Source organism: Salminus brasiliensis, chromosome 10 (genome assembly GCF_030463535.1).
Source record: "Salminus brasiliensis chromosome 10, fSalBra1.hap2, whole genome shotgun sequence".
In the NCBI taxonomy this organism is placed as follows: domain Eukaryota; kingdom Metazoa; phylum Chordata; class Actinopteri; order Characiformes; family Bryconidae; genus Salminus; species Salminus brasiliensis.
In genome coordinates, this window is record NC_132887.1 from 9,316,688 (window position 1) to 9,388,776 (window position 72,089).

At 38.7% G+C, this 72,089-nt stretch overlaps 2 protein-coding genes across 2 annotated transcripts in view; one reads left to right on the plus strand and one right to left on the minus strand.

The window, feature by feature from the left end:
• Positions 1 to 7,771: 7,771 nt before the first annotated feature.
• On the plus strand, positions 7,772 to 35,433 carry LOC140564601 (M1-specific T cell receptor beta chain-like). Its single transcript, XM_072690197.1, has 10 exons — positions 7,772 to 7,814; positions 7,915 to 8,220; positions 15,542 to 15,545; positions 25,500 to 25,590; positions 28,453 to 28,468; positions 29,133 to 29,273; positions 33,650 to 34,027; positions 34,255 to 34,278; positions 34,446 to 34,549; positions 34,745 to 35,433. The coding sequence occupies exons 1-10, from the start codon at positions 7,772 to 7,774 to the stop codon at positions 34,760 to 34,762; spliced, it is 1,125 nt and encodes a 374-aa protein (XP_072546298.1). The 3' UTR covers positions 34,763 to 35,433.
• Positions 35,434 to 51,860: 16,427 nt separating this feature from the next.
• The window catches only part of paplna (papilin a, proteoglycan-like sulfated glycoprotein), a 44,645-nt gene continuing 24,416 nt past the window's right edge, over positions 51,861 to 72,089 (minus strand). Inside the window, exons 15-29 of the mRNA XM_072689131.1 lie at positions 71,041 to 71,217; positions 69,882 to 70,032; positions 68,052 to 68,135; positions 66,427 to 66,580; positions 65,484 to 65,568; positions 65,284 to 65,395; positions 63,448 to 63,778; positions 59,338 to 59,496; positions 58,182 to 58,309; positions 57,734 to 57,839; positions 57,502 to 57,648; positions 55,973 to 56,100; positions 55,744 to 55,852; positions 54,876 to 55,039; positions 51,861 to 53,826 (exon numbers count right to left, since the gene is read on the minus strand). Of these exons, the coding sequence (XP_072545232.1) occupies positions 53,627 to 53,826; positions 54,876 to 55,039; positions 55,744 to 55,852; positions 55,973 to 56,100; positions 57,502 to 57,648; positions 57,734 to 57,839; positions 58,182 to 58,309; positions 59,338 to 59,496; positions 63,448 to 63,778; positions 65,284 to 65,395; positions 65,484 to 65,568; positions 66,427 to 66,580; positions 68,052 to 68,135; positions 69,882 to 70,032; positions 71,041 to 71,217 (2,235 nt within the window). The 3' untranslated portion in view covers positions 51,861 to 53,626. The remainder of the gene's footprint in view (positions 53,827 to 54,875; positions 55,040 to 55,743; positions 55,853 to 55,972; positions 56,101 to 57,501; positions 57,649 to 57,733; positions 57,840 to 58,181; positions 58,310 to 59,337; positions 59,497 to 63,447; positions 63,779 to 65,283; positions 65,396 to 65,483; positions 65,569 to 66,426; positions 66,581 to 68,051; positions 68,136 to 69,881; positions 70,033 to 71,040; positions 71,218 to 72,089) is intronic.

Below are 72,089 nucleotides of genomic sequence, written 5' to 3' on the forward strand. Positions count from 1 at the left end.
TCAAAAAATCGAGCCACCATTTGATAAAGCTGATAAATACACAATGACTCGTCCAGAGGTGCTGAAGGGCACGCTGCAGATTGACAATCTGGAGGCTGCAGACTCAGCGTTATACTTCTGTGCTACAAGTATGGCACAGTAACTCAGATCAGTTTAACAGGTAGTCATTAACCTCTACAGTAGTGTAATGTGTATAATGGTGATGTACACCTGGACTCGTGGTTCATACTTTGCAGGTGCCCCCAAGCAGAACATGAAGTTGAAGCACAACAAGCAACGATATAAATAAATGATACTGTAGCAGACAATACATCAATAACTATAAACACCACGAAATATCAGCTCCCATTACTTTGATCCTTCACCAGCTGTCTTTCTCATCTTTACTCCAATACTAATTACTTCTCATAGCTCATATTCTATGTTCTTCTTTTAGGGCCACATTTAACATTTATCCAAAATTGGTCTTATTTTTCCAACTTCTCTTCATCTGTTAGAATTAGAAAGGCAGTCTATGTTACTGTGTTTTTTTGAAGGATATCATGTAAATGAGCTCTTTTCTTATTGGTTTTCCTGTATTTTGCCTCATTAAAAAGCTCTCAGAGCTGAAACACCCCTGAGAACTGCAGTTATGAGTGGGTGGGGTTAAACCGTGGTGGGCTGAATAGTGGGAGATATGTAAACTAGTTGGTTCTTGTCACATCAGAGGAATAGAAAATTCAAATCACACAGAACTAAAGTGGTGGTTGAATGGGCCATATAAAACTGCCCACTTGGTGTGTTAGTGAATGGGTGAGTGGGTGGTACCCTGCAATAGACCTCCACCCTGTCCAGGGGTTCTCCCACATTGTGCCCAATGATTCTAGGTCAGCTCTGATCCCACCACAATCCTGACTGATAAAAAAAAATGGACGGATCAAAGGATGAATGGATGGATGGATAATAGGAGCTCTTTAAATACTCAGGGTTTTGCTGGTCACAGTTGTATAAAATATCTTTATCCACAAGCTACAAGCACACATTCTTGAAGTGATCCCTAATTGTGTACAGACCTCAGTTTGCAGCTAGTTCCTTATCACAATATCTCTGTAACTGACCGGTCTACATCCATTTCTAAACTATAAAGCATTTCTGCATGGTATGTAATTAGTCTGTGCAGTTTGAGATGTGCTTTCATTTATTCCTCAATATAAACACATTTGCTTTCTGCAGATACATACAGATATCTCTGTGATCATTCTTGCAGTCTATGTTAGACTAGACTGGGGCCACCTTGGCCTAAAGCTCTGGAACTGGTTCTTTGAGCAATGCCATAGAACAACATTTGGCTCCATAATGAACCATGTTTGTTAAAGAGGTGACACAGGCTCAAGAACCTTTCACCTGATAAAAAACTTTACATCAACTCCCTGTTCTTTAACCCTTTAACAAAAGTTCTTCAACCTTACACACATGTCTTTTAAATTATTATTTCAGGGAAAAGTTGTTCTTCAATGACTTCACTTTAAGAACCATTTATAGCACCTATATGTTCAGGAGTGTAAAACTGAAAAGTCCTCTTCATCATGAGTGTTCGGGACAGCCCTCATCACTCTGTGGGAGGATCCTTGACAACCACCCAGAAAAGCTGTTCAACTCTCTGTGCTTCAGAGTGAGGTCCTCACTAACAGTGCTCAAAGCCTCAGCGCTGGGTTAGACAGAATGGGATTTCTTCATATCACTTTAACATTACTTCTAACAATCTGTAAGTACTTTTAATAACTTAGGAATGAAAACACCTTACATGATACTGCCTTAAATGAGCAGCAGTGTTTACATTTAAGAGTTTTAACATTTTACAATTTTACTCATCTTACACAGATACGTCTGATGGAGTCAACATTGTTCAGGAACCCAAAATATCATTTGCGCTCCAGAAATCATCTGTGACGCTTCGCTGTACACAAGATAAGACTGACCACTTGATGATGTACTGGTACAGAAAATCAGTACAAGACCTTGAATTGTTGGCTTTGTCTTTTGGTCAAGGTAGCAGCAACATCGAGCCACCATTTGATAAAGCTGATAAATACACAATGACTCGTCCAGAGGTGCTGAAGGGCACGCTGCAGATTGACAATCTGGAGGCTGCAGACTCAGCGTTATACTTCTGTGCTACAAGTATGGCACAGTAACTCAGATCAGTTTAATAGTTAGTCATTAACCTCTACAGTAGTGTAATGTGTATAATGGTGATGTACACCTGGACTCGTGGTTCATACTTCACAGGTGCCCCCAAGCAGAACATGAAGTTGAAGCACAACAAGCAACGATATAAATAAATGATACTGTAGCAGACAATACATTAATAACTATAAACACCACGAAATATCAGCTCCCATTACTTTGATCCTTCACCAGCTTTCTTTCTCACCTTTACTCCAATACAAATTCTCATAGCTCATATTCTATGTTCTTCTTTTAGGGCCACATTTAACATTTATCCAAAATTGGTCTTATTTTTCCAACTTCTCTTCATCTGTTAGAATTAGAAAGGCAGTCTATGTTACTGTGTTTTTTGAAGGATATCATGTAAATGAACTCTTTTCTTATTGGTTTTCCTGTATTTTGCCTCATTAAAAAGCTCTCAGAGCTGAAACAACCCTGAGAACTGCAGTTATGAATGGGTGGGGTTAAACCGTGGTGGGCTGAATAGTGGGAGATATGTAAACTAGTTTTTTTTTTGTCACATCAGAGGAATAGAAAATTCAAATCACACAGAACTAACCTGGTGGTTGAATGGGCCATATAAAACTGCCCACTTGGTGTGTTAGCGAATGGGTGAGTGGGTGGTACCCTGCGATAGACCTCCACCCTGTCCAGGGGTTCTCCCACCTTGTGCCCAATGATTCTAGGTCAGCTCTGATCCCACCACAATCCTGACTGATAAAAAAAAATGGACGGATCAAAGGATGAATGGATGGATGGATAATAGGAGCTCTTTAAATACTCAGGGTTTTGCTGGTCACAGTTTTATAAAATATCTTTATCCACAAGCTACAAGCACACATTCTTAAGGTGATCCCTAATTGTGTACAGACCTTAGTTTGCAGCTAGTCCCTTATTACAATGTCTCTGTAACTGACCGGTCTACATCCATTTCTAAACTATAAAGCATTTCTGCATGGTATGTAATTAGTCTGTGCAGTTTGAGATGTGCTTTCATTTATTCCTCAATATAAACACATTTGCTTTCTGCAGACACATACAGATATCTCTGTGATCATTCTTGCAGTCTATGTTAGACTAGACTGGGGCCACCTTGGCCTAAAGCTCTGGAACTGGTTCTTTGAGCAATGCCATAGAACAACATTTGGCTCCATAATGAACCATGTTTGTAAAAAAGGCGCATGAGTCTCAAGAACCTTTAACCTGATAAAAAACTTTACATCAACTCCCTGTTCTTTAATCCTTTAACAAAAGTTCTTCAACCTTACACACATGTCTTTTAAATGATTCTTTAAGGGAAAAGTTGTTCTTCAATGGCTTTATTTTAAGAACCATTTTTTAGCACCTATATGTTCAGGAGTGTAAAACTGAAAAATCCTCTTCATCATTAGTGTTCGGGACAGCCCTCATCACTCTGTGGGAGGATCCTTGACAACCACCCAGAAAAGCTGTTCAACTCTCTGTGCTTCAGAGTGAGCTCCTCACTAACAGTGCTCAAAGCCTCAGTGCTGGGTTGGGCAGAATGGGATTTCTTCATATCACTTTAACATTACTTCTAACAATCTGTAAGTACTTTTAATAACTTAGGAATGAAAACACCTTACATGATACTGCCTTAAATGAGCAGCAGTTTTAACCTTTTACAATTTTACCCATCTTACACAGATACATCTGATGGAGTCAACATTGTTCAGGAACCCAAAATATCATTTGTGCTGCAGAAATCATCTGTGACGCTTCACTGTACACAAGATAAGACTGACCACTTCATGATGTCCTGGTACAGAAAATCAGGAGACAAACAGGATCTTGAATTGCTGGCTTTTTCTGCAGCCCCAAACAGTCAAAAAACTGAGCCACCATTTGATAAAGCTGATAAATACACAATGACTCGTCCAGAGGTGCTGAAGGGCACGCTGCAGATTGACAATCTGGAGGCTGCAGACTCAGCATTATACTTCTGTGCTACAAGTATGGCACAGTAACTCAGATCAGTTTAACAGGTAGTCATTAACCTCTACAGTAGTGTAATGTGTATAATGGTGATGTACACCTGGACTCGTGGTTCATACTTTGCAGGTGCCCCCAAGCAGAACATGAAGTTGAAGCACAACAAGCAACGATATAAATAAATGATACTGTAGCAGACAATACATTAATAACTATAAACACCACGAAATATCAGCTCCCATTACTTTGATCCTTCACCAGCTTTCTTTCTCACCTTTACTCCAATACAAATTCTCATAGCTCATATTCTATGTTCTTCTTTTAGGGCCACATTTAACATTTATCCAAAATTGGTCTTATTTTTCCAACTTCTCTTCATCTGTTAGAATTAGAAAGGCAGTCTATGTTACTGTGTTTTTTGAAGGATATCATGTAAATGAACTCTTTTCTTATTGGTTTTCCTGTATTTTGCCTCATTAAAAAGCTCTCAGAGCTGAAACAACCCTGAGAACTGCAGTTATGAATGGGTGGGGTTAAACCGTGGTGGGCTGAATAGTGGGAGATATGTAAACTAGTTTTTTTTTTTGTCACATCAGAGGAATAGAAAATTCAAATCACACAGAACTAACCTGGTGGTTGAATGGGCCATATAAAACTGCCCACTTGGTGTGTTAGTGAATGGGTGAGTGGGTGGTACCCTGCGATAGACCTCCACCCTGTCCAGGGGTTCTCCCACATTGTGCCCAATGATTCTAGGTCAGCTCTGATCCCACCACAATCCTGACTGATAAAAAAAAATGGACGGATCAAAGGATGAATGGATGGATGGATAATAGGAGCTCTTTAAATACTCAGGGTTTTGCTGGTCACAGTTTTATAAAATATCTTTATCCACAAGCTACAAGCACACATTCTTAAGGTGATCCCTAATTGTGTACAGACCTTAGTTTGCAGCTAGTCCCTTATTACAATGTCTCTGTAACTGACCGGTATACATCCATTTCTAAACTATAAAGCATTTCTGCATGGTATGTAATTAGTCTGTGCAGTTTGAGATGTGCTTTCATTTATTCCTCAATATAAACACATTTGCTTTCTGCAGATACATACAGATATCTCTGTGATCATTCTTGCAGTCTATGTTAGACTAGACTGGGGCCACCTTGGCCTAAAGCTCTGGAACTGGTTCTTTGAGCAATGCCATAGAACAACATTTGGCTCCATAATGAACCATGTTTGTAAAAAAGGCGCATGAGTCTCAAGAACCTTTAACCTGATAAAAAACTTTACATCAACTGCCTGTTCTTTAATCCTTTAACAAAAGTTCTTCAACCTTACACACATGTCTTTTAAATGATTCTTTAAGGGAAAAGTTGTTCTTCAATGGCTTTATTTTAAGAACCATTTTTTAGCACCTATATGTTCAGGAGTGTAAAACTGAAAAATCCTCTTCATCATTAGTGTTCGGGACAGCCCTCATCACTCTGTGGGAGGATCCTTGACAACCACCCAGAAAAGCTGTTCAACTCTCTGTGCTTCAGAGTGAGCTCCTCACTAACAGTGCTCAAAGCCTCAGTGCTGGGTTGGGCAGAATGGGATTTCTTCATATCACTTTAACATTACTTCTAACAATCTGTAAGTACTTTTAATCACTTAGGAATGAAAACACCTTACATGATACTGCCTTAAATGAGCAGCAGTTTTAACCTTTTACAATTTTACCCATCTTACACAGATACATCTGATGGAGTCAACATTGTTCAGGAACCCAAAATATCATTTGTGCTGCAGAAATCATCTGTGACGCTTCACTGTACACAAGATAAGACTGACCACTTCATGATGTCCTGGTACAGAAAATCAGGAGACAAACAGGATCTTGAATTGCTGGCTTTTTCTGCAGCCCCAAACAGTCAAAAAACTGAGCCACCATTTGATAAAGCTGATAAATACACAATGACTCGTCCAGAGGTGCTGAAGGGCACGCTGCAGATTGACAATCTGGAGGCTGCAGACTCAGCGTTATACTTCTGTGCTACAAGTATGGCACAGTAACTCAGATCACTTTAACAGGTAGTCATTAACCTCTACAGTAGTGTAATGTGTATAATGGTGATTTACACCTGGACTCGTGGTTCATACTTTGCAGGTGCCCCCAAGCAGAACATGAAGTTGAAGCACAACAAGCAACGATATAAATAAATGATACTGTAGCAGACAATACATTAATAACTATAAACACCACGAAATATCAGCTCCCATTACTTTGATCCTTCACCAGCTTTCTTTCTCACCTTTACTCCAATACAAATTCTCATAGCTCATATTCTATGTTCTTCTTTTAGGGCCACATTTAACATTTATCCAAAATTGGTCTTATTTTTCCAACTTCTCTTCATCTGTTAGAATTAGAAAGGCAGTCTATGTTACTGTGTTTTTTGAAGGATATCATGTAAATGAACTCTTTTCTTATTGGTTTTCCTGTATTTTGCCTCATTAAAAAGCTCTCAGAGCTGAAACAACCCTGAGAACTGCAGTTATGAATGGGTGGGGTTAAACCGTGGTGGGCTGAATAGTGGGAGATATGTAAACTAGTTTTTTTTTTTGTCACATCAGAGGAATAGAAAATTCAAATCACACAGAACTAACCTGGTGGTTGAATGGGCCATATAAAACTGCCCACTTGGTGTGTTAGTGAATGGGTGAGTGGGTGGTACCCTGCGATAGACCTCCACCCTGTCCAGGGGTTCTCCCACATTGTGCCCAATGATTCTAGGTCAGCTCTGATCCCACCACAATCCTGACTGATAAAAAAAAAATGGACGGATCAAAGGATGAATGGATGGATGGATAATAGGAGCTCTTTAAATACTCAGGGTTTTGCTGGTCACAGTTTTATAAAATATCTTTATCCACAAGCTACAAGCACACATTCTTAAGGTGATCCCTAATTGTGTACAGACCTTAGTTTGCAGCTAGTTCCTTATTACAATGTCTCTGTAACTGACCGGTCTACATCCATTTCTAAACTATAAAGCATTTCTGCATGGTATGTAATTAGTCTGTGCAGTTTGAGATGTGCTTTCATTTATTCCTCAATATAAACACATTTGCTTTCTGCAAATATATACAGATGTCTCTGTGATCATTCTTGCAGTCTATGTTAGACTAGACTGGGGCCACCTTGACCTAAAGCTCTGGAACTGGTTCTTTGAGCAATGCCATAGAACAACATTTGGCTCCATAATGAACCATGTTTGTTAAAGAGGTGACACAGGCTCAAGAACCTTTAACCTGATAAAAAACTTTACATCAACTCCCTGTTCTTTAATCCTTTAACAAAAGTTCTTCAACCTTACACACATGTCTTTTAAATGATTATTTAAGGGAAAAGTTGTTCTTCAATGGCTTTATTTTAAGAACCATTTTTTAGCACCTATATGTTCAGGAGTGTAAAACTGAAAAATCCTCTTCATCATTAGTGTTCGGGACAGCCCTCATCACTCTGTGGGAGGATCCTTGACAACCACCCAGAAAAGCTGTTCAACTCTCTGTGCTTCAGAGTGAGCTCCTCACTAACAGTGCTCAAAGCCTCAGCGCTGGGTAAGACAGAATGGGATTTCTTCATGTCACTTTAACATTACTTCTAACAATCTGTAAGTACTTTTAATAACTTAGGAATGAAAACACCTTACATGATACTGCCTTAAATGAGCAGCAGTTTTAACCTTTTACAATTTTACCCATCTTACACAGATACATCTGATGGAGTCAACATTGTTCAGGAACCCAAAATATCATTTGTGCTGCAGAAATCATCTGTGACGCTTCACTGTACACAAGATAAGACTGACCACCAGAGGATGTCCTGGTACAGAAAATCAGGAGAAAAACAGGATCTTGAATTGCTGGCTTATTCTGCAGCCTCAAACAGTCAAAAAATCGAGCCACCATTTGATAAAGCTGATAAATACACAATGACTCGTCCAGAGGTGCTGAAGGGCACGCTGCAGATTGACAATCTGGAGGCTGCAGACTCAGCGTTATACTTCTGTGCTACAAGTATGGCACAGTAACTCAGATCAGTTTAACAGGTAGTCATTAACCTCTACAGTAGTGTAATGTGTATAATGGTGATGTACACCTGGACTCGTGGTTCATACTTTGCAGGTGCCCCCAAGCAGAACATGGAGTTGAAGCACAACAAGCAACGATATAAATAAATGATACCGTAGCAGACAATACATTAATAACTATAAACACCACGAAATATCAGCTCCCATTACTTTGATCCTTCACCAGCTTTCTTTCTCACCTTTACTCCAATACTAATTACTTCTCATAGCTCATATTCTATGTTCTTCTTTTAGGGCCACATTTAACATTTATCCAAAATTGGTCTTATTTTTCCAACTTCTCATCATCTGTTAGAATTAGAAAGGCAGTCTATGTTACTGTGTTTTTTGAAGGATATCATGTAAATGAACTCTTTTCTTATTGTTTTTCCTGTATTTTGCCTCATTAAAAAGCTCTCAGAGCTGAAACAACCCTGAGAACTGCAGTTATGAATGGGTGGGGTTAAACCGTGGTGGGCTGAATAGTGGGAGATATGTAAACTAGTTTTTTTTTTTGTCACATCAGAGGAATAGAAAATTCAAATCACACAGAACTAACCTGGTGGTTGAATGGGCCATATAAAACTGCCCACTTGGTGTGTTAGTGAATGGGTGAGTGGGTGGTACCCTGCGATAGACCTCCACCCTGTCCAGGGGTACTCCCACCTTGTGCCCAATGATTCTAGGTCAGCTCTGATCCCACCACAATCCTGACTGATAAAAAAAAATGGACGGATCAAAGGATGAATGGATGGATGGATAACAGGAGCTCTTTAAATACTCAGGGTTTTGCTGGTCACAGTTTTATAAAATATCTTTATCCACAAGCTACAAGCACACATTCTTAAGGTGATCCCTAATTGTGTACAGATCTTAGTTTGCAGCTAGTTCCTTATTACAATGTCTCTGTAACTGACCGGTCTACATCCATTTCTAAACTATAAAGCATTTCTGCATGGTATGTAATTAGTCTGTGCAGTTTGAGATGTGCTTTCATTTATTCCTCAATATAAACACATTTGCTTTCTGCAGACACATACAGATATCTCTGTGATCATTCTTGCAGTCTATGTTAGACTAGACTGGGGCCACCTTGGCCTAAAGCTCTGGAACTGGTTCTTTGAGCAATGCCATAGAACAACATTTGGCTCCATAATGAACCATGTTTGTAAAAAAGGCGCATGAGTCTCAAGAACCTTTAACCTGATAAAAAACTTTACATCAACTCCCTGTTCTTTAATCCTTTAACAAAAGTTCTTCAACCTTACACACATGTCTTTTAAATGATTCTTTAAGGGAAAAGTTGTTCTTCAATGGCTTTATTTTAAGAACCATTTTTTAGCACCTATATGTTCAGGAGTGTAAAACTGAAAAATCCTCTTCATCATTAGTGTTCGGGACAGCCCTCATCACTCTGTGGGAGGATCCTTGACAACCACCCAGAAAAGCTGTTCAACTCTCTGTGCTTCAGAGTGAGCTCCTCACTAACAGTGCTCAAAGCCTCAGTGCTGGGTTGGGCAGAATGGGATTTCTTCATATCACTTTAACATTACTTCTAACAATCTGTAAGTACTTTTAATAACTTAGGAATGAAAACACCTTACATGATACTGCCTTAAATGAGCAGCAGTTTTAACCTTTTACAATTTTACCCATCTTACACAGATACATCTGATGGAGTCAACATTGTTCAGGAACCCAAAATATCATTTGTGCTGCAGAAATCATCTGTGACGCTTCACTGTACACAAGATAAGACTGACCACTTAATGATGTCCTGGTACAGAAAATCAGGAGACAAACAGGATCTTGAATTGCTGGCTTTTTCTGGTGCCCCGAACAGTCAAAAAACTGAGCCACCATTTGATAAAGCTGATAAATACACAATGACTCGTCCAGAGGTGCTGAAGGGCACGCTGCAGATTGACAATCTGGAGGCTGCAGACTCAGCGTTATACTTCTGTGCTACAAGTATGGCACAGTAACTCAGATCAGTTTAACAGGTAGTCATTAACCTCTACAGTAGTGTAATGTGTATAATGGTGATGTACACCTGGACTCGTGGTTCATACTTTGCAGGTGCCCCCAAGCAGAACCTGGAGTTGAAGCACAACAAGCAACGATATAAATAAATGATACCGTAGCAGACAATACATTAATAACTATAAACACCACGAAATATCAGCTCCCATTACTTTGATCCTTCATCAGTTTTCTTTCTCACCTTTACTCCAATACAAATTCTCATAGCTCATATTCTATGTTCTTCTTTTAGGGCCACATTTACCATTTATCCAAAATTGTTCATATTTTTTCCATTTTCTCTTCATCTGTTAGAATTAGAAAGGCAGTCTATGTTACTGTGTTTTTTTGAAGGATATCATGTAAATGAGCTCTTTTCTTATTGGTTTTCCTGTATTTTGCCTCATTTAAAAGCTCTCAGAGCTGAAACACCCCTGAGAACTGCAGTTATGAGTGGGTGGGGTTAAACCGTGGTGGGCTGAATAGTGGGAGATATGTAAACTAGTTGGTTCTTGTCACATCAGAGGAATAGAAAATTCTAATCACACAGAACTAACCTGGTGGTTGAATGGGCCATATAAAACTGCCCACTTGGTGTGTTAGTGAATGGGTGAGTGGGTGGTACCATGCGATAGACCTCCACCCTGTCCAGGGGTACTCCCACCTTGTGCCCAATGATTCTAGGTCAGCTGTGATCCCACCACAATCCTGACTGATAAAAAAAAATGGACGGATCAAAGGATGAATGGATGGATGGATGGATAATAGGAGCTCTTTAAATACTCAGGGTTTTGCTGGTCACAGTTTTATAAAATATCTTTATCCACAAGCTACAAGCACACATTCTTGAGGTGATCCCTAATTGTGTACAGACCTCAGTTTGCAGCTAATTACTTATCACAATATCTCTGTAACTGACCGGTCTACATCCATTTCTAAGCTATAAAGCATTTCTGCATGGTATGTAATTAGTCTGTGCAGTTTGAGATGTGCTTTCATTTATTCCTCAATATAAACACATTTGCTTTCTGCAGATACATACAGATATCTCTGTGATCATTCTTGCAGTCTATGTTAGACTAGACTGGGGCCATCTTGACCTAAAGCTCTGGAACTGGTTCTTTGAGCAATGCCATAGAACAACATTTGGCTCCATAATGAACCATGTTTGTTAAAGAGGCGCATGAGTCTCAAGAACCTTTAACCTGATAAAAAAAAAACTTTACATCAACTGCAAAAAAAAGTTCTTCAACCTTACACACATGTCTTTTAAATGATTCTTTAAGGGAAAAGTTGTTCTTCAATGGCTTTATTTTAAGAACCATTTTTTAGCACCTATATGTTCAGGAGTGTAAAACTGAAAAATCCTCTTCATCATTAGTGTTCGGGACAGCCCTCATCACTCTGTGGGAGGATCCTTGAATGGGATTTCTTCATGTCACTTTAACATTACTTCTAACAATCTGTAAGTACTTTTAATCACTTAGGAATGAAAACACCTTACATGATACTGCCTTAAATGAGCAGCAGTTTTAACCTTTTACAATTTTACCCATCTTACACAGATACATCTGATGGAGTCAACATTGTTCAGGAACCCAAAATATCATTTGTGCTGCAGAAATCATCTGTGACGCTTCACTGTACACAAGATAAGACTGACCACTTAATGATGTCCTGGTACAGAAAATCAGGAGACAAACAGGATCTTGAATTGCTGGCTTTTTCTGGTGCCCCGAACAGTCAAAAAACTGAGCCACCATTTGATAAAGCTGATAAATACACAATGACTCGTCCAGAGGTGCTGAAGGGCACGCTGCAGATTGACAATCTGGAGGCTGCAGACTCAGCGTTATACTTCTGTGCTACAAGTATGGCACAGTAACTCAGATCAGTTTAACAGGTAGTCATTAACCTCTACAGTAGTGTAATGTGTATAATGGTGATGTACACCTGGACTCGTGGTTCATACTTTGCAGGTGCCCCCAAGCAGAACCTGGAGTTGAAGCACAACAAGCAACGATATAAATAAATGATACCGTAGCAGACAATACATTAATAACTATAAACACCACGAAATATCAGCTCCCATTACTTTGATCCTTCATCAGTTTTCTTTCTCACCTTTACTCCAATACAAATTCTCATAGCTCATATTCTATGTTCTTCTTTTAGGGCCACATTTACCATTTATCCAAAATTGTTCATATTTTTTCCATTTTCTCTTCATCTGTTAGAATTAGAAAGGCAGTCTATGTTACTGTGTTTTTTTGAAGGATATCATGTAAATGAGCTCTTTTCTTATTGGTTTTCCTGTATTTTGCCTCATTTAAAAGCTCTCAGAGCTGAAACACCCCTGAGAACTGCAGTTATGAGTGGGTGGGGTTAAACCGTGGTGGGCTGAATAGTGGGAGATATGTAAACTAGTTGGTTCTTGTCACATCAGAGGAATAGAAAATTCTAATCACACAGAACTAACCTGGTGGTTGAATGGGCCATATAAAACTGCCCACTTGGTGTGTTAGTGAATGGGTGAGTGGGTGGTACCATGCGATAGACCTCCACCCTGTCCAGGGGTACTCCCACCTTGTGCCCAATGATTCTAGGTCAGCTGTGATCCCACCACAATCCTGACTGATAAAAAAAAATGGACGGATCAAAGGATGAATGGATGGATGGATGGATAATAGGAGCTCTTTAAATACTCAGGGTTTTGCTGGTCACAGTTTTATAAAATATCTTTATCCACAAGCTACAAGCACACATTCTTGAGGTGATCCCTAATTGTGTACAGACCTCAGTTTGCAGCTAATTACTTATCACAATATCTCTGTAACTGACCGGTCTACATCCATTTCTAAACTATAAAGCATTTCTGCATGGTATGTAATTAGTCTGTGCAGTTTGAGATGTGCTTTCATTTATTCCTCAATATAAACACATTTGCTTTCTGCAGATACATACAGATATCTCTGTGATCATTCTTGCAGTCTATGTTAGACTAGACTGGGGCCATCTTGACCTAAAGCTCTGGAACTGGTTCTTTGAGCAATGCCATAGAACAACATTTGGCTCCATAATGAACCATGTTTGTTAAAGAGGCGCATGAGTCTCAAGAACCTTTAACCTGATAAAAAAAAAAACTTTACATCAACTGCAAAAAAAAGTTCTTCAACCTTACACACATGTCTTTTAAATGATTCTTTAAGGGAAAAGTTGTTCTTCAATGGCTTTATTTTAAGAACCATTTTTTAGCACCTATATGTTCAGGAGTGTAAAACTGAAAAATCCTCTTCATCATTAGTGTTCGGGACAGCCCTCATCACTCTGTGGGAGGATCCTTGAATGGGATTTCTTCATGTCACTTTAACATTACTTCTAACAATCTGTAAGTACTTTTAATCACTTAGGAATGAAAACACCTTACATGATACTGCCTTAAATGAGCAGCAGTTTTAACCTTTTACAATTTTACCCATCTTACACAGATACATCTGATGGAGTCAACATTGTTCAGGAACCCAAAATATCATTTGTGCTGCAGAAATCATCTGTGACGCTACACTGTACACAAGATAAGACTGACCACTTCATGATGTCCTGGTACAGAAAATCAGGAGAAAAACAGGATCTTGAATTGCTGGCTTTTTCTGGTGCCCCGAACAGTCAAAAAATCGAGCCACCATTTGATAAAGCTGATAAATACACAATGACTCGTCCAGAGGTGCTGAAGGGCACGCTGCAGATTGACAATCTGGAGGCTGCAGACTCAGCGTTATACTTCTGTGCTACAAGTATGGCACAGTAACTCAGATCAGTTTAACAGGTAGTCATTAACCTCTACAGTAGTGTAATGTGTATAATGGTGATGTACACCTGGACTCGTGGTTCATACTTCACAGGTGCCCCCAAGCAGAACATGAAGTTGAAGCACAACAAGCAACGATATAAATAAATGATACTGTAGCAGACAATACATCAATAACTATAAACACCACGAAATATCAGCTCCCATTACTTTGATCCTTCACCAGCTTTCTTTCTCACCTTTACTCCAATACTAATTACTTCTCATATTCTATGTTCTTCTTTTAGGGCCACATTTAACATTTATCCAAAATTGGTCTTATTTTTCCATTTTCTCTTCATCTGTTAGAATTAGAAAGGCAGTCTATGTTACTGTGTTTTTTGAAGGATATCATGTAAATGAACTCTTTTCTTATTGGTTTTCCTGTATTTTGCCTCATTTAAAAGCTCTCAGAGCTGAAACAACCCTGAGAACTGCAGTTATGAATGGGTGGGGTTAAACCGTGGTGGGCTGAATAGTGGGAGATATGTAAACTAGTTGGTTTTTGTCACATCAGAGGAATAGAAAATTCAAATCACACAGAACTAACCTGGTGGTTGAATGGGCCATATAAAACTGCCCACTTGGTGTGTTAGTGAATGGGTGAGTGGGTGGTACCCTGCGATAGACCTCCACCCTGTCCAGGGGTTCTCCCACCTTGTGCCCAATGATTCTAGGTCAGCTCTGATCCCACCACAATCCTGACTGATAAAAAAAAATGGACGGATCAAAGGATGAATGGATGGATGGATAATAGGAGCTCTTTAAATACTCAGGGTTTTGCTGGTCACAGTTTTATAAAATATCTTTATCCACAAGCTACAAGCACACATTCTTAAGGTGATCCCTAATTGTGTACAGACCTTAGTTTGCAGCTAGTTCCTTATTACAATGTCTCTGTAACTGACCGGTATACATCCATTTCTAAACTATAAAGCATTTCTGCATGGTATGTAATTAGTCTGTGCAGTTTGAGATGTGCTTTCATTTATTCCTCAATATAAACACATTTGCTTTCTGCAGATACATACAGATATCTCTGTGATCATTCTTGCAGTCTATGTTAGACTAGACTGGGGCCACCTTGACCTAAAGCTCTGGAACTGGTTCTTTGAGCAATGCCATAGAACAACATTTGGCTCCATAATGAACCATGTTTGTAAAAGAGGCGCATGCGTCTCTTGGGGCAGTGGTGGCTCAGCGGTTAGAGCGCCGGGATATTGATAACAGGGTTGTGGGTTCGATTCCCGGGTTCGGCAAGCTGCCACTGTTGGGCCCTTGAGCAAGGCCCTTTACCCTCTCTGGGTAAAGGGCGCTGGAGTTGGCTGCCCACCGCTCTGGGTGTGTGTGTGTACTCACTGCCCCTAACACATGTGTGTGTGAGTGTGTTCACTACCAGATGGGTTAAATGCAGAGGACACATTTTGCTGTACAGTGTACACTGTACAGTGACAAATACGTGCACCTTTAATCTGATAAAAAACTTTACATCAACTCCCTGTTCTTTAACCCTTTAACAAAAGTTCTTCAACCTTACACACATGTCTTTTAAATTATTCTTTAAGGGAAAAGTTGTTCTTCAATGACTTCACTTTAAGAACCATTTATAGCACCTATATGTTCAGGAGTGTAAAACTGAAAAATCCTCTTCATCATTAGTGTTCGGGACAGCTCTCATCACTCTGTGGGAGGATCCTTGACAACCACCCAGAAAAGCTGTTCAACTCTCTGTGCTTCAGAGTGAGCTCCTCACTAACAGTGCTCAAAGCCTCAGCGCTGGGTTAGACAGAATGGGATTTCTTCATGTCACTTTAACATTACTTCTAACAATCTGTAAGTACTTTTAATAACTTAGGAATGAAAACACCTTACATGATACTGCCTTAAATGAGCAGCAGTGTTTACATTTAAGAGTTTTAACATTTTACAATTTTACTCATCTTACACAGATACATCTGATGGAGTCAACATTGTTCAGGAACCCAAAATATCATTTGTGCTGCAGAAATCATCTGTGACGCTTCGCTGTACACAAGATAAGACTGACCACTTGAGGATGTACTGGTACAGAAAATCAGTACAAGACCTTGAATTGTTGGCTTTGTCTTTTGGTCAAGGTAGCAGCAACATCGAGCCACCATTTGATAAAACTGATAAATACACAATGACTCGTCCAGAGGTGCTGAAGGGCACGCTGCAGATTGACAATCTGGAGGCTGCAGACTCAGCGTTATACTTCTGTGCTACAAGTATGGCACAGTAACTCAGATCAGTTTAACAGGTAGTCATTAACCTCTACAGTAGTGTAATGTGTATAATGGTGATGTACACCTGGACTCGTGGTTCATACTTTGCAGGTGCCCCCAAGTAGAACCTGGAGTTGGAGAACAACAAGCAATGATATAAATAAATTATATTTTATCATACAGAACATTAATAACTAAACACTAAATATAAATATGAAATATCAGATCACTTTGATCCTCAACCAGCTGTCTTTCTAACCATTACTTCAATCCAAATTGCCATTCATAATGTTAGTAATGTTTATTATATATACTTTTTCAATGAGGTCCACTTACAGTGTTTGCCATGGCTTGACACAGCTCAGCCATAACATAAGTACCACTCACAGGTGAGAAAGTTAGAAACACTGGTTATCTTTAGTGGCATCCGTCAAAGGATGACTATATTAGGCAGCTAGTGAACAATCAGCTATTGAAGGTGATTCCTGTTAAAAGTAGGAAAAATAGGCAAGCATAAGAAACTGAGACACTTTTAATAAGAACCTATTGTGGCTAGATGGTCAGAAAAACACCAGGCAAAAAACATCACTAAAACATCAAGCAGGTCTTGTGGGTCTTATGGTCTTATGCAGTGGTCAGTACCTACCAAAAGTGGTCTAAGAATGGACAACTGGTGAAAAGTCAACAGGGTCAGGGGCACCCAAGGCTCATTGTTGCAATTAATGGAGACCCTGATTTTTTTTCCCCATGGTTTTGGATCTGTAGCCCACCTGCTGAGCTAGCCAGTGCTTCATTAGCTCCACCAAGTATCAGACATCCCAGGGCAGCTACTGTTGACCAACAAATTGAGACCAGTTCTGCTGTGTTTAGATCGGCAGCCAGCTATGAAAGCTTAGATAAGTTAACTTAGCTAACACACTAAGCACCACAGCACAGACCAGGTTTAGAGGATAAAGCCTCATATCTGAGAGTACAAAGTTGAGTGAACGATCTTAGAAATGTTTTCCACCTTTTTAGGCACATTTAGTAGACTGGATCTTCCTTTCTCCATATTTCAGTCGACCTCAGCGATGCATGGGCTTGTTTTTTTTCCCAATCTGTTTTCAGACTAACATCACTAATTAGTGAGCTCCTACAGTGCCCCCACCCTGTGGCTCTCTTAAATGCACATGTGGGAATGAGCCTATAATGTCACAATTGTGAAGTATCATCCTCATTTAGAGTTACATCAACATTTAAAAAAGTACTGTGATAAACGGTATTACTGTCATACTGCCCACGACTACTTCTCACTTCTTAAGTTTTCCATGATAGGGCCCATTAAACATTTATGATCTTGCTGTTCTCTCTCTTTCATTAAAGATATTCATCTACATAGCTTGGTATAATGTACAAACATTCATTTGTGGCACACTTGTACCACAATTACACAGCAAGAATTGATCCAAATTTTATTCAATAAAATTCACAGATTCTGGGAGCTGCTCAATCTGTTCAAGTAAAGGGTAGTAAAGTGCCTTGCCCACTGCTACAACCCATTACATCCAGTTAATCCTGGGATTTGAACTTTTAGCCTAGTCCTTGCTGGTCCACCTTGCTTACCATTAGGCTTCTTAAAAACTAGGGCCTCATTGAAAACGAGTATCTGGCACATATTTGGGACAGCCCATTTCTCACTGCTGTGTGGGAGGAGCACCTACAACCAGCAAGATAAGCTGTTCAGCTCTCTGGGTTTCAGATATGCTTACTAATTGTGCTCAATGCTGTGTTCAACAGAATGGGGTTTCTGCTTTTCACTTTAACTTTACTTCTCTCAATAATATGTAAGATATTTGATTGTCTGATTGTTTCAAATTGGTATGACATAGACCTGTTAAATTCCTAGTATGATACTTAGAAAGTAGCAACTCTTACAAATGATCAAATTACATTAGCAGCAATGATTAACATTTTACAGTGTCATCTGCCTATTTTTTTCACAGATGCATCCAATGGACTCAACATTGTTCAGGAATCTGAAATATTTGCCAAACATGGTTCAGCCGTGATACTACAATGTGAGCAAGATAACAATGACTACTACAGAATGTCCTGGTACAGACAGAGAGGAGAGAAACCAGCTCTGGAATTGCTGGCATTTTCTATGGGCCAAGGTAGTAAGAGCATCGAGCCACCATTTGATAAAGCTAAGAAATACACAATGACTCGTCCAGAGGTGCTGAAGGGCACGCTGCAGATTGACAATCTGGAGGCTGCAGACTCAGCGCTATACGTCTGTGCTACAAGTATGGCACAGTAATTCAGATCAGTTTAACATGTAGTCATTAACCTCTACAGTAGTGTAATGTGTATAATGGTGATGTACACCTGGACTCGTGGTTCATACTTCACAGGTGCCAACAAGCAGAATATTGAGATGAAACAGGGCATGAAGGTTTGACACCATGCATATAAGTAAAGAAAATCTTATTAATGAAATGCAAAATCTTTTTCATGATTTCTCAATGTCTTGCTTCTTATATGCCACAGACATTAGACACAAGGGCATTTATATACACATTGGGTGAATTGTGCAGGAATTACAACCTGTTTCATTAGCAAAGTGATTATCAATCACTTTGTCAGGGTCTTAACATGTATGCACCTGACTGCTAAACATCTATATCTATACGTCCTCCTACAAGCACTCACAACACAGATCTTCAGGGTCTGGGCTACTAGTCTGGGCTATCCTTCTCAATTCTCTTTCAGTCACTTAATTTTACTAAATGCAAAGCAAATATGCAGTTACTGGATTCATCTCAATTTTATTTATCCTTTTTGTTGTTGTTTTTCTGATTTTTATGTCTCAGTGAACAGTGATCTTGTTGTCTGAGACTTTGTTAGCTTTGTGTAATATTCAATAATATAATCTCCATCTGTTGTGTTTTTAAGAAGCTCCATAACTGAGAAAATGCAGAATGCTGTGGCGCTGCTGTTTTCTCAGTTCTTTTTCGAGTACATTACATGCTGTGTTTACAGTGTGTATCAACAAGAGCTTGTTGTATATCATAAAATATGTACAAAATATCTTCATGATTGTTTTTCCTTGGGGTTCACTTTAGTGATATATGTACCAATCCTCTGAGAGCTTGTTGCAATATTCAGTCAATTTAACACATTAGATATCAGTATTTCACATATGCAATTGTTTTGCATTTGTTAAGTTATTGTTGAAACTTATAAGATGCACAGAAACAGATGATGATGATCATTATGATTGTTGCTGTATGTGTAAGAAGTTATGGTAATTATTAAGTGTTCACAAAACGCTTTGGCATTTTGACATATGCTCCAAAATGAATATTTTTACATTGACTTCCAATAAAGGTTATGGTTACATTTTGTTCTCTCTTTTTGTGTGTTTCTGTGTGACAGTGATGATATTAGCAAAAAATAATATGGAAATACAAAAATGGAATAAATAAGAATGATGTCCAATAATAACAATAAACAGCTGTGTATATGCATAAATATAACCATGTATATGTATGTGTCAAAATGTCATGAATGTCATGAATTAACCAATAGAAATGCTCTTACTGACTTCCACTGAAAGTAAAGTCAACATTGTGGAGATACAATGAGCTTGCTCTGTATGTTTTTTTTTTTTTTTTTGTATTCTTGTGATGTCATTTCCTGTTATCTATGAGCAATGACAAGATGGGAAACACAAAGAGGCAACCAGTCAGTTTATCTCTACACATCATGGGTCTGTTGTGCGTTGGGTTTGTGCTGATCTTCATCATAAGTAAGACATTTATAAACTTCTTAAAAGGCCAGCAGTTCTGCGTCATTTAAACTGATCCTGACTCTTGTGTTTAACAGCAGTCTTTCCTCTTACAGAATCCTCAAGAGGATTATTTGTAACCCAGGATCCTACTTTGATCATCAAGAACTACAGTGAATCGGTGAAAGTGGGGTGTGAACATAATGACAGCACTTATTACTATATGTACTGGTACAGGCAGGGGAACCTGGGTGAAATAGACCTTATTGCTCTGTCGTTTGGCAAAGGCACGTCTCAGATAGTTGCACCATTCAATAAGACTAAATACTCCATGACCCGTCCTGAGCTGGAACAGGCGATGCTAGAGATACACAAGCTGGAGTCTGAAGACTCAGCTGTGTATTTCTGCGCAGCCAGTAGTGCACAGTGTGTTAGCTGAGCTTTACAGCTGAACAACAACCTCAGCATTCTCCTCGCTGAGGAGGAGCAGCATAAGGCTGAGGGACTGGTTAACCCCTTAAACAGCCTAGGGCTCGCTGGCAGGCTGGAAGGGTAATTACAAACTTTATTACCAAGAAGCCCCTGCAGTTACTGAGTAATACACCTTAGTTAAGGGGTTTAAACAGTATCATGCTCCAACCATAAAGCTGAGAAAGATAGCACATCAACAAACCTTTCCCTAATGAAGGTATAAATCAGTGTAGTGCACCCACCTGAGATCTATGAGAAGAGTGCTGTTAAACAGCTTTTAACAAGAGCAGCGCAGATATTATATGATATAATTACATTCTCATACAGTGGATTAAAGATCTTATGCTGACCTCTGCAGGATGAAAGTGGGAACTAAACTACAGTGCAGCTATAAATAATACACAAGGAAGTCATATTCTCAATTCAGGCTCTACACATAGCTATGCTGTGGTTATTATTAGAGTGTTTATGAGAGGTAGGCAAGATGCAAGGTGTAAAGTGATAGAAAATGTGAAGCCATTAACAGAGGAAACTGGGCTGGTTTTGCACATTAGCTGTTAAGTTCAGTTCTCCTTTGACATGAAAATGAAAAGGCACATTCAGTGCAGTAAGGATTACAGTATGCATATTACACAAGTTCTAATACAGATTAATATACACATTAAGTGTTGTTTTCTGTGTCATATGTGATTAATACCTGATTACAGAAGCTAATTGTGCACATTTTGATCTTTGACCAGATCAAAGAACATTAAGTTAAATCTTTTCAGTGGATTTTCCAATTCTGAATGAATGGCCTGCTTCAGATTTTAACAATCACAATATCACAACTACAACATATCATAACCACAATATCACAACCACAGTATCACAACCACAATATCACAACCACAACATATCACAACTACAATATCACAACCACAATATCACAACCACAACATATCATAACCACAATATCACAACCGCAACATATCATAACCACAATATCACAACCACAACATATCATAACCACAATATCACAACCACAACATATCATAACCACAATATCACAACCGCAACATATCATAACCACAATATCACAACCACATCATATCACAACCACAACATATCACAACCACAATATCACAACTACAATATCACAACCACAATATCACAACCACAGTATCACAACCACAATATCAACCACCCAGTCGAATTTGAATGGTTGAGCAGAAGCAATATGGTTCTTTAATCCAAACCTTACCAAAATAAATGTCTACCCTCTACCAAATTATAATAACTATGTAATTCACATATTCAGCCCTAACAAGGGAGTAGTTGTAAATAACTGTTCATTAAAACGTTGTTATAAATAAACTTTTGTACAGAGAAACTTTCTTTGTGTGTTATTTAGTATAATGTTTTGAACAGCATGTCAGGTGTTCATTGTAGTTCCCTTATTAACTCAAGTCAACAGCTTGGTAGCTAACTTATCAAGTTAGTATCTACTAATTATAATTTAACTACAGCGTTCTCACAAAAAAGAAGGCCTTGTATTCATCTGGTATTGAGATAAAAACTTCTTTCCCAAAGACTGACCATTAATTCAGGGTATCGAGACTACAATACTTGAGAACTCCAACAAAACACACCATTATAAATTACATTATAAATAACTATCTCACTAAAATGCTCAATTTTGTATTGAGCAGCCAGATAATAACCATATTGTTTATTTTATGCAAAAACATTTGTATCTCCATTTTTGCATATTTTGTTTTTTCACTTTTAAAATGTGAATCTGAAAGTTTGTTGTGTGACAATTTCAAGATGAATGGACCAATAGAAATGTTTGGCATTGTGTAACAGCAACAATGATTTGCATTATATTATAAAAGGCTATTTAAGCTTTAATAAGAAAAAGATTATGTAGTAACATGCAGTCAGTTAATTTCCAATAGAGTTAATGCTCAGGTAAGGCTTAATTAGCACATTACCGAGGAATTATTGGGCCATTTTATACTGAACTATTACCCTAAACAATGGATTCACATAGAGTTGAAACAATGTGTTTGAGTGTTTGCAATGTGTTCTAATGGGGGTTTGTGACTTCCTTTTTACATTAATACGCAGTACATTACATTTAGCATAGAGATGTATTATACAAATACTATAATAACTATAACTATAATGACAATAACAATAACAATAACAATAATCATAATAAAAATGTGGTAACAAGCAAAGCAACAAGAAAATGAATGTTTTTCCTATTAGTCTTCTGTGTCTCCATCTCCTGGTATAGTCAGCATGGATGCTGAAGATACTGTAACCGCTCTTCCCTTTGATCATCACTGCAGGAGGATGTAGGTGGAGTCCTTATGTCACACACACTTTTTTGGGTGGCAAAACACACATGCACCTGCCCGATTTCTCAGTACTTACAGAAATAGCAACATTCAGTTTAGATTACATTGCCTCCTAAAGCACCTGACAAAATTAAAACTGTGCACATTGTACGATGAGAAATGTAGATAAAGCGAGGTGGGGGGAGGACTGGTGAGAGGCAGAAAGAGCACTTTTGTTTTTGTATAATGCTTTAGCACCGTGGGGACAGGGGGGGCACGGTGATACACTTCCATAGAGCCGCCGTACAAAAACCTCCCACCATCCCACTGTTAGCGACAGTGCACCAAAAAACCAGGACAGGCCCTCGATTTCACTTTCTAACTTCACCTTCTAAGTTAACAGACTTATAGACATTCATTTTTTCTTTTTCTCCTCCAACTGTTGATTAATTTACACATTTTTCCTATTGTGTAAAATTTTAACTCTTGTGGCTCAGGGCTGGATACACTGGTCAACCTCATCATTTTCGTATTTAAAATTAGTGCAAGATCTGCATTCAAGTGGCTTTAAAATGAGCATTATTCTGGATAAGCATCATTTCTTATTTCAGTGATTTGTGATGGAATACTATCAGGGCCTGAGGCCTATTTTGGAGCACTGATTAACAATGTGACACTGGCTCGCAAGCATACTTTGGAGCTGGAACCAAACTGACTGTTTTAGGTAAGTTCAGCCAATTTAAGTATTAACTTTTATTAGTAGTAGGTTGTGAAATTTCCCCGGTTCAGGTCTATGATCATGAGTTCATAAATCAGAAGTGAATTTTCACTTAGCCATGATTAAACGAGGTGGTTTACATTTTAAGAGTTGCAGCTAATCAGTTTAAAAAATGAGCATTTGAGAGATCTGGGAAATTAGTCCACACATTCTTACTGTGATTCTAATGCTGCTCAAGTTTACTTTGGAGGTGGAACAAAGCTAACTGTTTTAGGTGAGTTAAACTTTTTGGATTGGTAACTTGTAGCTGTTGAAATGCTCCTGGTTCAGGTCTACAATAATTAACTGCTAAATCCTCTTGCTATAGTGCCATAAATCCACATTCATTTTCTTCAAAAAAGTCTCAACAAATGTGTTTGAAACTAGATATCAGTCTCTTAATATTAGCATTAGAGAGCTCCGGGAAATTTGTTCCCACACACATACTGTGACTCTGTTAATCAAGCATACTTTGGAGCTGGAACTAAACTGACTGTTTTAGGTAAGTTCAGCTGATTTCAAGTTTCCTTAATTATGAATTTCTAAAAATATAAATACAAATCAGCAGTAAAATAGCTGAGGTGACAGTTCTACTGAATTAACTCATACCAACATTAAAAAGTAGCATTAGACAGATCTAGGAAATTAGTCCATGGACTCAAACTGTGTCCACCACTTCTCCTGCATACTTTGGAGCTGGAACAAGACTGACAGTTTTAGGTAAGAAAGATTCTGGTCTTAAAATGATGTCAGAATAAGTATGTTGATGATGAAACTTGATTGAGATTAGCATTAAAGACATGTGAGCAATTAGTTCACACACTCATACTGTGCCAACCTTGGTCAAGCTTACTTTGGAGATGGAACCAAACTGACCGTTTTAGGTAGGTTCACCTGATTTAATTGTTCACTTTGTAAACATTTAGCTTGTGATTTGTTAAAGCAGCATTAGTGTAAATTTCTTAAATATGAAAAGTGCTTGAAATGGTGTTGCAAAGGGTAGCACTTACAACTAGGCATTTAGAATACAGCCTGGAAACTCTGTGCTCAAACTGGCCAGCATATTTCGGAGCCGGCACCAAACTCACCGTTCTAGGTAAGAAAAACACCAGTCTGTAACCTAAAACCAAAGTGCTTTTCATTGATTGATTGGAGAACTGAGAGGGGTTACCTTGTAAAAGTCACAAATCCTGAAAGTTACAGCAAATGGGTTTGGAATGTGGTATTAGGTTCATAAGATTAGTATCAGTAAGATGAGAAATTAGTCCACATGCTAGTACTGTGACAATCGAGAAGCATACTTTGGAGCTGGAACTAAACTGACTGTTTTAGGTAAGGTTGAGAAGTTCACACATTAACTTGTAGCTTGTAAATTTTCCTGGTTCAGATCTTTGCTTTTCGAATTTCTACGTCCAAAGTGCATTTTATTTAGTTAAGTAAGTTGAAGTAATTGTCTTTATACAAATGGCAAAATGGGCTTGGGAACTGGAGAGAAATAGGAAATTAAGTTCATGCACTCATACTGTGAGCAACAGTATCCAGCATACTTTGGAGCTGGAACTAAACTCACAGTTTTAGGTAAGTTCAAGCAGTTGAGTTGTTAACTTGTAGTTTGTGAATTTTCCTGCTTCAGATCTTTAGATTGTTTTAAAATCTATGTCCAAAGTGCATTTTATTTAACCACTAGAGAGTCAAAGAGATTGTCCTTATGTCAGTGGCAAAATGGGTTTGTAAACTGATACATTAGAGAGATCTGGGAAATTAAGTTCATGCGCTCATACTGTGAGCAACAATTATCCAGCATACTTTGGAGCTGGAACAAAACTGACGGTTTTAGGTAAGAAGGTTTTTGTTCTTAAAATTATCAAACTGACCAAACATTAAATATGTTTCATTTGTCATGATATAAAATGAACATTAGCATTAGAAAGATCTGAGAAATTAGTTCACACACTCGTACTGTGACAACCGTGCTCAAGCATACTTTGGAGCTGGAACAAAACTGACTGTTTTAGGTAAGTTCAAACAGTTCAATCATTAACTTGTAGTTTGTGAGAGATTTCCTGGTTCAGACCTTTGATTTTAGAATTTCTAAATCTAAAGTAAATGTTTCTCAGACATTACATAGTTTTGGTGATTGCCTTTATATAAATGGCCAAATTACATATATATGTAGTGTAAATTCTTTAGGGAGATCTGGGAAATTAGTTTATGCACTCATACTGTGAGCGGCACTTATCCAGCATACTTTGGAGATGGAACAAAACTCACAGTTTTAGGTAAGAAAGTTTTTGTTCTTAAAATGACCAAACTGACAAAATTACATTTGTTTAATACATCATTAAATATGATGAACATTATCATTAGAAACATCTGAGAAATTAGTTCATACACTCATACTGTGACAGTCGTGAACAAGCATACTTTGGGGCAGGAACAAAATTGACTGTTTTAGGTAAGTTCAAACAGTTTAATCACTAAATTTTAGTTAACAAATATTTACATACCATAGAACTGAGGAGGTGAAAGGCAGCAGTCCTGAACTAATAAGTTTGAGTATCAAGCTGCAAAACAAACAAAAAAAATGTAAATATCAACATCAGTTCCACATGGTTTAATTCTTACATTAGCACAAAGTACTAAGTGTATATTCATTCATTTGCACTTGAATCAAGTAAATTACACACATTTTTCAGGCGTGTTGGATTAGCCTTAAGAGATTAGAGAGCTGGGAAATTTGTTCACATATACAAACTGTGACTCTGCTAATCCAGTGTACTTTGGAACTGGAACAAAACTGACAGTTTTAGGTAAGTTCACTTGATTTTTAAGTTCAGGTCTATGATTACCCATTTCTAAATCTAAGCTTAGCTATAGTCAAACTGAGGAAGCATTTATTTTGAGTAGCAACTTGTCTAAAAGTAGTATCAGGTGCATAAGATTAGCTTTAGGTTGATCTGGAAATTAGTTCATGGACTCATACTGTGACAATGCTGAGCCAGCATATTTTGGAGCTGGAACAAAAGTAACAGTTTTAGGTAAGAAAGTTTGAGTTCCTTATGTTTGGCCATTAATGGCATTAATATTAATGTTACTTTATTAGTGATGAACAATTAAGAGCATGTGGAGGGTTAGGCAGTGGAGAAAGTGTTTTTATGTGCATAGTTGCTAATTTCATATTATAACTATAAATTGCAGTGGTTTAGGTCTATATCTATTCATTTCTGTCAGTAAACCCAATACCAAATAGAACCAGCTTGACTGTTAAAGCAAGTGCAATAGAAAATTCACCATACCAGGCTCCAGAGATTAGCATTAGAGAGATTTGGGAAATTTGCTAATGCACTCATACTGTGACTATGGTAATCCAGCATACTTTGGAGCTGGAACTAAACTGACGGTTTTAGGTAAGAATATTTTTTCTCCATCAAATTACTTTGGGAATACTAACGTTATTCTATTGGTGAAAATTTGGCATGTTTGGGGTATCAGTCAGTAAAGAAAATGATTTGCTCTTTCAGTTACTGATAGACCATTTAAAGTAGTTGTGGTTCAGGTCAATATCAATGAATTTTTGATAGCTCAGAAAACCCTTATATGTAATGTAAATATATGAGAAAATATATGAGAACAGTTTATAAAACTAACTAAAGGCAGACCTAGGAAATTAGTTCACACACTCATACTGTGACTCAAGGCTATCAAGCATACTTTGGCGCTGGAACAAAACTAACAGTTTTAGGTAAGATCTGTGTTTCCTTATTTTGAAGAAGTGCATTTTGCTTTGAGAAGTGCAAAATGTTATTCACATTAACATTAGCCTTACAAGACAGTAATGTAACGATATACTCTATTATAGAATGAATGTCTGCCATGGGCAGTAAAATGATAAGTAAAAGTCTAGACTCACTTTTTGACATGATGGCTCTATGCTGTGCCAATTATGAGGCCTATTTCGGTAGCGGCACCAAATTGACTGTTCTTGGTAAGTAATTATTTTATATTGCTGTAGAAAAAAAGAAACAGCCTAGACCATGCTGTTCAAAATAGTTTTCTCAGCAAGCCCTTTTGCTGTGCTTTGGGAACCACTCCAGCTTACTTTGGTGAAGGAACCAAATTAACTGTTCTTGGTAAGAGATTTTATTTACATGTTGATTCAGGCTGTGCTTGATATATCACACAGTGTTTTGTGTATGCGAGGGTAATTTGTAGGGAAATGGGTCTTTGGTAAATGTTAATAGTCATAATAAAGACATACATTACAGGTTTAGACATAATGGATGAGTAATGGACAGAAATCATAAAGCTTAGGGCTAACAGTAGCATTGTATGGACATGGCACATGCTGGCTGGGTAATTTCATTAGTGAATGTACATGCTGTGCCTCTGATGGACGTCAGGCTTACTTTGGTGGAGGTACAAGATTAACAGTCCTTGGTAAGAAATGTTATGTTCATTTTTCATTATGAATCAACTGTTTTTGATTTTCGAACCACTCCAGACAACTTACCTTCTTGTCTCCCAAAACTCATAGTAACAAAGTGTCATTCTTGGCAGAGGTCTCAGTAATAGTCAGAATGGAGGCATGGTAAACCTTACAGACATGTTTTAGACATGATGGATCAGTGATGGATAAAATCATGACATCTAGGGCAAAAGGTAGTGTTGTATGGACATGGCACAAGCTGCCTTGGTAATTTCAATAGTGAATGTACATGCTGTGCCTCTGGTGGACTTCAGGCTTACTTTGGTGGAGGTACAAGATTAACAGTCCTTGGTAAGAAATGTTATGTTCACTTTTCAATAGGAATCAACTGTTTAATAGAAAGAAAAAAACTAGAAAAAATTGATGGCAAAATTTTAAAGAGAACAGGTAGAAATGTTGCAATTCCTAAACAGTTCTGCTCAAAAACAAGCTGGTCTTGGATATTATAGACCAGGCAATTCAAAATAGTCTCTAGTCAACTTTGTTGAGCTCACCTGTCCTTGGTAAGAAATGTCTAATTTATATACAAGCTTGTTCAGGATGTTCTTGATGTTCCAGGCAGTGTTTTGTGTATATGAGGGGTATTTTTGAGAGAATTGTCTTTCAAAACTCACAGAAACAAAATGTCCTTTTTGGCAGAGGCCTCAGTAGTAGTCACAATAAAGGCATGTTTTGACATGAAGGATAAGTAATAGACAAAAATCATAAAGCTTAGGGCAAAAGTAGTGTTAATGGACATGAAACATGCTGGCTGGGTAATTTCATTAGTGAATGTGCATGCTGTGCCACTGGTGGATATCAGGCTTACTTTGGTGGAGGTACAAGATTAACAGTCCTTGGTAAGACGTTTTATTTGTAATTTTTCAATAGTTATTAACTGTTCAATTGAAGGAAAGAAATGTAGATAGAATATAGGTGTCGACATTTTAAAAAGAACAGACAAAAACAAAGCAAATCCTGAAAAATGCTCAAAAACAAGCTGGTCTGTCATGCAGTATAGCCCATGCAATTCAGAGCTGTGCTTATGGAAACAGTCAGGCTTATTTCGGTGAAGGAACAAAATTAACTGTTCTTGGTAAGAAATTTCAAATTCCTGTTGTTTAAAACTAGTCCAACTGTCTGTATTTAGTGATAATATGTTTTGTTGTTGCAAACACATGATTAAGTGCAAAGACGGGTATAAACTGAGTTAAATGAATTAGCAATGAAGTGGTCTAAGCTGTAGAGTAGATATTTAAGATACAGCCTTGCAACTCTGTGCTCAAATACACCAGCATACTTCGGAGAAGGTACCAAACTCACTGTTCTAGGTAAGGAAAATTTGAACTCCTAGTCTATATTTTGTAAAATTGCATAACAGCATAGATGCATACATTTATTTTTCCAGGTCAGTAAGTACTATCTGGTTGCCTTAAAAAACAGAAGTGAAGGTTATCTGAACATTGCTGTTTGAGAAAGCATAATGCTGTATTTCAAGTAGTGTAATTTCATTAGTGTAACATTTATTACTTTACATAAATGAATATATGGAGAAAGCTGCTGCAGCACCATCATATCTGTTTAGTGTAGTTAATCCAGATGAGTTGAGGTTTTACAAGCAGCCTAGAGTCAGTGTGACAACTATGAACCTGCATACTTCGGTGCTGGGACTAAACTCTCAGTAATAGGTGAGAAAGTTTAAATTAAGCTTTTTATACTGTGTGATATTGAAGGGTTACATGTTTATTCAGGACATTTCTGAAGGTCCAGACAGGCCTTAACAATTTAAGATTTGTTGAAGAGACTGAAACGGACCTTCTCTACTGATTAGCTAATCAAAATCCAGAGTAAAGCCATTGATAAACAAGACCAATACTTTACAGACATGATACAGTAACTTACAGATATAATAAATAGCATGAGACAAAGAGAGTTTCTGGCTGCTGGCTGGGCAATTTGATTAGTGCAGTTGTGTGCTGTGCCTCTGGGGCCACTCAGGCTTACTTCGGTGGAGGGACAAAGTTAACAGTGCTTGGTAAGAAATGCTATGTTTCACATATATATATATATATATATATAGTACAGTAAAGTTTTTGGGAGCCATGCTTCTTGAAATGTTGCAGGGTACTTAAACAATGGGTATTTTTTATATGTTTGATGGCAGATCCATCTTTGTTTCTTCTCTTGCAGTAGTGTTACAAACAAGGTAGCCAAAATTCACTTTAATATTTCAACTGTCATTCAAAATGATGATTTTGGAGCTATGGGTTGTTTATTGCTGATTATATTAGGAGGTCAGGACGTGAGAGTAGTGCAGGTTTTGTCTCTAGCATGATATCAATGTGAACAACTACAACCCTGCTTACTTTGGCAGTGGCACCAAACTGACTGTGATAGGTAAGAAGTCTATTCTTGTAGGAAATACATACATTTCAGTGTAAAGCTTTTGTGTAATTATCTTGAATTGGTCGATCTTACAGTTATACTGAATGGATAACAGACAGTAGATTTTAGAGAGTCTGTGAAACTGTATGAAAAGTATACTGTTGCTGTACTGAAGAGCTGTACCCTGGATATTAGCTGGTCATTTTGCAGTAATAGAGCATAATACCACACAGTAACAGTAAATGAGAGTGTTTTGTTGCAATAAGAGCTGCAATAATGTGAAGCCAATGCACTCTGTGCTACAATGACAAAGCTGTGTTTGGTCCTGGCACTCGACTCACAGTCTTAGGTAAGAGTTTCTTCACTACAGCACAAAGATAAGTAAAATCTATTCATTTCATGCTGTAGATAGACATTTATATCTAGTTAAAGCTTTTGTGAGCAATACTATGTTTCATTAGCAGTGTTATGAAGGCTTTTCCTGAAAAATGATAGATAAATAAAGCATTTACAGTCTCAATATGTTTTGTTAGGTTTCTAACTAATGGTATAGAGGGTAGAGTTCAGTTCAATTAAAGAGTTCAATTAAACAACAAAGTATTTTCTTCATAGATTATTAATTCTAAATATTCAGTAAATATTCAAATCAATTGTTACAATTATGAAGTTTAGAACTGTAGTAAAAGATATTCTGGCATAAGTAGAGCAGGGTGTTTTGCTGTAGCTGTGGTACAGTGTGAACACTCAACCTGCATACTTCGGCCAGGGCACCAAACTCACTGTTCTAGGTAAGACTGAGCTCATCCTTTCAATTCAGACAAGTATGTCGTGGCACTGTGGTTTGAACTATGTTTATAAAAGGCTAAAAGAAATAGGATACAAATGTAGAAACTTTACTACTGTAAGTCCTGTAGACGTGTTGTAAAATATTGCAGTGCTGCACTGAGAAAGATAAGTATTACTATGTGCTTCATATTATGAATGTGATCATATAGTTCATGTGTAATTCTAGTCAATGTATAGGAGGATCCCTTAAGAGCATTTCTAAGCTGGTGTAAAAATTAGATCATTGTAGCTTCTCAGAAAATTGCTCGTGGTTTTCCTGTTAGGGAGGCAGCTGAGCTCAGCACACAACTGTATTATCAGATTGATGGTTAAAGAATGAATATACTGAGGGCTCACATGATCAGCTAAAATAACATTTCTACTTAATAAATATCAGCAATGAGCCAGTATATGAGTAGTCTGTACTGTACACCCTTACAAATAATAGTGCTTCAACAGGTTATTAGAGGAGAAGAACAGCTTTTGGTTCTCTAAAGAACCATGCTTGTAATAAAGATGTGTGACTGTGACGAACCTTCACAAATTGGTGGAAAACCTTTACATGAAGAGAAGGATCATTAAGTCTTTAAAGCATCTCTATTATAATTATGATTCTTTACAGAAACAAAAGTGGTTCTTCTATTGCATTGCTCACAAAATGTTTTAACATTTTAAGTGTAATGCAGTCATATAGCGTTTAATTAAAGTGGTCTTCTATATTTTTGTTATAAATCGGTTCTCAGAACAGTCTAATATAGACATATTTGTGTTAGATTTAATGATCAATTTCCTGGCTCTTCTACATTTCAGCAAACATTACTGTTCATATGTAGCACTGTAATAAAGCTTTTATGAGAACAGGTTTGGGTGCTGACTGACTCTGTGAACTGCAGACACTGTGTTGATGTGTTCAGTTCCACCAGCAGCTCACCTGATGTACTTTAATAACAGTCATAACAAAAATAAGCGCTTTTATTAAAAAGAAAATAGTGATCTGCTTGCCTAAAAATTGGTTAATTTAAGGTAAAACAGTTAGTTCTTTTTTCTTAAATTAATATGAAGATGTTAGGATTTCTGCATAGTACTATACACATTCAACAACTTCCCCTGGTTCTTATTATGTTATGATCAGAATACACTTTTAAAAATAGAGGAAGAATATAGAGGAACCAGTTTGGGGTCCATCATGTTTGTGATAAATGCCATAAATGTAAATGTAAATGATAGAGATTGTTCTTATATATCATCTCTTAAGAGATTAAGAGTGTATAATATAAGTGAAAAAGGCCATTTGCATACTGTAATTATTGTACTTACTTACGAGATCTGTTCCCCAGAGAAACATTTACAGTAGATGCATTATTGAAATGTTAACCTATCCCTAAACTGTTACTTCATGGACTACTGTGTTTTTACAGACTGTCTACCTCTGAGATCAAACTATTGTTATTTTGGTTGGTGAAAAGTGAATCATAGATAACATTGATTATTGTTCTCTAAAAGGTTTTAAATGACGATGTGTGATTTTGAATTCACTGAAAACAAAAACACAAATCTAGCAATTAAACTAGTCCAGTGCACCACTGTCTGGAGCGACAGTGGACATAAGGATTCAAGGATTCAAGGATTCAAGGAGACTTTATTGTCATTCGCATCACATGTGGTACATGGGGTGGAACGAAATTGTGGTACCCAAGGACCCAGTTTTACCCAGACAGCAGTACTTAAATAAATAAAATATACATAAATATATAAAAATATATGTAAAAATGAAAATAAAATACAGAGAGAGTATGGAGACATTATGGTTTACATTCGTATTTTTGCTATTTAAGAGCTAAGAACTAGATGTGTGTTTGTTTGAGGATATTTGGGGACACATATGTTTTATTGATTTGAAATCCAAAAGTGTGAATCAATCAAAATAAATTATCAATAAAGAAATGTCTATAAAACAAATAAATTAGATTTGCAGCTGCTCAATTTAACAGAACAGACCAGCCACTGTTTATGTGCTTCTAAACTAAATTACTGTGACATTGAGTATCATCTTGTTCATCTTTTTAATCATCTCCAACAGCAAGTTTAAGTGTTTTAAATGTAAAGTTTTAAAGTTATTTAATGACATTAATATGCTTTGTTAGTCAGAGCACTGTGTGTGTGTGTGTGTGTGTGTGTGTGTGTGTGTGTGTGTGTGTGTGTGTGTGTGTGTGTGTGTGTGAACATTATAACTAATAACATGTCTTGTTGCTTACATTTCAGATGCAAAAGTAAAGCAAGAAAATATCAAGGAACCCAAAGTTAATGTACTAAATCATTCTAAATCAGAAGAGTGTTGGAAGAAGAAGGTCACTCTGGTGTGCGTAGCTGAGGACTTTTACCCGGACCATGTCTCTGTGTTCTGGCAAATTGATAAAGAAAATGTAACCACAGGAGTTGCAACAGATAATAAAGCCACACCAAATAAAGACAATACGTCATATCACATCACCAGCAGACTGAGTGTCCCCTTCAAAAAGTGGATTAAAGGCTCAATATTCAGTTGTAATGTCACCTTCCAGAAACCTATTATCAAAGAAGATGGAACAATTGAAAAAACAGAGACGGTGTATACATGGGATACCATAAATGCAATTAAACGTATGAGTTCTTTACTTTCTTTCCATTGTTATTATCAACATGTTTTTTGTTCTTCTTATTATTAATAATAATAATAATAATAATTATTATTATTATTATTATTATTATTATTATTATTATTATCAGTTTATGTATTATTATTAGCAGTGAGAATATTGTTATGATTGTTGTTTTATTTACTAACAAAAACTACTGCAAATATAGTAAAATATTCTCTCTTTCTAAAGGTATTGATGGTGCAGACAATGCAGGTAAGATCTGACTTCTAAGAATCACACACATCAGAGTCATGGTGCTAGAGCACTTCATTCAGTACAGCATACTAGATGTGTATTTGTCAATTTTCGCACCATCATGTGCAACCCACATTTTGCATAGTCAGGACTGGGATTAATTTTTTGCTCCTTTCTGCTTTTAGAAATATTCCTCAAGTCAGGAAGGGTCACAATGCTGGCCTATGGCATGTTCATCGCCAAGAGCTTCCTCTACTGCCTGTTCATCCTGGTGATCATGAGAAGACAGGTAAACTGAACAGATCTGTTGTTTGTAATGAGGGGTTTTGATGTGACTACGCTGTGATTATGTGCTAAATCACTTCATTATTGGTTGATCATGCTCAAAAGTAGGGCCTTGACTGTTTGTGCTTAATTAAGCATTTCAAGTGTTTAAAAAAAGCCAATGTGTGATCATATGGACGTGTTGTTTTCTGCTGCACAGGGCTTCATTTCAAAGTAAAGGAGATCAGACCAGTGTGATCTTGAGTGACCCATGAAAGAAGAGGATCCAGAGTTGACCTCATTTTAGCACAAGCTCTGTGTATAAAAGCCTGAATATTAAACAGCTGAATATTATAAGTCTGAATATATACAGATTACTCTTATTCTATTTGTCAGCAGCTTTATTTCCTGACTAGATTTTTTAAAATGCTTTGAATGGTTTAAAAAAGAATCATGTATAAAATAGGAAAGTGTGAGTGTGTGGAGGCTTTTACAGGTTTGAAGAACTCACACATCTCTAGCACAAATATGATTCCTTATGGAAGCAAAAGTGTTTTTTCTATGCCGTTCGCTTGAAGAGCCATTTGAAGCATCTTATTTTTAAAATGTTACTTCTCTTTTTTATAATGTCAACACATGTTGTTGCTGTCAGTACAAAACCGTGTGGTCGTTTTACAGAAAAAGGAAAAAAGCATCTATTGATCTTATTTTAGTGTCAGTGTAAGAAGAATTTATGTCAAAAACGTCTTATATAATATTAATAGAATTAAAATGATATCATCAATATGCTTCTTATGATTCAATCAAGTACAATTTCTTTTGTTTTAGCACATTTCCAAAGCTTTTTTGCAATATCTTGACATTGTTATGTTTTTATTTCATAAACTCTATTAAAATCAAATGCTTATATGTGTATCTGTGTGGATTTCTGACCATATAAATGAAACCACCCTCTCTATTCAAACACAGCAGCAGCACTGACAGACAGGCAGCACCAACTAGGCCCGAACTGCAGTCACCATCACTATATATGTGATTTCTAAAGAGGAATTTTAAAGAATGTAAAATAATTGAACAAGTACACAGGGTCAGCAGATTTAGCATGGCCTAAAGTGCCGAGGCCTGCTGAGGGGCCCCTTAGTGTGGAAGTCGTTATTGGGGAAGCTGCGTCTTTCCCAAATTTAAATATCTGAGGGGCCCCTATGGCTGTGGTGCTGATAGACATCAATAGCTTTACACTCTTTGAGTTTATGTCAGGCTTTGTGTCATTGTGCTAGCTTCTCTGAATTGAAATTTGGCCCAGGGACCAGGCTAACAGTTCTGGGTGAGTAAATTGTTTGAGATTGAGATTGTGTGTCTCTCTCTATAACATTGTGTTTCCAATTTCCCAGTTGAGAGTGTGTTACAGCTACAGGATTGGAGCTATTCATGGAGTGTGTATGAAGAATTAGAGGAATTTAGTAGTATTAGCTTCATTCTACCCTATCATCATTCCATTAATATTAGATTTAATAAATTACACCAGTCTTCCTCTGCAGAATTCAGCCACAAAACTTCAAATTGGAGATACTCCAAACATTCAAGTCTACCTAATCCATGTCTTTTTACCTAAGGTTAGAAAATACACCCTAGTCTATCAGTACAATTTGAATTCATGTCAACTACTCATGAGGGGTCACAGTGTGTTGAAGCTGCAGAAAGCTGTTGATAATAACAGTAAGATAAGATAATCCTAAAGCAGACTATTTTTAGTAATAGTAAGAAGTTTGGTTTCTGCTGTGAGTGAAACCATTGTGTACTAGCTATTCCAAAGTGGAATTTGGAAACGGGACCAAATTGACAGTTCTGGGTAAGTTAACTATTAGTTTATTAATTATTAATCATTCACCAATAAGCTCAAGGCTCAAAGTTATGTTACACAGTCTAATTAATAAAATCTACCTAAAAACTCATGAAATTAGACTCAAATATAGTATAACGCAGTTCTCCTACTCACCCTTGGTATTTGTAAACCTGCCGAACTTTCTTTACATCTACAACTTATATTACAAAGTTATTTGCCAAAACAAAAAACCTAAGCTGTTATAAAAATATACTTTTGGGAATAATTTTTTTGTGAATGTTGACATATGAGTTTAAATATTATTTTATTCAGATTTAAAGAAACAGTATAAGTGCAGCAGAAACCACCAGAGATAAATTATATATTTCAACTATGGAGGCCGGTTTAAAACTGTGTACATGTTCAATCCTCTTTCAACTTCATGCATTTTTCGAGTGTATATACAAGAAAAAAGCTTACACTGTAAAATTGGTTCATCTGTTTAACCGAAAATATTCTTTAAATGTAACTACAGTTTATTGCAACTAAAAATAAATACATTAAATGAACCACTGATTAATTCAAAATAATAATAGAAAAATTAAGTACACATGTTATTTAAACACACCTAGTTAAATGCTTTGTTACCATATAAAGGAACTTTTTTTGAATTTTTTTTTTTAAGTAATGTTTTGCAGTGTAAGTGTGACTTTCTGATGATATTTCCCAAAGTGAAGACCAAAAAAAAAAAAAAAAAAAAAAACTGCACAGAGTGGAGTGATCAATGAAGGATTTAAAAGCGTCTTAAGCTAATGAATGTTTTATGAATGCTAGGCTGATGGTACCATGTAAATGTTTAGGCATAAAGCACATTATTTAAAACCATTTAGACTAGAAAATCATAAAATAAAAAATGGAAAAGGTGCAAATTAACACAAATAAAGAATTGCATATGTTGAAGAAAGTGATTTACTTTGTGATTGAGCTACTTTAAAGCACAACATTTGGTTCCTGATTTGTATTGGATGACCAGCCAGAGCTTAAATGTAAAATTCAATCATCAGCTTACTTAATTTACCATGAAACAACAATAATTAGGCAAAAAAAATACAAATACAAATAACATTGAGTAACCACAATGAGAACTTTGGAAATGGTCAAATCCCATGTGTAAACCCACTGATTATTGTATTACTGTTATTAGTTTATATTCTAATATTGATTATTATTAAAGAAACACATAGCAGTAAATAATACTACGTGACAGAGTTTATATAACGTTAAAACTAAACAAATATATTAACCTCTTCAGACCCCTAAAACTTTGACCCTTTGGCCTCATATGTGAACTTCCTGTACAAAGACACAGTGTTCGTTTTTAAACTTGTCAGGTTTTACTAATCCCACATAGCCAATAAAATAAAAATACAAATAACACTGAGCAACCACAATGAGAACTTTGGAAATGGTCAAATCCCATCTGTAAACCCACTGATTGTTGTGTTAATGTTATTAGTTTATATTCTAATATTGATTATTATCAAATAAACAAATACCTAGTTCTAAATTAGGAGGTGCCTCAACCTTTTTTTCTGTATATAAATAGAAAACACAGCATAACTGAATTCACTTCACACAGTTTAGATATTAATCTATTAATTTTGCTGTCAGTGTTCAGGCAGCAATGTTTCTTTTGTGCATTGTAATGCAAAGACTGAAAATATGTGAATTCTGGGAATGTGGCCCTTCACAGAATTCAGACTATAATATTCAGCCTTTTCCCCTCTCACTTTTCTCTTAAGATCCCAATGTAAACATTACCAGACCCACAGTCAAACTGCTGCAACCTTCTCCAAGAGAGTACTGCTTTAAGGAAACACCGAATGTGACTTTGGTGTGTCTAGCTGAGGATTTCTATCCCGACCATGTCAGCTTCATTTGGCAGATGAATGGGACAAATATAAGCAGTGGAGTTGCAACAGACCATGCTGCCCTACAGAATCCAAAAACAAAGCTTTACAGCATGTCCAGCCGACTGCATGTGAAAAAGACGGATTGGGATGACCTCAAGAACAATTTCACTTGCATTGTTAGTTTCCAAGACGGTACCATCTCAAGAATTTATCCACAAACCATAAAAAAAGCAAAAGGTACAGTATGCACAAACACACATCTACACACACAGCTATGTCAAGGCTTCTTTTTTCCAGCCTTGCTGCCCATTTCTCTGGACAGTTTGGGAATAAGAATCCATGATCCAGATGTTAAAGGCAAATATTTTGATCTGGAAATGTGATACACCATGTTACATCCATTTGAATGATGCTGAACCTTTTTTTATTTTTCAGGCATGATACCAGGTGAGATGGGGGTCTTTCTAAAAATACTGAATGCAGCGAAAAGAGATTTTAAATGGAGCCACATTTTCATTATAAATTTGATTTTTCTATTAAAAGTTAATTCTGTATTTTTTGCTAAGTGTACTATTAGACCAAACATAGCTGACGTTTTACACTATTGTGATTTTAGCAAGAAGACTGGCCACAGTTCACTTTGGCTACTCACTGTTTCTAAGCAAGAGTGTGGCGTACGCTATATTTGTGACAATTCTGGCATGGAAATGCAAGGTAAATACTGCAACACAATTACAAACACAATATTAGCATTTCATACTCATTCAAACTGCACAGTAGGGTGTTGCTAAACACAAATATGTAGAAATCAATTAAAACAACAATTATTATTTAACAAATGCTAAAAAAATTTTGTTTGTTTATTTGTTTAATTTCCCTGCAGCCTGCAACAGAGAAGCCCCTGCTACAAGAAAACTGAGGCATTTTTATTACCGTAAACTTCCTAAAAGATAAAAATGTGCCTGTGGTGGAATTAGTCAATTGTATGTGCATGAATCTGCTTAAATAGATTAAAAGCTGAGTGATTTAGTGGTTGGCTGTCTTTTTTTTTTTTTTTTTTTTTTTGAGCTGTGTATTTTTCTTCTGAAAATAAATGTTTATCAGGTTGATGTTTGCCATATTTGTAACACTTTTGTATATACGCTATGTGAAGTCTGTCATATGACCTTGCCTTCTGCATCCTTCTTAATCTACAATATAAACAATTCTTGTAATTGTAATATAAATAAACTGTGTTACTCGTTACTGTGCTCTGTATCCTTTGGGCAATGCAAAAAATCGTCTTAACCAACACATACACTCTTAAAAATGAGGATACTACAAATGGTTCCCTAAACGATGTCATAGAAGAACCACATTTAGTTTCCTTAAGGATTTTTTACCATATATGTAAGAGATGTGAAGAGCTTGTCAGCAGAGTAAAGAATGTTTTCGTCATTTGAAGGTTCTTTCTTGAAGCCTTTAAAAGTTTTTTAATACACATGCATGTGTTTTTTTTTTTATTGGAGTGTCTCAAAACCTATATGTACCCCCTATTTTTAAGAGTGTAGTTTGTATGTATCAAATATATAGCCTTTGCTTTATCTATGGATAGATAGATAGATTAGTTTGTTCTAATACAGAAGATTATTCAGTCAGGGATAATTTGAAAGTTGAAACTGAGTTGAGTTGAAACTTTGTGGTTTTCATATCTAAACTTTCCAGTTTTACTAGAAGAACAATGAGTTGCTTTATGACTACTATTGCAATAGATGGTAAATTACTTAAAAAATGGAAACTTAAAAAATGTACTAATGTAAATTAGGTCTTAAAACCCAAGCCACAGCAAAATGCATCAGAAAATACCAGTAAATATTACTATATGTGAAAGAATTTATGTAATGTTAAAACTAAACAAATACATCTGACCCTGCGTCCACATATGGCAACATTACATTTCTGCTTCTCTGCACCACGATACTCAATTTCTTTAAAACTTTGACCCTTTGGCCTCATATGTGAACTTCCTGTACAAAGACAAAATGTTAGTTTTTATACTTGTTACACCAGGCAAAAGTCTGGGTCTCAGGAGGTTAAAGCAAACCTTGTACATTTTTAACACTCAAAAATGTCACAACTGCCCCAGAAATACATTTAAGTGAAGAGTTATTAGGTAATCTCATGCTCTCCCACTTATTTACTTGATGATCAGAGACAATGGAGGCCCTGTAACTGAGTGAAAATGTCAGCGAGCTGCAGCAGGCAGGATGTTGGAGCTGCTTGCTTAGTGTGTGGGGGGTTTAGAGGCAGACATACAGGATGTGGTGAGAGCATTCTTTTTTCTTCCACCCCGAACATCACCGCAAAGCTCACCTGCTGCTGCTCACAAAGCCTCAGAGCTCACACAGCTAGCATGAAAACAATCCTGCAGCACGGAAACTGGTGCAGAGCACACTCATCTGTGAAACACGTTGCTCTGCAACTGCTTGCATTGTTTCTGGTTTCTGCAGTTACTGTCATACATCTGTTTGAGAAGGGTCATGTGCTTTTTTTCAGTTGCCTACTTACTTCAATGCACTAAACAAAACATAAGCTTTAATTAAGTTCTTTAATATCAGGTCAAGTCCAAGTTATTTCTATAGTGCTCTTTAAAACATTGTCACAAATCAGCTTTACAGTAAGTAAGTAATTAGTAAGACCAGTAGGACAGATCTACGATGGATGGGTTAACTGGTAGTACCAAATTAGGAGAAAAAGAGGAAAATTCTACAAAATTACAAAATAAAATGGTAACATAAATTCAGTAAACAGGAGACAAACCTTTTCACCTGATTGAACTTTATTAAGCACTAATTTAACAAACCAGGTGTTGGACGCTATAAATACTTCAATGACAAGATCTGTGGAGATGTTTAACTGAACACAGTGACGGAAAACCATGACTTTCTGTATGAATATTATTAATAATAATTCTAATATTGGTGTTTTGTTACAAAACAAAAAAAATCCTAAAATGGTCTTTGTTATAACCCCTTAAACAGCTGGCAGTCTGAAAGTGTTATTACAGACACCAGTTTGTACAGACGTCCCTGTAGTTAATAATGAATAATATGCCTTGGGTTCTCTCAGCCAGGGTCAGTTAGTTTTAAACAACATTAAATACATCAGAAAAAGCAAGGGCATGAGAAGGTCTCAAATCATACAGGATACAGCAGTGTGTAACAGCAGTGAAAATGCCTTCTGTAAATAAAACCCAACACTAAAGCAACATTTCCCATGCAAACAGACCCCCCAGTGGTAGAACACTGAAATCTAGCTTCTGGGTTTAGTCATAAGAAATGGTCAGATAGGCTCCCAACATTAACACACACCACCACCCTCCACTCAGACAATTTATACACTTCCTAAAGCATAATTACTGTTGTTTTTATTATTTAATCAAGCTTTTGCTTGCATACGTACAGTACAGATGTCAGAAGCACCTAAGCGCATTACTTAAAACCACTGATCTCAACAAATTTTTTCTCTACTTTTCTCAATTTTTTTCTCTCTCTTCATATTAGAACAGATGCGGTCTAACGCTCTACACGCTATAGCCCAGGCTTCGCTACTGCCATGCCACTTTGCCATCAGTGGCCGGAGTCAGAGAGAGCACAGTTGGCCTTGTTCACTCCCCACATCACTCTTAAGCAATGTTGGCCAGCACAGACTGGTGCGGTGCGGTGGAGCTGGGGGCCCAGCGCTTTCCTCCAAGGGTGTCAGCTGTCTGGCAATGCCACACCGACGGTAGTTAGAAAAGAGGTGGCTGGCTTCACATGTATTGGTGCTATGAATGCTTGGGTTAACTGGTAGTACCAAATTAGCAGAAAAAGGGAAAAATTCTACAAAATTACCATAAATTAACATAAATTCAGTAAAAAGGACCAAAACTTTCTCACCTGATTTAACTTTATTAAGCACTAATTTAACAAACCAGATGTTGGATGAACGCTATAAATACTAGACTTCAATGACGAGATCTGTGGAGATAAATAACTGAACACAGTGACGGAAAACCACAAATTTCTGTATGAATATTATTAATAATAATTCTAATATTGGTGTTTTACTGAGAAAATTAACACTTACTCTCCAGATACATACAAATGGTGTAATGTACAACTACATTACATGACATAATCAAATGATTGTTAGGAAATGTATTGTTTCAGTACAGGCCACAAATGGAGTCTAAGGACAAATTTAAATATCAATCAACCAATAAAAGCCTCAGCTCTAATATCTTGGTGTGGTTTTTGTACAGCTCAGTGATTGCTCCGGGACACTGTGGGGACTGGCTGCGCAGTACCACACTGCAGAGTCATCCGCACTCACTCCATCAGACTCCAGAACCAGCTGAAGATCTTCAGGCCTGTTAGATTTAAACTGGCCTTTGCTAACTGGGTCTATCGTCCTAATAGTCAAAGAGGTGAATACCAGTGTAAACCCTGCTGCTGGAGTCCACTGGTACCAGTACAGATATGGGTTAGAAGTTCCAGTTATGGAGCAGGAGACTTTCAGAGATGATCCAGGAGAAAGAATCAGCTCCACTGGGTCCTGATGGACCTGTATGAGCTGCGCACCTAAAATGTTGAACGTGAATTAGTTTAAAGGTCTTGCTGGAATTGGTGTTAATAGAATCACATTGATGATAAAGTCAGCTTACATGTGGTGGAGAACCACTGCAGTGATGAAATGCAGAGAATCAAACACAAGTGTGACATTTTAAAGCGTAGAACATGCAGGTGCAGGGGGTTAATGCTTAAATAGGCTCTTACTTGGCCAGGGGCGGGACCCCATTTGAATCATTTAGTGAACTCTATAGATCCCGTGCATCTAGACTGTAGCTATCACTGAATTAGAGCACTGTTTAACAATGTTTAAATACAGGAGAATGTTCAATATAAAAAAAAAAAATGATACGGCAAAAGCATTAAAGCATGCTAATATGCACAACTGTTAATGTAAATTCATATTTATTGGGTCACATTCTTCATTTTTTTATTATTTATAACTACATTTCAGATGTTTTCCCACTTTCCTCCTCCATTAAACTGCTTTTGTAAAGTATTTAAAAATAATTATTTGATGTGTAACAACAGTGGAGCCCTTTTTTGACCAAAATCTAAATTATTTAACCTCTTGAGACCCTGCGTCCTCATAGGAGACATTACATTTCTGCTTCTCTGCACCATGATACTTCATTTTTTTAACTTTGACCCTTTGGCCTCATATGAGGACATTGTTTTTTGCAAAAATAACTTCCTGTACAAAGACTAAGTTTAGTTTTTAAACTTGTTTGGTCTTACGAGAAATTAAAAATGCACACGCAGCAAAAGTCTGCATCTCAAGATGTTAAGCATCCAAATTCTCTGAGTTGGCACAAATCTATGTGGAACCACTGAATTAAAGTACCCTTGAATAACCTCTTTTAAACCCTTAAACCTTTATCCTGTTCTAGGTACGATCCTCTTTTCAGCTTCAGCCTTTTAACAGATGGTTTAACAATGCTTACAGAATTTCTGGTATTTCATGGAATTCATTCTTTCCACCCCAAATGTAGTATTACCAATACCACTGGCAGCATCACAACCCCAAAACATGATAGCTCCACCATCATTTCTACACAATTGGAAGGTGTTCTTTTGATGAAATGCAGTTTCTTTCTGCTTAAATCTTTAGCTGATTGTGGCCAAAGACTTATATGTGGAACATATACTACTGCTGGTTACTGATGTCCAATGTCTTGTACTAATCCGGGGTTTCAAATGCTTAAGAGTATAGCCAAGAGCTCAATGCATGCTACACATGGAATTAATGATGACAAGCAAGCTCCCTGAAATATCCAGCCATGAATTTGTTTGTCAGCTTGATTTTGCACTGAAATGTATTGCTCAAGCACACACAGGAGACATAAGCTGTCAAAAGGGCACTATAGGTCATGTTTATGAGAAAGAAATGGTCAAAATAAGCTACAAATGATGATGAATAATACTGGAAAACCAGCAAATAGGAAAATATGCAAGCTGTGACAAGACTGATGTCACCTCTGTTCACAGAATTTCACATTTCTAGTGCTTGTTTGTTTCCTGTTCAATTACTCAACCTGAGAACAGAGCCTACAGAGTGCACACAGTCACATACATGCAGCTCTCTCAGTCAAGAAGAGCACTGCCTATATGAGAACAGGCCTAAGCTCTAATATCTTGGTGTGGTTTTTGTACAGCTTAGTGATTGCTCTGGGATACTGTGGGGACTGGCTGCGCAGTACCACACTGCAGAGTCACCCGCACTCACTCCATCAGACTCCAGAACTGTATGAAGCTTTTCTGGCCTGTAAGACTTAAACTGGCCTTTGCTAGATGGGTTTACTGACGAAACAGCAATAGAGGTGAAAATCAGTGTAAACCCTTTTGCTGGAGTCCACTGATACCAGTACAGGTATGGGTCATCGGTACCAGTTATAAGGCAGGAGACTTTCAGAGATGATCCAGGAGAAAGAATCAGCTGCTCTGGCTCCTGGTGGACCTGTATGAGCTCCACAGCTGTGGTGAAGAATATCAATTCATTTTAAGGGGCTTTTAAAGCAGTTCTTGCAAATCGTACCATATTGATGATAGTATTAGCTTACATAAGATGCAGAGCCATCGTAGTTTCAAGATGAAGAGAATCAAACACAACTGCATTGTTTTAGGAACACACAGTATAGTGTATAACAGGCTTAAATAGGCTTCTACTTGACCAAGGGGTGGGACTCTGTGATAGCTCCAACAGCTCTTTACACATACCGGATACAAGCCACAAATACGCTATTTAGTGTAAGGTACACCACATATATAACCTTAAAAATGTACACTGTGTGACAATATTCAATCATAGTAAATATAAATGAGCTATGAAGCAAAATACTCACAATTCTATAAAGTATTACCTTCATTAGAGCACATTTCTATTAACATACCTGGTGGACTGACCATTTGACCAAATGCAAGACCAGCATTTCTGGCTAAACTGGCTAGTTAGCTATATTGCTTGCTCACTAACTTTTCTCTGTAAATGTTAAGATACTTTGCTATGCTAAGTTGTATGCAGACTAAGCTTTAAGCTTAACCCTACAACAAACAGTTATTTTACTTAAATATTCAAATATTTTCATAAAGATACTTGAAAATTAAGTAGTAATAACCAAACCTGCCCACATATCACACAATGTAGACTATCTTGTAGGCCCAAATGTAGGTTTTGTCGAAAACATTCTTAGAATAAATTCATAACTCAAGTCAACTCAGTCTAACTACTGATCACTGCTGTATGTAAGTATATGTTCTTAAATTCCTCATAAAAACGTGTCATCATAGAAAATCCACATCTCCTTGACTTTAATTAGTCCTTTATATTTAAATATTTTTATAAAAGAAATGTATAAAGTTTACTTAAAATGATTTTTTATTGCTGGCTAAAAGTGGGGCAACTCATTTTTCTTTTTTTTTTTTTTAGCCAGCATCACAACTAAAATATACTGGCTAAAAGCAAGTAACGCACATTAAAATAATTATTCTAATAATTATTCTAATAAAAATATTAATTAAAATGTGCCATTTCTTTCCACACATACATTAATATGTTTTGTCTTGTGTCAGATCTTATCATTATTATTGTGCTTTCCGGTGTCGACCAGAGAAAAATAGGTTTCCCTTTTGAGTCTTGGTTCCTCCTAAGGTCTCTTTCTCCTCCTCGACCTGAGGGGGTTTCTCTTGTCACTGTCGCCACAGCTTGCTCAAAAGACTCTCGGACCCGGATCTCTGTAAAGTTGCTTTGTGACAATATTCACTGTGAAAAGCCTATAGAAATACATATTACTTTTGTAAGGTCTTCAGAAAAGTGATCATTCCAAATAAGCAATTAGGGTATAAAAATACCCTTTACAGTCTACATTTTGTTGCATTTTGTGTTGTGCTTTCATGATCATGCAAAAAACAACCAGCATAGACCAACATAGCTGGTCGCCAGCAAAAACCAGCATTTGTTTGGAGTGCTAGCAGGCTACACTTAAAACACATATTTGACAACTGAAGTATATTTAAAATACAGCTTTCCACAGCTTTCTCAGGTGTATGAAAACTGATAACTTTATAAAGAATACAAAAAAGGGTTTAAGTGCTTTCATTAAGGGTTTAATTAAGTGGATTCAGTCTCTCTGACATCTAAATATATATTTGTGAAAACGCCTAAGCTCTAATATCTTGGTGTGGTTTTTGTACAGCTCAGTGATTGCTCTGGGACACTGTGGGGACTGGCTGCGCAGTACCACACTGCAGAGTCATCCGCACTCACTCCATCAGACTCCAAGTCTATCTGAAGCTTGTCAGGTCTTCGTGATTTAAACTGGCCTTTGCTATGTGGGTCCACTGACCCCACACTGACAGAAGCGAATACCTGTGTGAAACCTGCTGCCGGAGTCCACTGGTACCAGTATAGATTTGGATAATCAGTGCCTTTTGTGAAGCAAGAGACTTTCAAAGGTGAACCAGGAGAAACAATCAGCTGCTCTGGCTTCTGAAAGACCTGTATGAGCTGAGCACCTGGAAAGACCAAAATAAATGTTATCCAAAAGCATTATTAATAGTTAATAACATACAGATGTCATTATTAGCTTACACAATGGGGAACTCCACTGTAGTGTCAGAATGGAGAGAATCAAGCACATATATGCCATTTTAAGTAGTACAATATTCAGTAATGGAGGTTTTATGGTTGAGCAGGCTTTTGCTTGGCCACAGGGCGGGACTGGGGCGGGACTGTGGTAGAGGTAGATGAAACTGTATGGCTCTATAATTAGATACTTGGGAATGAAGTAGTAATAACCAAAACCAAACATCTTAGTAGGCCCAAATGTCGAAAACATTCTTAGAATAAATTCATAACTCACTACTGATCACTACTGCTATGTATGTAAGTATACGTTCTTAAATTCCTTATAAAAACGTGTTATCATTGAAAATCCATATCTCCTTGACTTTAATTAGTCCTTGGCTTTTTATTTCTTATAAAAAGCACACTGAATTTTGGTTGGGCACTGAACTCACTCCTTCCAAAAGACTTTTAAGCTTCCGGATTAAGTTACATGCTTTAAACATCAAATGGAATAGTCAGATTTGCATGCAGTATAATTATTTTCTTTCTTTTATAAGAAAAACATATGTTTAGTAGAGTTCCAGGTAAGATATGTAACCTTAACATTAAACCCACCAGCCTAATATTGTGTAGGTTCCCCCGTGTGCCTCCAACAAAATAGCCCTGACATGAACCCCACAAGACAGCCAGCATTAACCTTTTTAGCAGTTTGTGCTACAGCAGCTTTTCTGTGTTATCGGACCAGATGCGCTGACCTTTACTAACCATGTACACAAAAGAGCATTGGGCACCTGTGACCCTGTCATTGGTTCACTGGGTGCCTTTCCTTGGCGCACTTTTGGTAAGTCTTAACCAACAAACCAGGAACACACCACCAGACCTGACTGATGTTTTGGAGATGCTCTGACCCAGTCATCTAGCCATCACAACGTGGCTCTTATCAAAGTGGTTCACATCCTTCAACTTGCTCATCAGCCAAGAACTGACTGTTGACTTGCTGCCTAATATGAACATCCCACTCTTTGACAGATGCCACTGTAAAGAGATCATCAATAATAAAAATGTTTTTTACTTCACATCAGTGGTTTTAATGTTATGGATAAAATTAAATACATACAATTATATTATAATTATAATTATAATTATACTTATCATTATCATTATTTTATTTTATTTTATTTTATTTTATTTTATTTTATTTTATGCCAGATCAAGCTGTAATATGGTTCATGTATTGGGTACCTATCCCCAGGAGTCTTTAGTTAATTTATATTGGTGTGAATTCCACTGTTTACATGTTTTGCGAGTCGCTTGTGATAAAAACGCCTACTGCTAAATGACTAAATGTAAATGTGGAAAGCACGTCTGCCAGGAAAATCTTCAAAAACAGATTAGTCACAGTGGAAAATGAAGTACGGCAACTGGCAAGTTCTGAGAAACACCATCATCTGTGTTCTGAATGAGACTGTCACTTCAGTGTTGAGCAACGTCCAGTCCAATAAGTCTCAGTGCAAGGCTTCTAATTCAACAAACTCAACTGGACATTCAATAAACATGAAGATGTGACCTTAGATATTACAGTGATGGCTCTCTCATAGTTCCTTCAGAATTTCAGTTAGAAAATAGTTCCAGGCCTCTAATATCTTGGTGTGGTTTTTGTACAGCTCAGTGATTGCTCTGTGATACTGTGGGGACTGGCTGCGCAGTACCACACTGCTGAGCCGATCCCAGTCACTCCATCAGACTCCAGAACTATCTGAAGATTTTCAGGCCTGTTAGATTTAAACTCATCTTTTTCAGATGGGTTTACAATCCCGGTAGCCAGAGAGGTGAACACCAGGGTAAACCCTGCCTCTGGAGTCCACTGGTACCAGTATAGATTTGGGTTGCTAACACCAGTTATGGAGCAGGAGACCTTCAGAGGTGACCCACGAGGAACAATCAGCTGCTCTGGCTTCTGTTGGACCTGTATGAGCTGAGCACCTGTGATAATGAAAGGGAATTTGATTGAAAAGTTTTTTGATTGAAAATGCTGCTAAAACCATCTCCACAGTGCTCAGTCATTAAAGTATTAGCTTACACATTGTGAAAGTCCATTGCAGTGTCAAAATGCAAGAAGTAAAATACAGACGCATCATGTTGAGCAAAAGAACAGACAGTAATAGTGGCTTACTGCTTTTATGGGCTTTTGGTCTGCTGTGGGGCGGGGCTCAAACTACATGGCTCTTTACTACAATCTAAGGATGTCTGCAAGGGCCTCATAAGGTGAGAGAAGTTAGGATGATTCTAAGGACCTGTGACTGAAAGGGGCCTTAAATGTATTAATTGAGTATTTTGGCAGAAGTGTTAAGAGTTGTGGGGCTAAATGTAATGTCCAAAAGTCCTGGCAGCCTCTCTGCATTGTTCCCTACATATAAAACAATATATTGCTGGCCTGTATACTGTAGCGTTCTCCTGCTCTTATAAGTGGTGGCTCAGCTGTTAGAGTGCCGGGCTATTGATAACAGGGTTGTGGGTTTGATTCCCGGGCTTGGCAAGCTGCCACTGTTGGGCCCTTGAGCAAGGCTCTTTACATTTTACCCTGCCCACCGCTCTGGGAATGTGTGTGTACTCACTGTGTTCACTAGTGTGTGTGTGAGTGTGTGTTCACTACCACAGATGGGTTAAATGCGGAAGACACATTTCGCTGTGCTGTGCACAGTGACAAATACATGCACCTTTACTTCAGGTAAGGCCTGTAAGTTAGCTACTTGATGCTAATAACTAGGAATGCAGGAATGTACCAGGATGGAAGTCCACTGCTTTAGGCCTTCATATTTTAAATGATTTAATTATTTTAGCTGTTTATAAGTTTTGTCCATTAACATTTCCAAAAAGTCAGCTTTTTTTTCTCTTCAAGCTTTTCTACATTTCTTGTGCAACCATCGCCCCCCATTGGTGACAACGTTAAGTTTTGGGTTCACTTCCTTCCAAGGGCCTTGTATAGTCAGAAACCTTGATATGCCTTCTGGACTAAATAAACCCAGACTGAAACAGACAAAACACCTGATCCAGTACAAAAGTCAAAATCTTTTCATAATATTTTTATAACTTTATCTATTCTCACAACCTATTACATGTTCAGGGGTGATCACATTTCACCTTACACTTTACTAAGAGTCATTTACAACAATAGAACAAATAGGCTTCAGTTAAAAGCAGCTTTTATCAGACAAAAACTCCAGGGGTATACAATCAATATCCTCTTATATTCAGTATTAGATTATTATAAGAATCTAACTAATCATTAAAATTGCTCCTGACCAAAAGCAAACAATCATCAACCTGCATCAAGTTCTGTACTGTAGGCCCGGCACACTGTAGCCGTCTCTCCCTTGGTCAGATTGACTATATTTTTGACCAGTCTGCAAGTTCACTGCAGGAATTCCTGAGGAATTCTCTACAGCACTAGACAGTCTAACACTATGCAAGTGACTGCATCTCCAATTCCATAAGAACTTCATAAACAAACAATACTGAAATGCATCCATACACAATCCTGAAATGCATTTAAATACATAAATATACACAGAAATTAACCCTTTGTACCTGAAAATAGTTTATTTGAATATAATTACATACTGTATCAAAGTGAACAGATGAAACAGATGAAGATACCCTGCGGAGACTGTAATCTCCTCTTTAAATATGGGTAGAGAGAAGCATTTATATGTTTTGCCCTTGTACAATATTCACCGTTCACATCTTTTTTTATTACAGTTCCTTAAATATACAGAGTGATTCAAAAAGATTTCTTCATAAACAAAGATACAGGTATTATGAAACATCCCAAAGCTTTGTACATCATTATAAATAAACAAAGCAATTATGTAGCCACAAACTGAAGTGGAGTTGCTTTTACAGTGCATTTCATTAGCACATGACAGTCCTTTGTCCTCCAGAGTAGAAGCGTTCTGCATCTTCCTGCTGATCTGAGGTCTGATATGGTCGTTTTAAATGTGACAATGGTGAAAGGAGAAAGCTGATCTCTCTGTTGGCACCAATGATTGTATATATGAATGGGTAGCATGACAGCAGTTGATAAATGAAGCCAGTACTGCCTCTGATGCCCTCTAGTGGTTGGCTGTTGTACATATTGTAACCTCAACCACACTCATGTAAGTGAAAGCAGCACAAAGCAGACCTTCCATCAGGTTCAGTCATTTTATCAGCAATCATGGTCTACACGTTTTTCTCCAATTAATATATTCTCTAGAGTGTACCATTACAATAAAGGTGCTTCTCAAAAGGGTGTGCTCAATGAAGTGACTGAAAACTGTAACTTTCAGGTGACTGACTGAGGTGACGGACGTTATGGATAACATGGACTAATTGCACTCAGTTTCTGTTACTTCAGAGCGTTTAGCTCAGTTTAAAAGCAACATTATGTAGCAATTTTACATGTTACTCTCACTTCAGATTGAGTTTTTTGGGGGTTTCTCAGCTTGTCAGCAAACGCACGTGTTCAGCTGTTTGTGAGGTGGAGCTTAAACTGCAATTTGTATTTATGACAGTGAGGTAAAAGTGAACTACACTCCTCAACTGTAGGGGTTCAAGAGCAAAAAATACAGATTCTTACATGATGCTGTTTCATTATTCAGCTAAATTATTTATCCAAAATGAAAAAAATATATATATAATTAAAGCTCATTATACAAACATAGAATCTGAATAGCTCAGATGCTGTTGATCCGATGTTTCAGATGTGTTTACAGTAGAGATGCAGTGATTTTCTTTACATATGACTGTCCGACTGCAATTTTGGACAATTACGATTTTCTTTCTTTCTGGGAATTATAAATGAAAGCATACAGAAACTTTTTTTAACTTTTTCATTCTATTAAACATATATATTAAACATATATATATATATATATATGTATATATATATATATATATATATAAGAATATTTTTTACCTATATCATAGCTACTACTACTATTATTATAGTTATTATAGTTAATATACTACTATATTACTATTATTATAGTAGTTATAGTATATTTGCAGCTTGAAAATACTGTCTATATATTTCATCTAAAGCCTGTAACAAACATTAATGCTGAAGCATAATATAGTAGTCATGTTGTAATCAATTTCTGAGGATACTGCCTGTTCCTAAATACACCTACGATTCAACCAAACACACTTACAGAAGTTTCTACTCCATCCTGTTTAACAATGTTCAACTCCAGCTTTTAACAAGGCTTGAAAAAAAACGAGAGCTGAACGCTAAACTGAACGGTGGGACAGATTTACTCATGTTTGTAATTAAAAATGTTGCTAATGTTTTCACGGACGTAGTGGAAGTAACATTGTGCATCAGTAAACAACGCGCTGAGGCAGATGTACAGGGTCACAGAAATGTGTAGAACTTTTGCACAATGTACTTCTGCCAAGGCAAACTAGCCTTTCTTCCATGTTGGAGGATATATTTACTGCACTCTTGTTGGCTGTGCTGAAACCCAGTGAAGATTTCCGAGGAATGCTGAAGACTGGCAAGCACTCTGTTTCACACAGTGACAAAGAGAACCATAGATGTGTGTGTGGCTGCGTTTGTGCCAGTGGCGCTCTTGAGCGTTTCGCAAGTATAAATGTGGCCAAAACAGAATCTGTTATATGAGACTGAATGGTCACAAGCCGAATGCCAGGTACATCTCTAGTTTAAAGGGATTTATAGTTTCTTTAATGGTGAATAACCATAAAACAATTACTTGAAATGGCAATAAATGTACAATGTCATATGTCTCATCAGGTGACTGAGTGAGTGACTTTCAGGTGAGGTATAGGCCAGAATTAAATACCTAGGTCTAAATTCCAGGAGGAGTGTAGACAAGGTGAAGAATGTGTGGGAACATCCTGGTGTATCTGTGTATTATCACAGAGGATGTGGGAAGTTGTTTGCAGCTAACCTAAACAAATTAGCTTCCATTATGATTTCGACCGTTACACTGCCCCATCTCTACAGCACACACTCTGACCCCACCACAACATGAACAAGACTCCACTGCTGCGTTCTCTCCACTGGCTTCCTGTAGCTGCCCGCATCAGATTTAAAACCCTGACGCTGGCCTACAAAGCCAAGAACGGACCAGACCCTCCATACTTGATCATGGTCAAAAGCCGATCTGCACCAAGAGCCCTTCGAGCTTCAAGTACGGCTTGGCTCGACCCGCCATCCCTCAAAATCCGCGGAAGACAAGCGTCCAGGCTTTTTTCTGTCCTGCACCAAAGTGGTGGAACGAGCTTCCCCTGGGTGTCCAGGCGGCCGAGTCGCTCGCTGTCTTCAAACGCAGACTGAAGACCCACCTCTTCCGAGAGTACTTGGACGAATAGTTCTATGGTCGCCTTATTGTATTGTGTTTAGTAATGTCTAAAGCTTAGAGGTATCTTTGAACTATTTGTCTATTCTAACTAGCTAAGGCTTTTCTTGGGTAAATAGCAAAGCACTTTGTAAGTCGCTCTGGATAAGAGTGTCTGCTAAATGCCGTAAATGTAAAAGTAAATGTAAGACTGATCTGAGTTCAGAGCAACATCGGCTTTAAGCTTCAATGGGAGTCAGTGGTGCCATGCTGCCCATTCATGTATACAGTCACTGGTTGTCCCAAAGTGAGTGTAGTGGCATGTGAGTGTAGTGTAATGGCTCTGTATGCAGGAGAAGTCATAGGAGTCCCGGTCAGCCAGTGTGGCGAATTACTCCAGTTGTTCTTCCAAGGCGCCCTGGCCTGCCCTTGCCCATTGAATAGTTAAAACAGCTGGCACAGCAGAAGCTGGAGAAATACCGGTGGCCACACAGGCGGGCAGTGACGATCAACTCACAGTTAGCCAGCTCTGGCTCGTCCACGCAGTCAGCTGACGGGCTTGGACCTCCGTGATCTGGAGAGAGAGGAGTGTGTGGTACTGACTGTTCATTTCAAGAAGTGATGCACTGAATTTACTTATACATTCAAATATGCAAATCAGTTCTACCTTAGTTAAAATACTGCCACTGTCCAGCAAAAAACATGCATGCTTTTTTTTTTTTTTTAGACATTATATGAATCTGGCAGCTGTTGGGCGGTGGTGGCTGTTGATAACAGGGTTGTGGGTTTGATTCCCAGGCTTGGCAAGCTGCCCCTGAGCAAGGCCCTTCACCCTCTCTGCTCCCCGGGCGCTGGAGTTGGCTGCCCACCGCTCTGGGTGTGTGTGTACTCACTGCCCCTAGTTCACTAGTGTGTGAGTTCACTACCACAGATGGGTTAAATGCAGAGGACACATTTTGCTGTACAGTGACAAATACGTGCACCTTTACCTTTTACGTTTGTTCTTTACATTGCATGAAAATCATGATGAATGGATTCTTTTGATGTGATGCAGAGTGAGTTTTGCCCCTTTTTCCTGACAGTGTTTTGAAAATTAAATTTTTTATTATACGTTATTATACGTTATTATTCAAATCAGTCATGGAAATCTGCAAAAGATTATAAATATTACATTTGTTTGGGATGAGGAAGAGGTGCAGATGATTATAGAATGGCTGAGAAAGCTGTACAATAGTACATTTAATAAAACAATAAGCCATGAGAGGCTGTGCATCACTGCTACAATTTGATCATGAGGAAGGATGTTTCTGGCACCACATAAATTGGTTACACATTAGACAAATTTGTACACAACTGACAGCATATAAAACATATAAAAATCGACACTGTATAAATGAATATATTAATAATAATAAAGTCAAAATCCATATGCCTCGAATTACGAAAAAAAACTTGAAATCCCATTTGACCAGTCAAACTGATTCATGTCCAGAAATAGGATTTGATTTGAAAGGATCTGATTTGAAAGGCCTGAACCCGACTGGAAAAGTTCAAACCTTCAATGGAGCTGCATGTCTAAACAAGCTCTTACAGATGTATTGTGAAAGCTTAAAACATCTTTACCTTTGGACACTCGAATTTCAGCGGTGGCACTGACAGAGTATGTGCCCGTGTAGGCGTTGCAGGTGTAAGAGCCTTCATCCACTTGCTGCACGTTATGTATGATTAGAGTACCATCAGCTGACACCAGTATACGATGCCCATCCGGCCTCACAGGAACACCATTCCTGTCCAGGGGTAGAACTGATTAATACCTTCCTTTACTTAGTATATAAAGTATATTTACACACACACACACACACACACACACACACACACACACACACACTGATCAACCATAAAATTAATAATAATATAGTGAATAAAAAACATTGATTATCTTCATCTATAGAGACATCTGTCAAGGAGTGAGATATATTAGGCAGCAAGAGAAAAGTCAGTTCTTGAAGCTGATGTGTGTTAAAAGCAGGAGAAATGGGCAAGCATAGGAATCTGAGCCACTTTTACAAAAAGCAGATTGTGACGGCTAGACGGCTGGGTCAGAGCATCTCCAAAATACCAGGCAGGTACTGTGTTTTTGTTCTGGTATGCAGTGGTCAGTACCTACCGAAACTGGTCCAAGAAAGGACAACCTGTGAACCAGCGACAGGGTCATGTGTCCCTAAGGCTCACTGATGTGATCTATGGAGGCCCCACATCAAAACTTACAGGACTTCTGAGAGTCTGATGCTAACATTTTGGTGCCAGATCCCACATGACACCTTCAGAGGTCTTGTGGAGTCCATACCTTGAATGGTCAGATCTGTAGTGGCAACAACCTACTGAATATTATGCAGGTGGTACTAATGTTATGGCTGATCAGTGTATACACTATTGTATGTAAACTATTTTCTAAATATTAAATGGTGGTTAAGCTTATGGTTATACAGACCTGGACCAGCCCACATTGACGTTTTCTCCAGATACTACACAGGGAAGCTGAGCCGTGCTGCCCTGGGACACCTGCACGTTATTGGGGGCTGTGGTGATCCTCAGGTCCCCTAGTGGTGGAAGGTAGAATCACATCTGAGCCATTTACACTATAGGGCAAACTGCATATCATTAAAGTCATACCAAAGCCACACACCCTGTGTGATAATGAAATCAGTAGAACATCAAACCTGTAACTCTGAGCTGGATTTGCAGTTGCTCCAGCTGTTGACTGCTGGCAGCTGAGCAGGTGTAGACACCAGAATCATTAGACGTCAGGTTGTTAATGACCAGTGTGCCATCAGTGTTGTGAGAGTGTCTAGCCAGAATATCAAACAAGAAGGAGAAAACATAAGAATAAAACTAGATCAGTTATTCACATTTATCCATAGTCACTCTCACACACACACACACACACACACATACAGTAAATCAAGCTTTAAAAGTAATAAGACAGGGCAGCTTTGTGGGTTTGTGACCAAAAACCTTAAACAATATTAATAATGTTCGACCCGCCATCCCTCAAAATCCGCAGATGACAAGTGTCCAGGCTTTTTTCTGTCCTGGCACCAAAGTGGTGGAACGAGCTTCCCCTGGGTGTCGAACGGCAGAGTCGCTCGCTGTCTTCAAACGCAGACTGAAGACCCACCTCTTCCGAGAGTACTTGGACGAATAGAGTACTATGGTCACCTTATTGTCTTGTATTTAGTAATGTCTAAGCTAAGAGGTTTCTTTTGAATTATTAGTCTATTCTAACTAGCTATGTTTTTTCTTGGGTAAACAACAAAGCACTCTGTAAGTCGCTCTGGATAAGAGCGTCTGCTAAATGCCATAAATGTAAAATGTAATGTAAATGTTTTACACATCATGCAATTTTCTGATCATTCCTGATATCCAAATGTGATCGTCTCTGGGCCAACACCACTCTAGTAAAGCTGTAATTACTTGTGAAGCACCGAATTTCAGCAGTGGCTTCAGTACAGTAGTAGATTTGGGGAAAATGAATTAACCAATGTCTTGCTGTAAAGTACTCATAATACCATAGCATCTCTAAAGCCTTGTCCACATGCTTCTGGATGATAAAAACTGATGGCTGTCTGTGTTTTGGCCTCCTGTCCACACAAAAATGCTGTTTATGGTCACTGAAAACAGAGCTTTTCCAAAACTCTGTTGTCAGTGTGGTTGTGTGAACCGGAAAAAACAAACTTTATGAAAACACTGATGCCACAACGCATTTGTATGTTTGTGGACAGGACCTAAATGTAGTCACCTCTGTAGACAGGGCTTACAGTAAGCTCACTAGATTCAAGGAGTTCACAGAATACTGAGTGTAGTTGTAATGGCTCCCCCTCCTGGCCTCAGCAATAATAGCACATTAAATAGCCATGCGCACCAGTGTGCTTTGGTTAAGCTCCACCTCTCACCTGGAACTCATCTCAAATCTCAGCTGAGACTCATCCCAGGACTAATGAGGCCTCTATTTAAAAGCCTCTGAGTTTGTACAGCTCCTTGTGAAATCTCAGTGATTATATTGAGTTCTGGGGATTGATTAGTCTCTGCTTTGGTAGTATGTCTTCTGATTTTGGGCTTCAGATTCTGATCACGGCTGCCTGTTTACTGACCCCTGCCTGCCTTTGTGATGACGAGTGTTGGATAAGCCCTAAAAAGTGCCTTAAATCTAATGCTTTAGTCATTCATCCATGCAGTGTACCTCACATACCTCAGTGTGTTGAGCGCAGCTCCATTTTTGGTCCACTGAATGCTGACTGAATATGCAGCCGAGGAGGGCAGGATGGTGCAGTGCAGCCTGGCAATCTGACCTGCACGTGCTTCAATCAGCGTTGAGCTTGACCGGTCAATACTGAATCTGATACAAGGAAGCATGTTTATTATTTTTAGAGTGTACACAGAGTGTGAATGTACACAAGTGCATGGGGGGGAGTGCCGAATACCTGGGAGAATGGTGTTGTGGGTCAGGAACTGCATACAGTGAATCAGCAGGATCTGACCTCTCTGCTCCGTCCTGAGGTAAAGATGGCTCCTGAACCTGGGGAGCCTCTACCACCACAAAGCCACCCAGAGTGAATTAATCAGTGCACAACACACAGCCTCTCCCAACAATCCACAATGGAGATAGACTAGCCAACCTGCTTTTTGAGCTGTACTTCCATGGAGTACTGTGATCTGGAGCTCACTTAAAGTAGGGGGGGGGGGGGTTATAGCCAATTCTCCCTGAATACTAATTACTTTGGGGTCACCCTTAATGTGGCAAGCCCTCCAGACTGAGGATGGAGCAGATTGAGATTGGGCCGCACAACTCTCTTCTCCTTGCTGGGTGAGTTAACCCCAGTTATTTCATAAGTGCATTATTGAAGAAGACCAGCAGAGGGCAGGCTTTACCTGAGACAGAGAGGTAGATGTAGCGGTAATCTCGCTCACGGTCCCGTGTGGCCAAGCACAGCAACCAGCCAGAATCCTCCACCTTCACAGGGCCCACCAGCAGAGAGCCGTTAGGCTGCTGCCTATGCCTGCACATTGAGAGACGTCACTGAAGAGAGTCTCTATACACCACTGTTTAAAAGTCTAGACAACATTTTCAACAACATAAATTGAATAAGGGAAAAATTCATAGTTAACACACTCTGTGCAAACCCCATAATCTGCTAATGCTTATATCTTAATATACTGGTATAAGCATTAGCAGATATGAACAAGATGTATACCGGCATCAGCAAACAATTGCAAAAAAGCGACACCTACAGATAGAAACTATGTAGTTTTAGATACATTTTTACAAAGATGGCTTAAAAATAAATTGCTATAGATATCTACATAGATCGATAAACAGCTAACTAGACAGACAGAGCATAAAAACAGTATAATTTTAAAAGGAAATAGATAAACAGTTGTTATCTAGATAGATACGCTATACTGACAAAAGTATTGGGACATCTGCTCATTCATTGTTTTGTTTTTTTTATCTTGGGAATAAAAAAAAAAAAGTTAATCCTGGGAGAGAGTCTCTAGAGAAGGCTTTCTATTCAATTTAGATAGATCTACTAGATTAGGGCATTGCTGTGGAGATGTGGTTGCATTCAGCAACAAGAGCATTAGTGAGGTCAGGAATTTATATGATCACCACCCCACCTCATCCCCTACTCCCAAACTCATCCCAAAAGTACTGAATGGAGCACCATCCATCATTCCAGAGAACACAGTTCTTCTACTGCTCCACAGCTCAATGCTGGGGGGCTTTATACCCCTCTAGCCCATGCTTGGTATTAGACAAGGGGTCAATAGGTTCATGTTTATCTGCTCCCGATTCTATTGGCAAAACTTCTTTACAGGTCTAGACAAGCTGTGTCAGCAATGGGTGCAACTTAAATAAGCTAAATGCATTCATTAAAAGTGGTGTCCACCCACAAATAGGTGGATGGATGGATGGATGGATGGATGGATGATGGTATGATATCGGATACTGAGGGCTAACTGACCTGTGAGCTAAGCAGTTTACAGCACTGGTAAGGTGAGCAACCAGCTGATGACATGTACTCACCTGGTAGGGTCGAGAAGGACGCCGTCTCGTCTCCACTCCACTGTCACGGTGGAGGAAGGGGGTGGACTCACCCTGCAGGGCATAACCACCACCTGTCCCACCACCCCCTCCACTGTAGAGGGGTCCGACTTGTCTATGCTCACACCCACAGCAGTCCAACTGAAGCAGGGCAGGCAAAGAGAGAAGAGACAGGAAGAGGAAAAACAACAGGGAAGACAAGGCAGAGAGACAGCACAAGAAATACATGCAGAGAGAGAGAGAGAGAGAGAGAGAGAGAGAGAGAGAGAGAGAGAGAGAGAGAAAGAGACAGAGGAGAAAAATCACTTTATGCTGTACTGTTGGCAACAACATGGCACGTTCTGCAGTCACCAAAGTAAGCATAAAGATCAGCCTTAACCTGGCCAAGCCACAGAGGTACAGAGAGCACAACCTCTGTGGCTTCTCTTCCGGTCTAAAGAGCAAACATCCTTTAGACTTCACAGAGAGGACAGAGCATTCGGTCCTTAAGAGTTAACACATGCCTCAGCCCTGGGCCATCATGCACTTTATCTGACTCACACCACACGAGCATGACTGGTGAGTACAAGGAGTGGGTGTCCAGGCAATATCGGTTTGTCTTGCGGCAAAGTGGTGTGTTTTATGAAGCCGCACTGGCCACATTATTACAACACAGCAGATAGAGTAGTAATTTAGCCTCAGTTTATGTTTCCAAACCAACACACTCTGAATTCTAGGGCTGTTGGCCTGTTAGGAACGAACAACACTCAGACTAATTCTGGTCAAAACCTCATATCTCTGAAATGGTAACTTTACAGGAGAGGGGGAAAAACACTACTGGACCATTTCTATAGGCCCATTCATCACGAGTTACAGCGATAATACAGTTATACAGGTCATGTGAAAAATAGGACACCCCATGAATTCCTTTGTCTTTTTGAACATATTTAAAGACGTGGACATTGCTGATCTTCATTTGAACAATATTGAGAGGTGGAGGTAAAATAAGTAAACACATACAACTGAAGAAATGTCTTTAAACATCATTTCTAAAATGTAATTAACAGAAATTCAACACCCCCACATTTGTTACTACCAAAATGCCAGCTGCAGATGATCAGAACATGGTGAGAGAGGATTCTGGAGGACTCTGTCTCGTTTAAACCTCAGACATTTAGTCTGGTTAGCTCCAAAGAGCTCTCTGAGGCCTTCGGAAAGGAGGGTTTAAAAAGATCTCAGAACAGCTAGAAATCGGCCATTCCCCTGTCCGCTAAATCATTTTGAAACCACTGCCAACGTGGTCAGATCAAGCTGCCCCAGCAAGTCCAGCCCAATAGCAGACCACAATATGGGTGTGGGTGGGATGGGTGTCTCAAACAGCCCTAAAATGTCATCACGGGACCTACAGGTAGCTTTTGACACAGCGGATGTCAAAGTACAACATCTACCATCAGAAACAGACTGCAGAAGTTTGATTTTCATGGGAAAAAACATCAGAGCATGACAAGATTCATCTATCCAAAACACAAGGTACACTGTTGCAGAGGTCTGGTCTTTGTCAAGGTGTTCTCAGGCAAAATTTAGTCTTACTACTGAGTGTGTGTTCAGCTACATTACCTCCATCTCTCAATATTAGTTCAAATAAAGATCGATCATGGGCTGTCATTGTTTTTTTTTTTACATGATTTTACATAAAATACATGAACAAGATCATAAAAATCATAAAATACACTGAAAAACTGTTCAAATAAACATCATCTGTTGAAAGAGACACAGACAGAAGGCAACATTGTGCTGAATCTACAAGCTACATAACAGCTAGCCTCAGAGGTGGGACAATGACAGTGTATTGAAGTGATATTCACAGCATAATGGCTACTGTGGTTCAGGACTTCTCTTCACAGCACTACTTTTAAAGTGTGTGTAGCTTTTACATTGTCCCACAACTAAGCTAAAGTGCGCTGGGAGGAGAGGAGACACACACAGACAGAGCAGCACTGGTGGGGCGTCACAGCAGGTTTCTTTATTAGTCACACTGAATGACATCAGGGATGACAACAGGGCTCAGACGGTGTGTGGAGAGGGCAAACAGACAAGTGGGGGGGCATTCAGATGGAAAAACTAGACTACCAGGCTAACATACTAAACACACATCTAATAGCAACAGTGGAGCAAGAGGGCAAAAGTGTGCGGCAGGAGAAATGTACCAGTCCCAAAAGCGCAGCAATGTCCGACAGGGCCGCAGTGAGGGAAATCAACTTCTCCTGGGCAAAAGTGTGTGTGTGTGTGTGTGTATGTATGTGTGTGAGACAGAGGTTGTGTGCGCAGCCAGGGGGAAAGTATGTGTGGGGTGTGTTGCGGCATGAAACAGGGTATGGGAGTCAGCATAGACATTAAGGCATGTATAAACGTAAGCAAGAACACAGGGCACTACCAAATACAAGCGTTTATGGATCAGAATATGCACTTCTAAGTCTTGAGCGATGCCATAGACAAACCACTTTTGACAAACCATTTGGACCATTTTTATAATATATCTATATATATATTGTATATGAAGAATTTTTAGAGGTTTAAAAAAGTGGCTATTAAGGTTCTTAATTCTTTTAAAAGTTCTTCACACTCCCATCGCCTGTACAAATGCAGTCAAAAATGGTTCTTCTATGGCATTGTTCAAAGAACCCTTTGTAGGACATTTTTTTAAAGAGTGTATAAGGATAATGACCTAGTACCAGAGCTGCAATGCAAGTACCCAGCCAACATGCTCATGTAGGGCTCACATGGGTGGATTATTATTATTATTATGGGCTAGGTGAGTTTCAGGTGGGCCTGGGTTCTTAGTGAGTTTGTACATGTGTTTCCACCCAGTCGCCCCTATTACAGCCCTGTTACAGCCCACCTGAATCTCACATGGGTCCCATCTAGGCCCAAAATGCAGTGTACAACCCAGATAAGGCCCATGTGTAACCCCTCCTGATCCTAACGTGAAACCTGAGAACAAAATGTTGGGCTACCCATGCAGGCCCCACATAGACATGTTAGCTGTGTAAGCAGCAGGTATGCTCTCTCATTAGCACAATCTGTGCTATGCTGTGCTATATGCCAGCTCTATTACTACACTAATTAGGACTTGTTGACTCAATAACAAGCATACGAGAGGGTTTCTCAATCCTGATCCTGGAGGCCTGTTGCCATTTAGGTGTTTTCCCAACTCCCAACACACCTGATTCAACTAATCAGCTGATTAACAGCTCATCATTAAGTAAAAGTGGTTGTGTTAAAACAGGAAAAACACTCAAACATGGAGGGCAATGGGCCTTGAGGAACAAGGTAGAGAAACACTGTATAAGAGCACAAATGAGTGAGTAAGCAGGTCTGTAGTGCTGCCTGGGTAAGTATGCAGGTCATAGCCCTTGACTTTGTGTGTGTTAGAGCTGCACAATGTACAGAATACTGGTACTGCAATTACACTGATGCATACTGCAACTGTGGTGAGCCTTACAATACATCATCAAGCTCCAAATCTCCAAAATGGAAACTTTACAGGAGAAGGAAAAAACCTTATTAACTGTTAATGGAAGTCAATGTAAAAATATTTTATTCCAAGTCATTTTAGAACATTTCCATTGGTTTATTTATCCGGAAATTTTGATACAATATAAAGAAATGCCAGATTCATATTATGTCAAAGAGATTTTTTTTGCATGACAGTGACGATATTAAAAACACTGCACTTTTGTTGGATTACTTAAATATCCAGATCCCCACCCATAGAAACACTGATTGGTGATTGGTTAAAAAAAGTTGTAGTCATATGTTGCTAATTTGCATAATACAGCTTTCTGCACTATGAATTTGGTAAAGGCCAGTATTACAATAACACTTAACAAATGATGTATTGTGCAGCCCCAGTGTGTGTGTGTATATGTGGCTGCAATTGTTTGTAGGTTGTGTGAAGCACTGTGTATAACTGCCGAACTGGTTGACTACTCCCATGGTGGAGGCAGTGCCAAGCTGTTCAGACAAGCACAGGGTTGAGTGGTTTACAGTGGTTTGGTCAATTTGTGGTGGTCAAAGGCACTGGGCTGATTCAGCAGGGTCCTGAGCTCTTACCTGCTGGCGGGGCTGCTGAGCTGCACGGCTCTGGGAGAAGGCCGGCGCCCTCGCAGCTGGGTCCTGGCGCGGCGGGCGTGTTGAGCCGCGCTGGCTCCCAGACGTATTTGGTCTGCGTTGGCACCTTCACCACCATATGCCGTGGAGACGGGCACAGTGCCCTGACACGTGCGCTGGCATTCTTCTAATGTGGCAAAGTTGTTGCTGTTGCCATGGCAGCCGCCATACCAGAAGTGCAGGCAGCGGGAGGAGGAGGAATCGTAGTAGTAGCGGGCGGTCCACTGGTCACACTGGCCAGCCAGGTGGGGGAGCTTGCAGGACACACGCTGAGCTGGAAAGATAAACGAGGCTCTGTATGACTGATTGGCTTGAGTGCAGTTTTCACTGGGTGCTGTACATTTCACCCTCCTGCTGAGAAGACGACAAAGCTGGATTGCGTTGAAATTTGACTGAGTAGTTAATAGTTTCTCCTCAAACTCTGGTCACAATTCATTTTTGGCTTCATGACTGCCTACCACTGCAGGAACCGGACAAATTTGCACTTGTGTTACACTATACTGAACTTTTACCTGTCTGTGTCTCACAGGCAGGGCAGTGGTGTGCCTCCATGATTAGAGCGCTGGGTTATTGATCACAGGGTTGTGTGTTTGATGTCTAGGTCCGCTAAGCTGCCACTGTCGGGTCCTTGAGCAAGATATTCAACCCTGCTCTGCTCCTGAGTGCCGTATCAAGGCTGACCCTGTGCTCAAACCCAGATTTCTAAGATAGGATATGTGGGGGAAAAAAATTGTGTTTTGTTTTGTTTTTAGGACCCATTTAGGACACATATAGGACCGCCAAGTACCCATACACATACTCCCAACACTGGGAGGGTGAAGATCAACACGCCTCCTCCGATATGCAACCCTCAGACTGCTGCCAAAGCAACAGCAGCAGATGAAAAGGCAACCAATGACTCCACCTCCTCCCGCTGTCTGCTCTGACGCATCAGCTGACAGACACCAGTGCTGGCCAGCTCTGGGGAGAAAGTGCCATCTACCCACCCTGGAGAGAGCAAGGGATTCAAACTACAGTAACTTTGATCATAGTGACAGCCATTTATTCTGCTGGACTACTCAGGTCCCCCCAATCTCACTGTTAAACATGTCCTACTTGTACAATAACCCCACAATCCACTACACCCTCCAAGTCTTGGTTCTTCTGTGTTTCTCCTTAATGGATTCTTCCAGCCACTTATTCAATAACTATGAATGGAATTGAAAGCTTAGCTGGAGCTCATTTTATTATCATGTTATGTACTAGTTCTTGAGAGCACTGATATACACCAGTACTTATTTTCCAAATAGATCATCTTCATAGTATCAGGTAGCTTTATAGTTTGCATTAAGAAACTAAATGAATCCATGCTTCCTGAGCGCTGCTACTCTAACGCCTTACAAACCTGACATAGCTTGTCCTGACTAGGCCATCCATTTTTTAAAACTGTGCTTTAGGAATCCTTGCACATAATTGTAAGCCCTTTAATTGTACTCTGTGCATTTTAACCTTGTATAAGCTTCCAGAAAGAGAGCTTAGTGTATAAAGTTTTCATTCTTTTCTTTTTAATTCTTTTAATTCTTTTAAAATGCGGTTATGCACCCAGCAAAGGACATACACAGTAGTTTACTGTCCACAATAGAACAAATAACAGCTAGACAACAGGGACGCCACTGTTTCATGGAATTCATAAAACAAAGGAATTAATGGAAAACCAATATCACAGAGCAACAGACCTACCTCTATATCAGTATAGACAACATAGATGATTTATAGCCCCGTTCTATACTTAAAACTCACCACTGGCGGGAGGATTGGGGCAGCCCTCTCCGTAAGCACCACCTGCAACAGTCACCCCATCATAACAGCATCCATAAATGGATGTTCGGCAGTCTGCAGGCGGAGAAGCAGGCTGAGGGCAGAGAGACATAAATGGAGATACAGTTGTTAGAGCAGGGCTGGAAAAGTGCAAAATGTTACTGTGAATGGCAGATACTCACAGTTGGGGCCACAGGGACAAATTCTGGGCAGCCCTCCTTATTCGGGCCATAGGCTCTAGATACTCCATCCTGACAACAGCCATACCTGATGTATGTGATATAGAATACAGTGTAGAATGCAGTTATGAGCATGAATGCTTTTTTATAGACCTTTATTTAACCAGGATGAATCTCACTGATATTTGAAATCTTATTTACAGGACAGTCTTCGCCAAGATTGGCAGCAGAACATAAGAAAGTTATTAAACTCATTAAAAACAATTAAAAAATTCAGTTAAATTCAATTAAAAATAATCAGTTAACCTCTTATTAATCATTAAAGACAGAGGACAACCCATTGCCCACTTCCACTGTATATGTATATTGTCGCCGTCACACAAACCTTGTATCTCCAAAATTGAGAGTTTACAGGAGAAGAAAAAACTCAAACCTTCAATGGAAGTCATTGTAAAAAGATTTTAATCTGAGTCATTTTGGAGCATTTCTATTGGTCCATTTGTCATTAATTTTTTACAACTGCCAGATTCACATTCAAAATGTGAAAATCGTTTTGTGATATGGGGTTTTTGTGTGACATTAACTCATAAGCATCTCACTATTTTATTATTTTATTAAATATCTATATGTTTTATCTATATGTTATTATTTTATTTAAATATTTCATTATTGTTCTAGATACTGTCATTTTTGTTTACATTTCTGCTACATTGTGGTCATGTTTGTCACATAAATATTTAAAAAAATGTATTTGCAGACTCAAACCTGTCAATACAGAATGTGAAGTTATTAATTATGTAATTGTGTAAATGGATAGATATAAAGCATAAAAATTATGTAGTACTATCATATGTTTATAACAATATGAGAAGACACTTCAAAGACTTAAATGTAACTGACTTGATTCATGCGTATGATATGACCTGACTTTCCCCCTGCTGTGTACCTGCTGCGGGTGCAAAACGCTCGCTGAAAGCACCCCTGGCCTCGGGGCCCGCTGGCTGCGGTCCTGCCATCAGGACAGCACCCATATGGAGCCTGACGGCAGTGAGGAGCCAGACCTGTGTTGACGTTAGGGTCAGACTCCGTCGGCTGATGCACTGAAAAAGACAGAGAGAGAGAAAGAGAGAGAGAGAGAGGGGCAGAGAGTTGTAAGAATTACAATTAAACACAGAGCTCTTAAATGTTTTTTTTTATGTACCAATTTAGACTTTATATAAATAGATACTTTTGTTTAGTTTAGTTTTTTATTTAAATAAGATTCTTTCAATAAGGCCAGAAATCCTGATGTAATGTTGGCCAGCAGAGTCCCACTGTTAGCTGGTGTGGCGTAGACAGGGACTCAACGCTTTTCCCTGAGCGTATCACTTGCCAGGAAAGTCGCATCGGTGGCAGTTCGTAAAGAGGCGGTGGCTGACTTTGCATGTATTGGAGAAGATGTGTTAAGCCCTCCTAGTGCCGGGAGCACTGCTAGTGCTAAGGGGAGCTATAAACAGGTGGGTTAACTGCTAATACCAAACTGGGAGAAAAAAGGGGAAAATTAAATTCTAAAATAGAAAGGAAAAAAAATTGTATGATGAACACATGATTTTGAAAACCATGACTTTCTGTAGGAATGATATAGATAAGCATGTTTTTAGTTCTAGTTTTAGACTAAAAGTGTGCACTGTACTGTAAATGTTATGCTTCTCTGTAATTTGTCGGCATCAAGCCACAATTCCAGCGGCAGTGCATAACAAAATTAATTACATATACTGTAAAAATGTTCCTAAATTTTACTCTGAAAAAACTGTCAAATCTTTTCTAGAAAAAATACTTGATTCTAATTTGAAATTCTATAAATAAACAGAAATACTGTATAGTATCTATTTACCACATTTACAATATACAATATTTCTGGCTTTTTCATTTATTGTTAGTGAAAAATATATTACACAAAAAAACTAACTGAAGTGAGTAACCGAGTGGTTAAATATGAAATTGTCCAAAGAGAAACAAATGTTAAAAATGAAAGTGGAAGGAGACAGACAGACACTGGAAAACAGGAGGTAATTAGAGAAAGCAGAAACACGGTCATACTAATTTAAAGGAAACAAGCAAATCAGAGCCAGACGCCACACGGTAATTTAATTCCAGTAACCTAAACACACCTTCATAATGGTTCTATTTGGAAACACTGGTACAAAACTTAACACACTTTCCCACAACTACGAAAACACACACACATGTACCAGCTCTGTCACCAATTGCATAACACAAGGCACAGTCACAGCAGCAGCCTAGGCCACACACTCCTACACTCGAGTGCCTCAGAAATATTTTAATCACACAGACAATCCTGAAAACATGCCAATCAGGTCCAGATAATGAGCGTAGGGACAGAGGGGTGAGGGGTGAGCGGTGAGGGGTGCAGTGACGGGAAATGGGTGGGGTGGAAGCTACAGGGACACAGAAATCACTCAGAGGAAAGGGGAGAGATATGAGGCCAAAGGGGCAGCGGGAGAGCGGAACTGCAGTGCAGAGGGAGTGATTTATGAAGTGCAGAAGAGGAGAGCTGGATAAATCAGTAACCTGGAGTGTGTTCCTCAGGAGCGTAAAGCTGGAAACCGTGCAGGGTGTTGTCATAGCCTCTTGGGTCCTGCATGCTGGGCACCACTGTACACACACAAACAAAGTGTAATGTTGGATTTTGATAAACAATGCTTCTCATTTAAGCAGTACAGTGTGAAATAGCATTTTTTTTAAACCTGTAGTAAAAGTAGAAGCTTTTATATAAGGAGTTATAAGTGGAGTAGAAGTGTTTTTATGTACTGTATAATTTTAATTTGACAAAAAAAGCAACATTACGGAGCATTTTCACCTTAAAGTAGCAGCTTCAAAATCATGAATCATGCTGATGAACCACTGACTGTAATAGGGAGAATGGGGTCTCCGTCATTGCCACTCTGGGCCGGAGCACTGCTACTGCACTACAGAACTTCAGTGGATCTGCAGGAGACCTTTATCCAGAACTGCGTACTGCTGTGCATTCAAGTCACATCTGTGTAAAAGCCTGTACTCTACTGCCTCAGTCCACATACTTCTTTCTCTTTCAGTGATGGTTCTGTATTTCTGCGCTTCAGGTCCTTTAGGGGTGTCTCAAAGCTCAAATTACACTTCCTGATAGTAGAGGAAACCCAGGAGCAAAAATACCAATTCTGGCATAATGCTCCTTTAACTCCTTAAACCCAGTGCGTAGGTCCACACTGCAGTTTGTACTGGCAGAACTACATCACTGGTACAATTAGCATCGGTTTCACAAACTCTAAATGGAAACGAACTCATAATGGCTTCTGCATTAGGACTCATAAGTGAAGAAAACCAGAGTTCAATGTGTTTTTGTTCAATTTTCTGTATGCATAAATACATATCATTTACATGTTTCCAAGTTTTGTCTTTTCTGTTTGATTCTCTGTTGGTCAGGGTCATGGGTTTGAGAATTTCCCCACTGTGGGACAAATAAAGGATTATCTTATCTCTTATCTTATCTTAAAACAAATGGGAAAATGCCTAAAAGTGCATACTTATGCCTGCACAAGGGGTTCATTTTAACAAATAAGAGGCTAAAAATATGACACTGTGTGTGAATTTGTTCTGATTTACCCTCGTTAAGCCCTGACTTACCAAACCAGGTGTACATGGTTACCCCCCAGGCTACCTTCTCTTAAATGTACATTTATATTGTATATCACAATGGACTGTGTGACCTCAGTGTTGAAGTCTGTAAGAGCAAGTTACCATTTTCTATGCTGCTGAGTGCTGGCTGGGTATTGAAGTGGTCACTTTTACATTACCACAGGATTATGCAGTCAGTTTTTTGCCATGTAATTACTATTAGTCGATTAAAGAAAATCTTAACCACTGAGAATGTTTAAGTTGGTAATATACTGTGAACAAAGCCATTCTCTAATGTAAATTTTACTGTTGGCAAAAATACATACTGTAATTGTACAGTACTGTAACTGAAATTGCAATGATTTTACAGTGTAATTCTGGCAACCACAGCTGCCAGTATTTCATTGTAAATTTTACAGATTTTTACAGGGTATTTAACTATGTAACTATTTACATAGCATAGTAAAACCTCAATAACAATTCTATAAATATATAATACATGGAACAACCTATGGACTATGGAACAACCCACCTGTTTATCTACAGAAACTTCAGTATGTTTGAGTCTGTGATGAGTGAGCCATGGCATAAAAAAAAAGATCACTTCACAGCGCAGCTGAACCAGCAGCAGTGTGTTCTGCATGCTCTCTAATGGTGGTGGCGAGGTCTTTAAAAAGCTAGGAATAGTTTGAGTGTGTGTGTGTGTGTGTGTGTATATATATATGTGTGTGTAGGGCAGGCGTGTACCCTGAGGGCTGTAGCATGGCTGGGTGTTGCAGCTTTCCACAGTAGGGGGTTTGGGATGGGCGCTGCAGTGCTCCACCTCGTAGAGGTTCCTCTGTGTGTCTGAACAGATCACCTGCCGCTCCCGCAGCCCCGAGCTACAGCTTTTCGAACACTGAGGGAGGTAGAGGAACACAGAGACATTTAGATCCCTGACATTTAACTTTAAAGCGCACATATCCTGGCTATACACGGATGAGCCAAAATATTAAGACCACTCATACATTAAGTGAACAATGTTGATTATTTCATGACAACAGAGCAGGTCTCGAATATATGTTTGATGGCAACCAAACAGCCAGTCCTCAAGGTTGACATGTTGGATATGGGAAAAATGGGCAGCGTGAAGACCTGAGTAGCTCAAAGTGGCTCAAAGACAAGGGCCAAACTGTTATGGTCAGATGAATCTCAGTCAGAGCATCTCTGAGATGGTGAGGTTTGTGGGGTCAGCAGTGATGAGGACCTTATGAAAGTTGTCTGACTCTTGTTTTCTTTTACATCATGTGGACGGCCAGGTATATGCATGCCATTTACCTCCAGCGGCTCTACCTCTCAACTTACAGGACTTGGTGCTAGAAACCACAGGATGATAAAGGATAAAGGATAAAGGTGCACTTATTTGTCACTGTACAGTGTACACTGTACAGCTCATGATTTCAGAGGACAAGTAAAGTAAGCTTACACAATTGCAACATTTTAGACTTAGTTATAATGTTTTGGGCCATTGAAGTGCTGCATATAGTGTATATATTTAAATAGAGATTAGAGCCCATTTGTCATCAGGATATGCCATTCTGTATTCTGTATTCTGTAGCCCTGCATTAATGGCCAGTTCTTGACCACAGAGCCACACTATGTCATTAATTAGGTATTTACATAGTATAGTAAATCAACATTATCTCTAACTCAATAATTACAGTCCAGTGGGCTTTAATGAATAGGCTTAAATCTAAGCACCACTCAGGGAACCTTAGCACAGCCCTAACAGTGCTAAGACTAAGAACAGTCTGCCACCCAAAAATGTCTGGTCAACAGTGGTCCTGTGGTGTGGATGCTATAATGTGCTGCAACTGAGGCACTACAGTCTGTATTTGTACACCTACAGTGATCAGAGAGCTCTTACCAGACCCCAGTCGCCAATATGCCATCCGATAAGGCTTCTACAGGCAGGCATCTCACAGGTCTGAGTACTGAGGGGCTTTGGGAGGGTCCCGCACATGTAGTCCTCCAGACGGGTTCCTCCTGATCCCACACACATCACATCCCTCATCTGCTCCCCAGAGCCGCATGTCACAGAGCACTGCACAAATACACAGTGTACACACACACAGCATGTAAGTCTGTGCAATTACAAACAATAGAGTAACGCACTATTAACACCATATGTTCTGTTTCATATGTGAGTTTTAGTGTCCGTTCTAGAGTCCGGCAGGCTTGGTTTTTGGATCAGAAGCTGTTTTTGAAAACAATGAATGAAAGGAAACCAGCATTTGACCCTACAGACAAACACACCAGGAGCTGCAATATCAGAAACTCAAGACAGTAAAATATGAGTTTACTGTTGTGCTACAGAGTGAATCTGAGCTTTAAATCAAGCAATGAATTATGGGTATTTTGTGCCCACTAGGGTACATGATTTGCATATTACTTGTTGCAGAGAATTGTGGGATTGTTATAGTGCATTAATAATTCTGGGGCAGACCCCCAATGTAGCTCACTTTATAGTTCTGGTGGAGAAGAAGCGGGGAGCTTTAGGCCAGCCCTCGCGGTACCACACACGCTGCCCTGATGCCAAGCACCTGGGGCCGTTCAGTAAAACGAGTCCCCGGTGGCGCATAAAAGGGCTGAGCTACGAAAAGGTGCGCAAGTGTGGAGACTGGTAGAGCTCTACTTGGGCCTCCAGTAGTGTTTCTTTGAGTGTCTTTGGGTGGAGGGTGTTTTAAAGGTAAATTTTTGAAAAGTGAATACAAGTGAATACAAGTGAATACCAATATGCCCCATCGCAAGGATTTTTTCAGGTCCTAGACACCATAATGAGTCTAAAACCACATATAGCAAAGACCCAAGAGAAAAATATGCATAACGATAAAGGTGAATTCCATTGATTCTTCATGAGTTTTGTATATTTCACTTGCAATTTAGAGTGGTTTGGTGTGAAATGGTTCACTGAAT

Coding starts and splice junctions, on each gene's coding strand:
- LOC140564601 (XM_072690197.1), top strand. CDS start 7,772: ATGGGATTTCTTCATGTCACTTTAACATTACTTCTAACAATCT. Junction 7,815..7,914: donor AACATTACTTCTAACAATCT/GTAAGTACTTTT, acceptor CATCTTACACAG/ATACATCTGATGGAGTCAAC. Junction 34,279..34,445: donor TGATGGTGCAGACAATGCAG/GTAAGATCTGAC, acceptor TTCTGCTTTTAG/AAATATTCCTCAAGTCAGGA.